This window comes from Streptopelia decaocto (assembly GCF_964273445.1).
Source record: "Streptopelia decaocto genome assembly, chromosome: 21".
NCBI classification, from domain to species: Eukaryota; Metazoa; Chordata; class Aves; order Columbiformes; family Columbidae; genus Streptopelia; species Streptopelia decaocto.
Window position 1 is genome coordinate 6,280,062 of NC_138676.1, and position 70,970 is coordinate 6,351,031.

At 50.4% G+C, this 70,970-nt stretch overlaps 4 protein-coding genes across 4 annotated transcripts; 1 reads left to right on the forward strand and 3 right to left on the reverse strand.

Annotated features, from left to right (window-relative positions):
* Nucleotides 1–1,282: 1,282 nt before the first annotated feature.
* On the reverse strand, nt 1,283–2,248 carry LOC309448697 (olfactory receptor 14J1-like; the record flags this gene model as incomplete). Its single annotated transcript, XM_082070424.1, has 1 exon — nt 1,283–2,248. One exon carries the CDS (start codon nt 2,246–2,248, stop codon nt 1,283–1,285), a length of 966 nt encoding a protein of 321 aa, XP_081926550.1.
* A 14,559-nt stretch (nt 2,249–16,807) lies between these two features.
* Nucleotides 16,808–17,764, reverse strand: LOC309448698 (olfactory receptor 14J1-like; the record flags this gene model as incomplete). The annotated part of the gene is made up of 1 exon (XM_082070425.1): nt 16,808–17,764. The coding sequence occupies one exon, from the start codon at nt 17,762–17,764 to the stop codon at nt 16,808–16,810; it is 957 nt and encodes a 318-aa protein (XP_081926551.1).
* An 11,853-nt stretch (nt 17,765–29,617) lies between these two features.
* Nucleotides 29,618–45,822, forward strand: LOC309448699 (olfactory receptor 14I1-like; the record flags this gene model as incomplete). Its single annotated transcript, XM_082070426.1, is given in 3 exon segments — nt 29,618–30,532; nt 30,535–30,577; nt 45,815–45,822. Coding segments are annotated over 3 exon segments (966 nt in total).
* A 4,358-nt stretch (nt 45,823–50,180) lies between these two features.
* On the reverse strand, nt 50,181–51,116 carry LOC309448701 (olfactory receptor 14J1-like; the record flags this gene model as incomplete). The annotated part of the gene is made up of 1 exon (XM_082070428.1): nt 50,181–51,116. One exon carries the CDS (start codon nt 51,114–51,116, stop codon nt 50,181–50,183), a length of 936 nt encoding a protein of 311 aa, XP_081926554.1.
* Nucleotides 51,117–70,970: the final 19,854 nt, after the last annotated feature.

Consider the following 70,970-nt stretch of genomic DNA (forward strand, 5'->3'; position numbering starts at 1 on the left):
CTTTGGTCCTTCTAGTGCTCTCCCTCCACAACCTCACAGAATTCTTCTATTCCTCCTGAGCAACCTGCCCCTCCTTCCAAAGTTTACTCCCATGCTGTCCCTGGAGATCCCCTGAGCTCTCCTGGGTGCACACAGTTCCTCTCCAGGAGACATCTGCCATCATTCCTATTGCAGGTGGGGCAGCAACAGGCAGATAGGTCCAAGACCTGTTACAGTCTTCTTGGACATGTGCAAACAAGAAGGAAGCTCTTAGTCCAGTCCTTGGTCCCTAGCACACCCCCCTGGGACTCTGAGCCTGTCCCCCTGAATCCATCAAGAACCCCAAAGGAGCAGGAGTCCTCCTGAGGGAGCAGCACCTGGGCTGTCTTCCTGACACCAGCTTTGGAAGAGGCGTCCAGTCTTCTGCCCTGCCCTGAGGAGCCCCTGTGTTTATGGTGCTGTTTGCACAGACCAGCTCTGATCAAGTGGTTCCCGTGGCTTGCTCCTCTCTGCAGCCTCAGGGATGCCACTGTAGGGACAATAGGACTGTCTCAAGTTACATGAGACCTTAGGAGCCCCACAAATCCAAGGGCACAGCCATTTGTTTTCAAATTGCCTTTCCCATCCTGCCCCATCCCCAGTTCAAAATTCAAAGAGTATATAAACTGGATGTGTTAGTGTGTTCTTGGTCATGTTTGCACACAAAGGTTAGAAGGACAAGAGTGATATCCATAGATGACCAGTAGGCAGTGTGTGACGTGACTGCAGATCAGTATCTGCTCTCCACAAGACCTTCCCTGAGCTTGACATCAATCCTGTGCTCCAGCTCCATTGCAGGTTGACAAAGCCAGTGTCTCTGTGAGGAGACACCAGCACTGAAATGGCCACGTCCTGCTGTTGCCCCTTGGCCACGGCTCCAGGGAAGCAGCAGCGCCGATTTGCAGGCAGCAGAGAGGGAGCGACTACCTGGGTGCCCATGAGCAGCCCCAAGGCCACCGGGGCTGCTCCTCCATGGGGCAGCATTTGCCTCCTGAACCCTCCTGCATCCTGAGGCTGCTCCCCCAGCCTCAGAGGAGAGTGAAGAGATGAGACCTGAGACAAATTGTTTTCTACTGCTTTATTCATTGACTTTATCAAAACCAATGGGTGCATATACATATGTACATGAGGTCTTTGGTTCAATAAAAGACTCACAGGAGGCCAAGAAATATATTATTATAGACATGAACCAAAAAACAAAGACCAGGAAAAGCACTATGGAAAAATATAGACACATGGGATGAAAAGCTAGTTCTGGGTATTTCTATTGCAGCTCAAGTGAGATAACGCAAACCTTATAAACCGGAAGTAGTGAGTATTGAAGTAGTTTCCCCAAGGCATCCTTGAGCTCCTGGTTCCTCATGCTGTAGATGAGGGGGTTCACTGCTGGAGGCACCACCGAGTACAGAACAGACACCACCAGGTCCAGGGATGGGGAAGAGATGGAGGGGGGCTTCAGGTAGGCAAACATGGCAGTGCTGACAAACAGGGAGACCACGGCCAGGTGAGGGAGGCAGGTGGAAAAGGCTTTGTGCCGTCCCTGCTCAGAGGGGATCCTCAGCACGGCCCTCAAGATCTGCACATAGGACACCACTATGAACACAAAACACCCGAATACTACCGAGAAACTTATCACCATAAGGTGAATCTCCCTGAGGTAGGAGTGTGAGCAGGAGAGCTTGAGGATCTGGGGGATTTCACAGAAGAACTGGCCCAGGGCATTGCCCTTGCACAGGGGCAGTGAAAATGTATTGGCTGTGTGCAGCAGAGCAGTGAGAAATGCAGTGGCCCAGGCAGCTGCTGCCATGTGGACACAAGCTCTGCTGCCCAGGAGGGTCCCGTAGTGCAGGGGTTTGCAGATGGCAACGTAGCGGTCGTACGACATGATGGTGAGCATAGAATACTCTGCTGCTGTCAAGAAGGCAAATGAAAAGATCTGTGCAGCACATCCTGAGTATGAGATGGCCCTGGTGTCCCAGAGGGAGTTGGCCATGGATCTGGGGACAGTGGTGGAGATGCAGCCCAGGTCGATGAGGGCGAGGTTGAGCAGGAAGAAGTACATGGGGGTGTGCAGGTGCTGGTCCCAGGCTATGGTGGTGATGATGAGGCCGTTGCCCAGGAGGGCAGCCAGGTAGATGCCCAGGAAGAGCCAGAAGTGCAAGAGCTGCAGCTCCCGTGTGTCTGCGAACGGCAAGAGGAGGAACTGGGTGATGGAGCTGCTGTTGGACATTGGCTGCCTGTGGGCATGAGGACCTGTGCAAGGAAAAAAAGGCAGTGACAAGTTAGGGGAGACTCCACTGAGCAAAATAAACATGCTGTTTCTCATGGAAAACCCCCTCCCTGATGGAGGGATGTTTCCGCTCATTCTCTCTTTCTAATAAGTTTGAATAACAGTTCATCACAGCTTAAAATGCAGCATGGGCATCTAGATACCATGAACACACCTCTGGGTCAAGACGCCCTGTGTTGGTATCAGAACAAAAACTGACCCACACTCCCACCCCAACCCTAGAGAGCAAGAGCACCAGGGACAGGTGGAGAAACAGGGAAGAACACTGCAGTGCTACCAGAAAATAAAGCAAGGACAGAAAGGCAGACGGGCATGCTGTGGAACCTTCTCCTTACCCGGCTGTGCTGCTGCCACTCACATAATGACACTGGAGAGCAAGTACTTTTAGCACCTTTTTTGTGTACCACGTTGCAGGAACCCTTCACCTGGAGGTCCAGCTGCTGAGGTGGAGACTCGTGACCTGGACCCCATGGCTTTGGGGCAGAGGGTCTGCTGGGGAGGAGAGGAGACCAGGGGTTGCACTGGGAAATCCCGTCCCTGGCATATCTGGTAGGACCTCCTTCTCCCTGCCCATGTCTGTGCTGCCTGCAGCTGTGTCTCTGTCCCTGGGTCTGCTCCCTGTCAGTGTCACAGACCCCGTCCCACCCGCTGTGTGCTCAGCTCTGTCCTGCTCACACCTCCTGGCACTGCCCAGGGGCAGCTCTGTGTGTGCAGGGGCTCAGGAGCAGCTCAGACACGTCCTAACGAGAACTGGGGTCTCAGTGTCTGCTCCAAAGAGAGAAATAAATCCCCATCTCACACTGCACACCCAGACGAGCAAGAGTGGAAAAGTGAAAGCACAGACTCTTTCCCTGGCAGCTGTTTCTGTATTGATGTCGTTGTTCAGAAGGACCCTCTGCCATGTCTGTGGGGGGATCTGGAGCTCCGAGCAGCCCTGACCCACACAGCCCCCTTCAACCCCACAAGCTCCCTGCCTGGCCTGCCGGGGGTCGCTCCTTCCCCCCACAGCTGCTGCCATGGGATCTCCCGGGCAGGCTAAGCGCTGACCCTGGCAGGCGGCAGAGTCCCTGCCCGGCACAGCCCTGGGGTGCAGGGACCCTGCTCTGCAGGACAGCCCTGGGCACCCCTGGGTGCTCACCCGGCTTCACAGCTGTTCAACATGGCCTGACAAGAGCCCCGTCCTTACAGATCCCACCAGCTGTGCCTGTGCCAGTTTCAGTAGATGCCTCCAGGAGCTACAGCTGCACTGCCCTGCACCAGAGACTTACCATGGCAAGGGCTGCAAAGGTTTCTCCTCCAGTGAGCTCTCAGTCATCCTCCCAGTCCTGACCACCTTTAATCTCTCTCTGCCTTGCTCGTCTGCTGAGATCCCCAGGCAGAGCCCTCAGCCCTGCTGCGTGTGCAGATGAGCTGCTCCTGGGCAGAGCTGTCTCTCTGCAGCGCTGCCGCTGCCATGAGCTCCCTGTGTCCCAGGAGCCCAGCCCAGCTCAGCAGCACAGGAGCAGCCCAAGGCACTTTAATGACCCCTCTGGTGGGTTTGGTGCTGAGTCCATGAATTTCAGACCCTGGAGGAAGGTGATGAAACTTCGCAAGAAGTCAAAGTCAGATGCAAACTCCAAAGTTTCTTCTAAAGTTAATGGGTCCCACTGAGGGAACCTACTGAGAAACAATATCCAGGTTCGGTTAGAGAAGAAAACTGGAGGTTAAGAAAAGCACAGTAAAGGTGGCTCTGATGCTCAGTAAACCTGGATGTATTTCTTTAACCAAAAGGCCAAGCCCTGACCCCCAGCCCTGAGAAATCAGATCCTGTCCCTCCCACGTTGCCCAGGGCCCTTCCTGGGACAGTGTGATGTGGGGCTGTGCAAGGCCAAGGGCAGGACTATGGTCCCACACCTCCCAGGTTCCTGGCTGGGACAAGGAGGCCATGAGGCCCCTGTGCTGCAAGGACAAGGTGTCTCCTCACAGGCATCAGAGGTGCAGACAACAGCCACAGCCAAGGGGAGAAGGAGCTCATGTCTGGTGGGGCTTTCAGCCTCTTTCCATCCCGTGATCATCCCCACGACAGCCTGTCCTGTGCTGTGGCATCCCCTGCACCTCTGTCCCTGCAGGCTGGAGACATCCCTCCTGCTGCCCCACCTTGCTCTTGTCTGAGCATCTTCCTTCCTTTGCTGAGATCTCTCCATCCTCCCCAGCTGCTCCTTGAAGCACAAAGCCTTGGGCTGATGCAGACTCCCTCTGCTGACCTGCTCCACCACAGCACTGCCCTTCCATCACATTCCTTTCTGCTCATGTCCAGCCTGGACCTCCCCAGCTGCACTTTGGCCATTATTTCTTGCTCAAGCTCTTTCCCACTATGCAGAAAACCTCCACCATCTCTGAAACCACCCTTCAAGCACTCTCAGGCTACTCCTGCACTGCTGCAGCCTCCCCAGCGCTGCTGGGCCAAAGCAGCCCAGGTCCCTCAGCACCCCACACCATGTGCACAAGGTGCTGAACCTGCCTTGGCACAGCCCTGCACTCTCCAGTTCCTCCCTGCTGCTCCAAACTGGGAAGCCGCACACTGGCACACACCCGTGTGTGTGGGTCACACCAGTGCTGAACCGAATGGGATGAGAACTGCAGGTGTCTGGGTCCCCACGCTCCTCCTCAGGCAGCCCCGTGTGCAGCTGCCTTGTTCATGGTGAGCGTGCACCACGGGCTGGTGTGGGGACCTTGTAGTGCCCAGGCCCTTCTCCTCAGGGTCGCTGCTCAGCGTGTCAGGTCCTGCTCTGTCCTGATCGATGGGTTTGTTCTCCTGCCCCGATAAAGAACTGGTCACTGACTCACTGTCTCACTGGTCATGAAGAGGAGTTAGATGAGGCCTCCTTCAGAGAAATGAAAGAAGCCTCATGTTTCCAGGGCCGTGTCCTTGTGGGAGACCTGAGATATCCCAATATCTGCAAGGAACCAGCCATCCAGGAGGGTTTGGAGCTCATTGACAACATCTTCCTGACACGGGTGACTGAGGATTCAGTGGGGTGAGGTGCCCTGTGGGACTTCACACTTACACACCAGAAAGAGTTGGTCAGGATGGAACAGTCAGGGATGGGAAAGTGGAGCTGAGGCTCCTGGGAGATGAGAACAAGGCCAAGAGCAGGATTTCAGGAGAGCAGGATTTGGCTGCTGAGGGACCTGCTTGGGTCCTGTGGGATACGACCTTGGTGTCTGCAGAGCTTTTCTCTCCCATTTCCTCCCTCCTCTCTCCCACCTGCTGTTGTGCAGCGTTTTTTACCCTTTCTCAAATAAGATATCCCAGAGGTGCTGCCGGCATCACTGAGTGGCTCAGATTGGGCAAGGAGTGGGTCCATCTTGGAGCAGCTGAAATCGGCTCTGTCTGACATTGGTCAAACTCCGTTTGTCTTTTTAGAGTGGTGACAACTGTAGCACACCCACACTCAACCTCAGTTCCAAGACTTTGCCATGTAAAGCCAGTACAGGGTGACAATATGTTGTGTGCTACAAATTACTTGATCATGGAGAAGTAATGGATCTTCTGTCGGCAGCTCGAGCAACTCACCAGTGAATGAGTACGTTCCTATGGGGAACTGTGATTGCCCTGACATTCATTGGTCAGGCAAAGATACAGGTTCCAACACTCCAAAGGATCTTGGGCCAACTGCTTTACGTCTGCCTGCTAGGGCAACAAGGGTAATGCTTGCGTGGATCTGGAACTTGGAAACAAGGAAGAGCTGGTGAGGGATGTGAAGATCAGTGTCCATGTTGGCTGTTGTGACCAGGACACAGCGGGGTCCCAGGCACCAGAGGGGAGGGAGGAAGGCCAGCAGCACAGCACAGGCTGGTGGAATCCAGAGGAGACTTGGACATACTGGGGGGTTGATACATGTGGTGCCACCGGAAGCAGCTCTGAAGGGTGAAGGAGCTCAGGAAATCTAAACAAGCCTTACAGGATAGGCTGCTCCAATCACAAGAATGATCTCTCCAAGTACCCCTGTAAAGAAGCATTTATCTCGTGAGTCTGCTTCTCTGAACTGATGGAGCTGCAGGGCAAAAAGGCAGCACACAGGAGGTGGAAGCAGGGGAAGCTGCAAAGGAGGAATTTAGAAACCTTGTCCATGGATGTAGTGATACCAAAGCTCCCCTGGTCTTGATAGCTGAAGGAGAGATTGAGGGCAGCAAGATGAGCTGACACAGCTTGACTTGCAGTAGAATAGACAGGGTGAACGTGGGCCTGCTGCTGAACTTCATAAGAGTAGAAACAGACAGGACTGAGGTTCTTCATGGCTTCTTTGCCTCCATCTTCACCAGCAAGGTCTCCTGGGACTTTGTTCCTGAAGGCAGGAGTCTGGAGAACACCCAGCAGTGGATGGGGCTCAAGTCAGGGGTGAGCTGAGCAAACTCAGACACCATTACAGAACAGGAGATGGGTCACTTGACCAGCTCCTGAACACAAGTATCGCTGTGCTGTGGCACCTGAGATTGCCAGCAACACCCACCTCTTGGTCCAGAGGAGTGTGACTCCTCTTGAGCTGTCCTGGCCTCTCTCCTCAATCACATGGTGATTTAGTTACGCACTTTTCTGACATATTCAGTCTTCATGAGGAGATGCAACACATCAGTATGGACTGGAGGCTGCTGATGCCACCTGTTCTGGAAAGGGAGGGAAGGGAGAGCAGGGATGGAAATAAAAGAAATTTGGCTTTATTGCTCTTTATTTTAGAAATGCTCTCTGTTTGGCTATTCCTGAAATCTCTCTAATCCACACCCGACTTTAAGCCTTTAGGAAAATGATGCACAGAGCCTTGGCTTGTAAGAGCATTTTATATGTTAGTGACCCCTCTGGTGCCGTGATCCTGAACTGCAGATACTGAGAGAATGAACAAACCTCTAATGAAGTGAAGGGCAGAAGCAAACCCCAAGTTTCTGAAGGTGTTTGGACCCCATGAAGGGCCATCACTGACACAGCTGTGAAGGAAACAACCAGTGCAGGTCCCTGTCCCTGGAGGCTGCCAAAGGAAAGACTTGGAGACGCTGGTTACAGGTGGTGAGGGCCATGTGGAGGTGGCACTGATGCCATGTCAGCCCTTGATGCTTGTTCATCACCAGAATGGCTGAGCCCTAACCCCTGGGACCTGGTAGATTTTTCTCCAATGTTTTTCAAGGCTTTTCCTGTGGTCAGTGTGAGTGTTTTGTGTTTTGGGGTGGGTTTTATGTCAACTGCTGTTGCTTTAACTGCAAGGCTCTGGGTTTCTGTGGAGTTGGAAATGTCTGTGAGTTCCTCACAACTCATTCAGCTTCTTTCATACACCTGGCAAGGGTCATGAGTCATCTCAATATCCCAGTTTCACACTTGCTTGAATCCTCTATTTGGATCCACACCCCATCACTCCAGGAGGTTCATGCATCCACCAGGTTCATGGATGATTCCTGAGGACCATCCAAGTGTGGGCAGTGTAAGAGAGGAGCAGAGCAGGGTCAGCTCATGGGCCGTGACTGAGCACAGCCACCCCAGCAGTAGCCGTTCCCCATCTCCCAGGCACAGCCATGCCCACAGCATGCAAATGTCACTGCCATACATGATCAGCCCAAGAGAGGCCTTTCTTCCTTCCGTATTCCCAGGAAAATCTTCCTCCTGTTCCTCCTCCACCTGCAGACATCAACTGCTTTCCATTTCTGGGCTCAGACATGGCTTTCTTGTCTATAACAGCGCCTTTATGATCATGTCTCACTAAATGGTTGTGTTTGTATGATCATTTGTGCAGAAAGGGCAGTCACAGGACAGCACCCAATATGTCAAAACTGATGTCGAGTGAAATGCTGTAAAGCCCTGATGACTTCCCCTGTGTCTGTGTCTCTCCTGCAAGGAGTCTGTCCCGAGAAGGGGATCCAGCTCCTGCCACTCTCTGCAGAGGCACATGAGCAGTGTCCATCACCTGGGGACACAAAGGGTGACGTTTGCCGGACCACCCGTCATCTGAACCACTCAGATGTGTGCTTGTGGATGGGGTATGGAGCCTTATAGTGCCAATACCTATTTAATTGTCATTGCCAGAGGGGCTACCACTGATGCAGTGTACTATTTTATAGATATTTAAATATAAGCATATAAAACTGACATTCCTAGACAAGTTACACAAACACTTGAAGGAGTATTCATGCCTTTAACATGATTATCCTCAGAAGCCCCACGAGCTTTGCATCTCAGGAAATGGGATCCAGAGTCCAAGGGCAGGATGGTTTGGGCTCTGTGCTGGGATCTGGAAACTGAAACGTGCTCCCATCTCCCAGCCCCCTGCCCTCCTCAGTGAGGGTGTGAGACATTCTGCAGCGAGGGCTGAACTCACAGCCACGACCAGTATCTTATGTCCAACTGCAGCCAATGGTGTCCTGCCAGCTCAGGATTGGAGCTTCCATTGCAGGAGGTGCTTAAAAGATGTGGAGTTGTGGCACTTTGGGACATGGTTTAGCGGTGGACTTGGGAGTGTTTGATTTACGGTTTGACTCCATGTTCTTAAGGGTTTTTTCCAGCCTAAATGATTCTATGATGCTATTTCTATAATTTGGGTTGAAACCATTTCAGTTCCATCATCTCCAGCTTCCCTCAGAGGCTGCTGTTGTGTGGCACAACTGTCCTAACATTCCTAACATGTCCTAATATTCCTGACAGTCATTCTTGCTTTTCAAAACATCTACCAGACCTCAGCAGTTGTGTCTTGAAAGAAGTTCTTAGAACAATGATTTTTCTCTCTGTGTTGTTTTTTTGTGGTTTTTTTTTTTTTTTGTAATCATATGAAGAATACACCTCTTGGACAGAATTAATACAAAATCTTGCTTCTTTCATGACTTTTCTCTTTTTTTTTTCCCTGGTGTGAGGTGTTGTTGGAATAGGAGAATAGTTTCTTTTTGAGACAAAGATGCCAATGAACAGATCCCAGGTCAGTGCAAAGGCCCAAAGGAAGCCAGAATCTTTATGTGTGTGCACTGACACACACTGTCACCTGCATTTCCAGTCTCTGCAGTCCCAACAATGCAGCAGAGTCTGGAGTTCTGAGCTCCCTTCATCTGCCCTGTGTGACACATGTAAAATGGAACTACCCCAGTCCAATGGCTGGTTTTGATTCTCTTAACAGCCTGAAGCACCACATGGGTCAGGAGACAAGCCAGGATACCCAACCAGGACTCACATGCTCTGCACTTAAAGTTCAGGTGTTTTCCAGCATCTCAGGAGACAAGTCGTGCCAATTGCTGGGTTCAAGGAGCTGGTCAAGTGTCTCATCTCCATTTCTGCAATGGTGGCTTAGATGTCTGGCTGATGTGCAGACTCTGTACATGGATGCTGAAACCTCTTGAGTAACCTGTTCTGAAAGGATGAACAAGGTGGGCAGTTCTTTCTGGAAGGGTATTAGGATAGCAAAAAAAACCCTGGGTTGGAGCAAATGAAAAGGGATGCAAAAGTTGTGGTCAGAATCATTTAGAGGCACTTGCAAAGCAGCCCTGCACCTCATGTGAATTATTCCTGTGCTCCGGGAGAACCTGAGAGCTCTCCCTAAACTGCAAAATATGAAGGGGAAGGAAGGACAGCGTCATTCAGGCTCAAAGGGACCTCGGGAGGTGTCTTGACCAACCTCCTGCTCACAGCAGGGTCAGACCAGATTGCTCAGGGCTTTATCCAAACACATCTTGGTCACTTTCTGGGACAGAGTGGGTGCGCACTCCTGGGAAACAGCTTCCAGTGCTGGACTGTCCTCATGACTGGAAAGTTTCTCCCTTTCTACAGCACCTTTCCAAGCCCAACCATCCAGATTGTTTTTACCCATCTACTTGCACACTGACACAGACCATAATATCCTACCTTGGACACAAGAATATTGTGGGGGATGATGCTGAATGCCTTGCTGACTTCCAGGTAACAGACCACCACTGGTAACAGACCATCAATGTTCTCCCCATGTCCGCAACCCTGTCCTTTCCTCACAGAAAGCAAAGAGGATGGACAGGCACAACCTGCCCTGGGCAAACCCTGTCACCTTCTCTTCCAGACACTCAGAAATGGGGTCCCAGTGGACATGCTCTGGGGCACAGCCCTTAGTTCCCCTGCTCACCCATTGGCCATTTTGAAAAGTGCACACACTGTGTGAGAGCTGCCAGTGGTCAGGGAGTCCCCCCAGTCTCCATGAGCTTTCACAGATGGTGGAGAGTGGCCTCACTGTGACATCGTCCTGCTGTCCCAGCTCCTGGGATGCTGCCCCTGCTGTCCCATAGACTGGAAAGGATTGTGTTAGTTCCAGTGACCCCGACTTGATCCCCATCCACTGCTGGTTGTTCTCCTTCAGATTCCTGTCTCAAGTCACAGATGCTCGGGAGGCAATATTTCAGAAGAAAGATTCTTCCATTCGGAGTGCTGGTAGGAAATGTATTTTGCTGAGTAACTGGATACAATTATATATTTTACTATATACTTACCAGCACGTAAATATTTTTTTCCTTATGATCACATAGACAGAAAACACAGATCTGTTGAGATCACTGTCAACATGGCATTCTAAAAAGAGCACGGTTCAATTAACAGTTCAATTATCTTTCTTAATGCTGTCGGCTTTGCTAGGATAGAAATCTTGAGAACATTTTTTTTTTTTAAATGGAGGGAAAAGGAAACCAAATGAAATATTTAAAGTGAAGATAGTGTCTTCTTGCAACCTTAAGAATCAAATGTTATTGGTGTTTTATTTCTATATTCTTTGTTTTGAATACTCTAAATATCAGTGTTTTCTCATGAGATCAAAATGAGACTTTTCAGGATGTGCATTAAGAACAAGAGGAGAACTCCTGATCCTGCACTAGATTTGCCTTCTCAGCACTCTCTCTGTTATCTGTGCATCTCATCTCCCTCCTCCTCCAGGTATTTTATCCTGCCCTGACTAAACTGACCATGTCTGCAGTCCCATTTCCAGCAGCTGATCTGCACACAACACTTGCCATTGCTCTCTGGGTTTCCCTTCCTCTTACTTTTTGATCACTCACACACTTGTCAACAGTTGCTGCTTTCAGCTTCAAGGAGTTAAAAGCTTCCTTGTCTTTCAGTAGTCTGCCTAATTCTGTCTTTAACCAACTCCTTTCTTGTGTTTATTTTATGATTTCCTTTCAGTCTACAACATTTCTTGCATGGTTCTGCCTTGGAGAAGGTGAACCTCAGTGGTGGCAGCTTGTCCTTGGTGTACAGTTGAGGAGCCTGTTTTCTTTTAATCATGACTCTCACCAGTTGTATTTTGTTTGTCCAAGGGTAAAGCAAAGTCCCTCTTTGCTGTGTGCACTTGGGTCTCCAAGGGGAGCAGGTGGGAGCTGGTGCAAAGGAGCTGGCACACCCAGCTGCAGATGCAGTGAAGTCTGGGGTGAGGAAAAGGGATGCAAGGCCCAGGGGGTCAATGAGAGAAATGATGGGGTTGGGGAGGTGAGGAGCAAGGTTGTCCACACGGTGTGAGACCTCAAGGGACAGCTTCTCCAGCCAGTCCAGACCTCCTTAGGAGAGACCCCGGATCAACATCAGACAATGCTGCAATCACCTCCTCTCCAAACTGAAAAGGATTAAAATACACCCTTTAAAATAGAAAGACTTTTTTATCAGAAGCTTTTTGAAATCTTTCTCCATAATTACACAAAGAAAACTCTCTAATTAACTATACAAGATTGGAAGGACATTACAAGAAGAGACATGGTTTGTTAGAGCTTTCTTGAGTGTAATGAGCCCTATGGTGCATTTGGTGCTGAGTCCTTGAACATTACTCAGGTGCTGAGAGGAGACTCCACAAACCTTTCCAGAAGTCAAAACCAGAAGAAAAAAGTACTAAGTTCCTTGAAGTATTAATGAGTTCCACTGAGGGCAAGTACCAGCAGAGCCTCCCCAGGGACTCACTACAGCAGAGAATTGGAGGCCATGATGGCAGATAAACAAAGGGAAACGTGCAGGCAGCTGAGGTGCTGAGAAAACCCTGGTTTAGTTGGATGAAGCAGAGAGGCCAAGGCCTGACCCCCAGCCCCTGGGAAGGCAGATCCTGTCCCTCACACGTTGCTCAGGGCTCTTCCTGGGGCAGGGGATGTGGGCTGTGTGGTGTGAGTGAAGGACAATGGGGTGACAGTTCCCAGCCCTACTGGGGGTGTGCAGGAGGCCATGAGGTGCCCCAGTGCCTGAGGACAACACGTCTCCTCACAGGCCTTGGTGGCAGAGGCGATGGCCATAGCCAAGGGGACAAAGACTTGGGTTCTCCTGGTGACATCCAGCCTTGCCAGTGCCCTTTGCCATCTCCACCACAGGTTGTCCTACACTGTCCCTCAGCTGCTTCTGTTTCCCTGCAGGCTGTAGACACCCATCTCGCTAACTCCCCTTGCTCTCACCCTGGTATTTCCATACATTGACTGATGTGTCTCCACTCTCATGCTGTTCCTGGAAACACAAGTACATGGACTGATCTCCTGCTCCTTCTGGATGATTTCTCGTACCACAGCACTGCCCTTTGAGTGACATTTCTTCCTCCTCATGTCCAGTCTCCACGTTTTAACCTGTGATGTGTAGCAGTGTTTCTCTGCTGTAGAAAACTACTGACCTGTCAGCCTCTTACCTGTCCCTGGGAAGATGATGGAACAGATTCTCCTAGAAGCTGTGCTAAGGCACAGAGAATTGTGACTCAACCACTTCCCTGGGCAGCCTGTTCCACTGCTTCACAACCTTCTCCATGACGAAATGTTTCCTAATATCAATGCTAAACTTTTTCTGGTACAAGCTGAGTCCATTTCTTCTCATCCTTTCACTTGCTACTCAGGAGAAGACCAACACCCTCCATGCTACAACATCTTTTCAGGCAGTTGTAGAGAGCGAAAAGGTCTCCTCTCCTCTCGTGTGTGTGACCTCACAGTCCTTTCCCAGCCGTGTTCCTGCTGTTGGCCAATCCCCTGCAGAGGCAGAAGTGACCTCACAGTGCCCTCCACAGCCATTGGTTCCTACTGGACTATGAGTTCCTGAGACACAAGTGACCACACGGCATCGTACCCACCATCACCCTCCTTGTGGTCCAGGGTGTGAGCAGATCAAACTAAGCTGCTTTCATCAAATGTATCTGATAGATTTCCTGTCAAGGGTTTGAGTGCATAAACGTTCCTCAGAGGTGCTGCTGTATTTACTCTGGGGCATTTTACATCTCTGCTTCTGCCTCTGTTTTTTTCTTCTCCTTCCTCTGTCTCTTCTGACATGAAAGAGCTCTCAAAGGAAAAGATTCATGGAATCCTACAATAACACAGGTTGGAAGAGACCCCTGAACACCATCTCTGTCCCACTGACCTTTATGGCACCCCAAGGAATAGCTGATGGATTTTTGCTCCCTTGGGTTCATCTCACCACATGCACACAGTGGACATGCACATGATGTGTGTGTTTACATCTCATCTGGACAATGAAAACATGGACTTTTGACCAAGTATTTCATAGAGTCGTAGAATCTCCTGACTTGGAAGGACCCAAAAGATCATGGAGTCCAACTGCTGTCCCTGCACAGGACACCCCACAGGTCACCCCGTGTGTCTGAGGACGTTGTCCAGTCTCTTCTTGATCATTGTCAGATTGGGGCCGTGACACCTCCCTGAGGAGCCTGTTCAGTGTCCAGCACCTCTGGGGGAAGAACCTTTTCCTCATGTCCAACTTGAACCTCCTCTGACACACCCTTCTTCCATTCCCTGGGGTTCTAGCATTGGTCACCAGAGAGAATAGATCTGTACCTTCCCCTCCTTCTCCCCTTCTGAGGAAGCTGTAGCCACCATGAGGTCTCCTTTGAGTCTTTTCTTCAGCTCTGATGCTCAGAAAACCCTTGGTTTGCTTTCTGAAGCAGAAAGGAGAAGCCCTGACCTCCAGGCAATGGGAAGGGGGATCCTGTCCCTCACACACGGCTCAGGGCTCTTCCTGGGACCATGGGATGTGGGCCAGGGAAGGACAACACTGGGACAACAACTTCCAGCTTCCCCATGGGGCTGCAAGGAGGCACCGAGGCCCCAAAGCCATGAGGACAACATGTCTTCTCCTGGGCCTCAGTGGCAAAGACAACTGCCCTGGCCAAGGGGACACAGACCTGGGTTCTGTGGGTCCCTTCCAGCCTTACAGCGCCCTTTGCCATCTCCACCACAGGCTGTTCTACACGGTGCTACCCCTGCCCCTCTTTCCCTGCAGGCTGCAGACACCATCTCGCTTCCCCACCTGCTCTCACCCCAGCATTTCTGCACCTTCACTGCTGTGTCTGCACCTCACTGGCTGCTCTTTGGAACACAAACCATGGGCTGATCCAGCTCCCTCTGGGTGACCTCTTGCCCCACAGCACTGCCCTTCCAGTGACATTTCTTCCTCCTCATATCCATTCCACACCATCTTTCCTGCTTCTTCCCACTATCAAGAAAAGCTCGACCATCTCACAAACTGCCCTTCATGGAGGAAACCCAACTCGTTAGGCTTCTTGTGGTCTTTTAGCTGACCAGAGAGAAGTCACCTCACCATGATCTTCTAAATCCCATGAGTGCTGCTGGCCTTTCAGCTTCTCTGACAGACACGACCATGTCCCTGCTGCTGTCCCCTCATGTTCTCACGTGGGACGGACATGACAACCCGTCTCTCTTCCTGGGTAAGACCTGTGGGCCCTTGGGCAGAGGTTCTTTCCAGCCATGTCCCTGCTGCTGGGCTGTCACCTCCAGACACAGAACTGACCTCAATGTCCCCTTCACAGCCAAACTCTTTCCACTCATTTATGAGTTTCGGAGACTCAACTGCCATCATAATCCAACACACATCCATCCCCCCGTTATAGGCCGCGACCTGACTAGATAAAACTATGCTAATTTTCTCAAACTGATCAAATCTATTTCCTGCTAAAGATCTGAGAGGAGAAGCATTCTTTACAGGAATGTGAAATGCTGAAACCTTTTCTATGTCCTCTCCTACCTCTTTTATTTCTTATTGTTTTCCTTCTTCCTGGTTGCTCATGGTGAATTCGCTACCTGAAGTGCAAAGCCAATCCCACACCCAGAGATGAGATCTTGTTTATTCCAGAGTTGTGCAAGTCTGGACGCTGGAATGAAACCAGCACAACAGATAGAGAAGGAACATCTATTATGTACAAATCTTATCCCTACATTCAGACCCTCCCGGCAGTCCTAAAGAGCCAAGTGCTCACACATTGCCATATTGGTTACATAATCATTTTACCACTACACATGCTTGTTGAGAGAGGGTCCCGGGCGGAGCCTGGGGCTCCCATCCTGGGGATGTGTGTTTTAGTATTATAATGAGCGTAAAAGGAGCAAAGCTCAGCTAAAGGACACTTTATGTAAGAGTCTTGAGACAGATGTTAAAACAAGACTCAGCTAATTGTGCAGGCTCCAGAGTGTCTGCGCTGCAAGGACAGTATTCTTTGCAGGTTCTGATTAGGTGTTTTAAATGTCACTTTTATCTTTGTTAGTGGAGCAGACTGACCAAAACTGAGAGGATTTACATATTTTAGGTTAAGTTAGTAGAGGATTTACATATTTTAGGTAGGATGGTGTTTTTGCTGACTGAGGTTCATGTCACTTCACGTACATGATGTGCATGCTCACATCTCCTCTGTACAATGCAAACATGAACCTCTCACCTGTTCATTTGATGTTATTCTATGGAGGGACAAAGACCTCTGAGCTGGGGTGAGAGGCCAGTGCTGTAAATGGTGGTTGTGAGGGGCCAGTCCATGGTGATTGACCTGGGGCTCCTTCCATGGGGTGTCCAGTGCACAGGGGCACAGCCCAGCCCCTGCTCTGCTGGTCCTGCAGGTCTCTGGCAGGAGCCTGGCTGTGAGAGGACACTGCTGTGTGCCAGCCCTGCACACACATACTTTTTAGCTGTACTCTGGTGGTTTCATCTGTGACCATTTTCTTGCTCATATGTTTGAGAGAAGGTTTCGAAGAAGAGCCAAACCTTCAGGCCCTGCACTGAGGAGATCACCTTTCTATCTGGAAAGGCTGTTGTGAGTCCAGTTCTGTCACAGCAGTGCCCATTGCCTGTCCCTGCCTGCGCCCACAGGACTGACACACAGCAGGATGGTGACCAAGCTGCCAGAGCACTCAGGCCTTGCACCAACACCAGGGATGAGAAGGAGAGTGTGGGAGTGGAACCAGAACAGCTCTGGAAGAACAAGTGCTGGTGCTCCCTGGCAGGGCTGCCAGGATGGACTCTTTTCCCTTCCACCCATCGCGGGAACCATCCCTGGAGCTCTAAAAAGCCCTTGCAGGAAGGATATAGTGAAAAACGAGTCACTAAAGAGCCCTTTATTTTGTTTAAAGACAAGGAGAGCACAGCTCCTCATTTAAACAACCAGTGCCTATAAAAGAAAAACAGACAGAGAATTAGGAAATTGGACGACAACATTATCTCAATAAAAACCCTACTACAACAACAGACAATCCAGATGACAGGCTGGGTCAGTAGTTACATTGAAACAACTATGCAGAAGCAGATGAGCAGTTTATTAATTCAGAAAACCATCCAGTCATCAGTTTCCTCAGGGCATCCTTGAGCTGCTGGTTCCTCATGCTGTAGATGAGGGGGTTCACTGCTGGAGGCACCACCGAGTACAGAACTGACACCACCAGGTCCAGGGATGGGGAGGAGACGGAGGGGGGCTTCAGGTGGGCAAACATGGCAGTGCTGACAAACAGGGAGACCACGGCCAGGTGAGGGAGGCAGGTGGAAAAGGCTTTGTGCCGTCCCTGCTCAGAGGGGATCCTCAGCACGGCCCTCAAGATCTGCACATAGGACACCACAATGAACACAAAACACATAAAAGCTGAGCAGGCACTGACCACAAGAAACCCAAGTTCCCTGAGGTAGGAGTGTGAGCAGGAGAGCTTGAGGATCTGGGGGATTTCACAGAAGAACTGGCCCAGGGCATTGCCCTTGCACAGGGGCAGTGAAAATGTATTGGCCGTGTGCAGCAGAGCATTGAGAAACCCAGTGGTCCAGGCAGCTGCTGCCATGTGGACACAAGCTCTGCTGCCCAGGAGGGTCCCGTAGTGCAGGGGTTTGCAGATGGCAACGTAGCGGTCATAGGACATGACAGTGAGAAGGTAAAACTCTGCTGTGATGAAGAAGAGAAACAAAAAGAGCTGTGTCGCACATCCCAAGTATGAGATGGCCCTGGAATCCCAGAGGGAATTGGCCATGGACTTGGGGAGAATGGTGGAGATGGTGCCCAGGTCGAGGAGGGCGAGGTTGAGCGGGAAGAAGTACATGGGGGTGTGCAGGTGCTGGTCCCAGGCTATGGTGGTGATGATGAGGCCGTTGCCCAGGAGGGCAGCCAGGTAGATGCCCAGGAAGAGCCAGAAGTGCAAGAGCTGCAGCTCCCGTGTGTCTGTGAACAGCAGGAGGAGGAACTGGGTGATGGAGCTGCTGTTGGACATTTGCTTTTCCTGAGCATGGGGCGCTGTCATGAGAAAAAAAAAAAGACAGTGAGAATCCAGGGCAGAGTTCTCTGACAAAAATAAAACCAACTCCCATAGACCCTCCCCTGTCACACGCAGACACTCTTTTGTTTTTCTAGGAGAACCTTTTTCAGCACTGTGGCTGCAGCCCTGCTTGGGGCTGGAAAATGTGCAACCAAGAGCAGGGCCTGTGCCCATGGGCCGTCGATAATTCAGCCCAGCTCTGCAGAAGTGGGGCCACGGGAACGGTGGGGACTGTCCTGGTTCTGCTAACACAGAAGGGCTGTCAGCCCTTGCTTTCCCAGTGATAGGGAACAGAGATGGTGAAGGCAGTTTAGGAGTTCCAGGTATTTTACATATCCCCGCATATTCACTGCAGAGTGTTGCTGGGTGTCAGAAACCCTCAGCATTTCTGCTGCACTCAGGGAGAACAGAGCGAGTCCTGCGAGACCAGAGGGTGCCTGTGGGTCAGTGCAGAGCGAGGGCAGCTGCTCTGTCCCTCTGTCTTGCTCCAGCTGCCCTGGGCTGGCACCTTTCTGAGATGGGGGCTGATCACACTCCCATGTTACCCTGAAAAGCCACCAGGCACTGCTGAGAGCAGAGGGATCCACCTCAGACCATCACAGGTCTCACCCTTTCCTAAGGTCTCAGCACCCCACGTTTAGCCCAGGACAGACACGGCTCATTTCACAAACCAAACAGCATTTTATCTGTTGTAGCATCTCTGTGCTTCTCCATGGGACTTTCAGATAACACAGAGATACTGTAGCACAAGTTTGCATCCTGGAGGGAAGCTCACAGCTTGAAAGGAAACATCAACAAGACAGCCAAGGGTCCTAGTGATGGCATTTGATTGAGGGAGACTCAGCCCCACAGACTGCGTTGCCCACACCCCACAGGTCAGAGCAAAGCTGGGACACGTGTGCCCATGGACACACCTGCAGGAAAGGACCCACAAGATCAGGCTGTGACTCTGCAGCTGAAACTGCCATCCCCAGAGAGCCTGACAGCAAGAACAAGATCCCAACAGCAGTGACCCAGAGCAGGGGAGCAAGAAGGACAATGCGGTGAGGGTGGGTGTGAGAGAGGCCAGGGCAGAGGCAGCCGGGCACTCAGACAGCGTCACCCTTCCCCAGCTGTGCAGCCACCTCCCAGACACCAACACTGCCGGGCAGCTGCTCTCAGCCCCTGTGCTCTGCAGAGGAACTGCAGCTCTGGCTGCACAGGAGCTGCTTCATGCCTTGGAGCCCCCGGCCCTGAGGGCAGAGGCTTTGCTGGGTGGGACAGGAGGCCAGGGGGCTGCTCACAGGAGGGATCTGCAATGCAGGGGGTCACAGGGAATTTTCTCTGTTCTCCCTCCCATAACAATTCCGGGTTCAGTTTCCTCTCATTTCTGATCATTTCCCTGCTGCCTGGAGATTCTCCCCTGGGAGGTGTTTCCCTGTCCATGTCTGTTCCCTGTCAGTGCTCACAGACCATCCCACCCTCTGTGCCCTCCCCCTGGCCCTACAGATCCTGCCTGTTCACAGGGCACTGCCTGGGGGCATCTTCCTGTCTGCAGCCTGGAAAACAGATTACAGATTTAGTGTAAGGTGTCCAGCAAAGGTGATGCTGGTTCTGCATAGGCAGAGGAGAGGCAAGGCATGCCAGGATTCTCTTGAAGACCTACTGCAGTTCATGTGTCTCAAGTATTTGTTTAAAATTAAAAACTGCCTTAATCACCACCCATTCCCCAGAGTTGGAGACTGAAACACAGACTCAGGGAGGTTCCTTATCTTTGTAGTACTCTTTGTCTTCTTCTTCTCCTTGAAACCTCCTCTTGTCAATATTCTGGAATGAGCTGGAGCTGTGAGCAGCCCCGACCCACGGAGAACCCAGCAGCAGAAGGACCCTGCCCTACCGGGGGTCACTCCTTCCCCCCACAGCTTCTCCCCTCAGTGTTGTTGGGCTCTCCCGGGCAGGCTGAGCGCTGACCCTGGCAGGCGGCAGAGTCCCTGCCCGGCACAGCCCTGGGGTGCAGGGACCCTGCTCTGCAGGACAGCCCTGGGCACCCCTGCCTGCACATTGACATTTAAACCCCACAGCCACCCTTGGGAGAACACAGCATTCAAGTCTTGTCACTCTGACAGTGCAGAAGGCAACCCCTGCTCTGCAGCAAATCCTCCCCTCTGATCAGAAAACCACTGAGAGCTGTACTTACATCTCTTGCAGGCTCTGCAATGTGACAGCTTTCTGAGATCCTACCATGATTTGCAGATGCAATGCCCTGCAGCCACAGGCTTCATATCTGAGAGGATTTCATTTCCAGTAAACTCTCAGCATCCTCCCAGCCCAGACTGTGTTTCCCTCTCTGTGCCTGGCTCCTGTGCCCTCGGTGCTGCAGGCAGAGCCCTCAGCCCTGCTGCGTGTGCAGAGGAGCTGCTCCTGGGCAGAGCTGTCTCTCTGCAGCGCTGCCGCTGCCATGAGCTCCCTGTGTCCCAGGAGCCCAGCCCAGCTCAGCAGCACAGGAGCAGCCCATGATGTCCCTTTCTCTGTCCCCTCTGGGCTCCATCGTGGTGACCCTGGGGCTCCAATGGCACAGCTTCGAAGTGGAAGTAATCAGTGATGTTGACTCTCTCTCCTCTTCAGAGACACTTCTTGCCAGCATTGTATTTTTCATTTTAAAAAATAAATTGGTATGAGAATCATATTTTCTTATCCCACCATTAGACAGGACACCAGGAATATTACAGCAAAGTATCTAATTTCTCCAAGCTAGCGGAGAAATATCTTCATTTGAATGACTTTAGGCATTTTGTTCTGGTTTTATACTCCTAGGGCTAGAGAGACATTCATCATTCTCTGGCCATGTCATGTCTGTGCTCTGAAGAAAAGCCTTTGCACACATGGGCTCTTGGACACTTGGTACCAGGTTTCTTGTGGCAGGTCAGAGCTGGGCTGGTGCCACAGCTGGGGTGGCTCAGCCCAGATGTGAGGCAATGTCCTCATCAGGGACCTGACTGGGGGAGCTGGAGCTGTCAGTGCTGCAGACAGAGCTGTGACACAGATGGAATGAACTGCCAGGCAGGGTGGCAGGAGTGAGTTCATCTGGTCTCAAGGACAGCAGCCTCCAAGCACAGCAACAGCCCAGATCAAAGCTCAGTCCAGACCTGTAAGGCAATTCAAGGGCCCATAATGAGCTGTTACTACTGCAGGAACAGTTAAAGGAGAAACAAAGACACTGTGTGGACACTGATGAATATAATAAGAGGTGAGAATCCCTGTGTCCTCTTGTCCTCCCTCTTCACCAGCAAGGTCTCTGTGACTGGAGTCAGAACAACCAGCAGTGGATGGGGATCAAGTCAAGGGTCACTGTAGCTAACACAATCCTTTCCAGTCTATGGGACAGCAGGGGCAGCATCCCAGGAGCTGGGACAGCAGGACGATGTCACAGTGAGGCCACTCTCCACCATCTGTGAAAGCTCATGGAGACTGGGGGGACTCCCTGACCACTGGCAGCTCTCACACAGTGTGTGCACTTTTCAAAATGGCCAATGGGTGAGCAGGGGAACTAAGGGCTGTGCCCCAGAGCATGTCGACTGGGATCCCACTTCTGGGTGTCTGGAAGAGAAGGTGAAAGGGTTTACTCTGGGCAGGTTGTGCCTGTCCATCCTCTTTGCTTTCTGTGAGGAAAGGACAGGGTTGTGGACGTGGGGAGAACATTGATGGTCTGTTACCAGTGGTGGTCTGTTACCTGGAAGTCAGCAAGTCAGTATGATCCCCCACAACACTCTTGTGCCCAAGGCAGTAAATTCTGGTCTGTGTTAGTGTGTAAGTAGATGGGTGAAAACAATCTGGATGGTTGGGCAAGGAAAGGTGCTGTAGAAAGGGAGAAACTTTCCAGTCATGAGGACAGTCAAGCACCATTTCCCACTGTTTCCAGGAGTGCGCACTCACTCTGTCCCAGAAAGTGACCAAGATGTGTTTGGATAAAGCCCTGAGTAATCTGGTCTGACCCTGCTGTGAGCAGGAGGTTGGTCAAGACACCTCCCGAGGTCCCTTTGAGCCTGAATGATGCTGTCCTTCCTTCCCCTTCATATTTTGCAGTTTAGGGAGAGCTCTCAGGTTCTCCCGGAGCACAGGAATAATTCACATGAGGTGCAGGGCTGCTTTGCAAGTGCCTCTAAATGATTCTGACCACAACTTTTGCATCCCTTTTCATTTGCTCCAACCCAGGGTTTTTTTTGCTATCCTAATACCCTTCCAGAAAGAACTGCCCACCTTGTTCATCCTTTCAGAACAGGTTACTCAAGAGGTTTCAGCATCCATGTACAGAGTCTGCACATCAGCCAGACATCTAAGCCACCATTGCAGAAATGGAGATGAGACACTTGACCAGCTCCTTGAACCCAGCAATTGGCACGACTTGTCTTCTGAGATGCTGGAAAACACCTGAACTTTAAGTGCAGAGCATGTGAGTCCTGGTTGGGTATCCTGGCTTGTCTCCTGACCCATGTGGTGCTTCAGGCTGTGAAGAGAATCAAAACCAGCCATTGGACTGGGGTAGTTCCATTTTACACGTGTCACACAGGGCAGATGAAGGGACCTCAGAACTCCAGACTCTGCTGCACAGTTGGGACTGCAGAGACTGGAAATGCAGGTGACAGTGTGTGTCAGTGCACACACATAAAGATTCTGGCTTCCTTTGGGCCTTTGCACTGACCTGGGATCTGTTCCTTGGCCTTCTTTGTCTCAAAAAGAAACTATTCTCCTATTCCAACAACACCTCACACCAGGGAAAAAAAGAGAAAAGTCATGAAAGATGCAAGATTTTGTATTAATTCTGTCCAAGATGTGTACTCTTTATATGATTACAAAAAAACAACAAAAAAACAACACAGAGAGAAAAATCATTGTTCTAAGAACTTCTTTCAAGACACAACTGCTGAGGTCTGGTAGATGTTTTGAAAAGCAAGAATGACTGTTAGGAATGTTAGGACATGTTAGGAATGTTAGGACAGTTGTGCCACACAACAGCAGCCTCTGAGGGAAGCTGGAGATGATGGAACTGAAATGGTTTCAACCCAAATTATAGAATCATAGCATCATAGAATCATTTAGGCTGGAAAAGACCCTTAAGAACATGGAGTCAAACCGTAAATCTAACACTCCCACCACTAAACCATGTCCCAAAGCGCCACATCTCCACATCTTTTAAACACCTCCAGCAATGGAAGCTCCAATCCTGAGCTGGCAGGACACCATTGGCTGCAGTTGGACATAAGATACTGGTCATGGCTGTGAGTTCAGCCCTCGCTGCAGAATGTCTCACACCCTCACTGAGGAGGACAGGGGGCTGGGAGATGGGAGCACGTTTCAGTTTCCAGATCCCAGCACAGAGCCCAAACCATCCTGCCCTTGGACCCTGGCATCCCATTTCCTGAGATGCAAAGCTGGTGGCCTTTTGTGGATAATCATGTTAAAAGGCACGAAAAGTCCTTCAAATGTTTGTGTAATTTGTCTAGGAATGTCAGTTTTATATGCTTATATTTAAATATCTGTAAAATAGTACTCTGCATCTCTGGTAGCCCCTCTGCAATGACAATTAAGTAGGTATTGGCACTATAAGGCTCCATACCCCATCCACAAGCACACATCTGAGTGGTTCAGATGACGGGTGGTCCGGCAAACGTCACCCTTTTTGTCCCCAGGTGATGGACACTGCTCATGTGCCTCTGCAGAGAGTGGCAGGAGCTGGATCCCCTTCTCGGGACTCTCTCCTTCCAGGAGAGACACAGACACAGGGGAACTCATTAGGGCTTTACGGCATTTCACTCGGCATCAGTTTTGACATTGGGTGCTGTCCTGTGACTGCCCTTCCTGCACAAATGATCATAAAAACACAACCATTTAGTGAGACATGGTCATAAAGGGCTGTTATGGACAAGAAATCTCACCATGAACTCTGGAGAGAGTGAGGAAGTTTATAACAAGCACCAGGTAGAACCAAGAAGCTCAAAACCTCTTCTGAAGAGTGGGAGGCCTGAGCAGCCGTGATTTGCCATTGTAGGTGTGGGAGAGAGTCAGGGCATGTCAGGGAGAAGCAATGACATGGCTGATGGCTTTAGTGAACCCTTCCAGCCATGTCTGAGCCCAGAAATGGAAAGCAGTTGATGTCTGCAGGTGGAGAAGGAATAGGAGGAAGATTTTCCTGGGAATATGGAGGGAAGAAAGGCCTCTCTGGGCAAATCATGTATGGCAGTGACATTTCCATCCTGTGGGCATGGCTGTGCCTGGGAGATGGGGAAGGGCTGCTGCTGGGGTGGCTGTGCTCAGTCATGGCCCATGAGCTGACCCTGCTCTGCTCCTCTCTTACACTGCCCACACTTGGATGGTCCTCAGGAATCATCCATGACCCTGGAGGATGCATGAATGGTGGGCTATGCATCCTGCAGTGGTGGGCTATGGATCCAAATAGGGGATTCAAGCAAGTTTGGGACTGGGACATTGAGGCGAATGGTGACCATTGCCAGGTGTATGAAAGAAGCTGGATGAGTTATGAGGAATTCACGGGCATTTCCAGCTCCACAGAAATCCAGAGCCTTGCAGTTAAAGTAACAGCAGTTGACATAAAACCCACCCCAAAACACAAAACACTCACACTGACCACAGGAAAAGCCTTGAAAAACATTGGAGAAAAATCTACCAGGTCCCAGGGGTCAGGGCTCAGCCATTCTGGTGATGAACAAGCATCAAGGACTGACGTGGCATCAGAGCCACCTCCACATGGCCCTCACCACCTGTAACCAGTGTCTCCAAGTCTTGCCTTCACCAGCCTCCAGGGACAGGGACCTGCACTGGTTGTTTCCTTCATAGCTGTGTCAGTGATGGCCCTTCGTGGAGTCCCAAACACCCTCAGAAACTTGGGGTTTGCTTCTGCCTTTCACTTCATTAGACGTTTGTTCATTCTCTCAGGATCTGCAGTTCAGGATCATGGCACCAGAGGGGTCACTAACATATAAAGTGCCCTTACAAGCCAAGGCTCTGTGCATCATTTTCCTAAAGTCTTCAAGTCTGGTGTGGATGACTAGGGAGATTTCAGGAATAGCAAAACACAGAGCATTTCCATAATAAATAGGAGGAAAGCCAAATTTATTCTATTTTTGTCCCTGTTCACCTTTCCCTAACTTTCCAAAACAGGTGGTATAACCACTCTCCTGTTCATATGGATGTGGAACGCATCCTGAGAAGACTGAATAGGCCAGAAAAGTGGGTGCCTAAATCACCACTTGAATGAGGAGATAGTCCAGAACACCTCAAGAGGAGTCACACTCCTCTGGGTCAAAGGTGGGTTCTCTTGACAATCTCAGGTGCCACAGCACAGCGATACTTGTGTTCAGGGAGCTCCTCAAGTGACCCATCTCCTGTTCTGTAATGGTGTCTTAGTTTGCTCAGGTCACCCCTGACTTGAGCCCCATCCACTGCTGGGTGTTCTCCAGACTCCTGCCTTCAGGAACAAAGTCCCAGGAGACCTTGCTGGTGAAGATGGAGGCAAAGAAGCCATGAAGAACCTCAGTCCTGTCTGATTTTTCTCTTACAAATTTCAGCAGCAGGCCCATGATCATCCTGTCTATTCTTCTACTGCAAATGAAGTTCATCTTGCTGCCCTTCAGGTACAGGTATCAAGTCCAGGGCAGCTTTGGCATCATCTCCACATCCATGGACAAGGTTTCTAAATTCCTCCTTTGCAGCTTCCCCTGCTCCCACCTCCTGTGTGCTGCCTTTGTGCCCTGCAGCTCCAACAGTTCAGGCAAACAGTCTCATGAGATAAATGGTTCTTTTCACGGGTATTTGAAGAGATCATTCTTGTGCTTGGAGCAGGCTGTCCTGTAAGGTTTCTCAGATTTCCTGAGCTCCTTCACCCTTCAGACCGACTTCCATGCCACCACCTTTATTGGCCGCCATCCCCCAGTATGTCTAAGTGTTCTCCTCTGGAGCCCACCAGCCTGTGCTCTGCTGCTGACCTTCCTCCCTCCCCTCTGGTGTCTGGGACCCCACTGTGTCCTGGTCACAACAGACAAGCTGGACACTGATGTTCACATCCCTCACCAGCTCTTCCTTGTTTCCCAGTTCCAGATCCTGGTGAGAGAAAACACTGCAGACACCAAGGTCATATGTCATAGGACTCATGTAGGTTCCTCAGCAGACCAAATCCTGCTCTCCTGAAATCCTGCTCTTGGCCTTGTTCTCATCTCCCAGGAGCCTCAACTCCACTTTCCCATCCCTGACTGTTCCATCCTGACCAACTCTTTCTGGTTTGTAAGTGTGAAGTCTCACAGGGCACCTCACCCCACTGACTCCTCAGTCACCCGTGTCAGGAAGATGTTGTCAATGAGCTCCAAAACCCTCCTGGATGGCTGGTACCTTGTATATATTCTGATATCTCAGGTCTGCTACAAGGTCACGGCCCTGGAAACATGAGGCTTCTTTCATTTGTCTGAAGGAGGCCTCATCTAATTCCAATTTCTCATCAGTGAGTCAGTAGCTGATGTCCAGTCACCACAACATTGCCCATGTTGTTCTGCCCTCTCATGCTGAGTCCTCAACATTCAGCTGACATTGTCTGTCCTCAGGCAGAGCTCCACATAATCCTACTGCTCTCCCACATGAACGGAAACTTGCTCTCTAAATCCAAGTATTACAAGCACCAGAGCCTCAAGACCCTACTGTTTCTACAGGAGATGGTATTTATAGTATCCTATAACTCCTCATACTGTTATGTTGGCAGAGACAACCCATCAGGATAAACAATCTGCATGCAAATATTAACAGCTGAGCAAATGGAGCTTCAGTCAAAGGAGGGTCCAGACCTTGAGAAAACCTGGGATTCACCCAACAGAAAGGTCTCTAATTTGTACATAGAGAAACGAGCAGTTCTGTAACAAGGTAGCACAATAACTCCATCCATCAGGACAGAGCAGGACCTGACACGCTGAGCAGTGACCCTGAGGAGAAGGGCCTGGGCACTCCAAGGTCCCCACAGCAGCCCGTGGTGCACGCTCACCATGAACAAGGCAGCTGCACACGGGGCTGCATGAGGAGGAGTGTGGGGACCCAGACACCTGCAGTTCTCATCCCATTTGGTTCAGCACTAGTGTGACCCACACACACGGGTGTGTGCCAGTGTGCGGCTTCCCGGTTTGGAGCAGCAGGGAGGACCTGGAGAGTGCAGGGCTGTGCCAAGGCAGGTTCAGCACCTTGTGCACATGGTGTGGGGTGCTGAGGGACCTGGGCTGCTTTGGCCCAGCAGCGCTGGGGAGGCTGCAGCAGTGCAGGAGTAGCCTGAGAGTGCTTGAAACAGAATGAGCGGAAACATCCCTCCATCAGGGAGGGGGTTTTCCATGAGAAGCGGTTTCAGAGATGGTGGAGGTTTTCTGCATAGTGGGAAAGAGCATGAGAAAGAAATAATGTCCCAAAGTGCAGCTGGGGAGGTCCAGGCTGGACATGAGCAGAAAGGAATGTGATGGAAGGGCAGTGCTGTGGTGGAGCAGGTCAGCAGAGGGAGTCTGCATCAGTCCAAGGCTTTGTGCTTCAAGGGACAGCTGGGGAGGATGGAGAGATCTCAGCAAAGGAAGGAAGATGCTCAGACAGGAGCAAGGTGGGGCAGCAGGGGGGATGTCTCCAGCCTGCAGGGACAGAGGTGCAGGGGATGCCACAGCACAGGACAGGCTGTCGTGGAGATGATCAAGGGATGGAAAGAGGCTGAAAGCCCCACCAGACATGAGCTCCTTCTCCCCTTGGCTGTGGCTGTTGTCTGCACCTCTGATGCCTGTGAGGAGCCACCTTGTCCTTCCAGCACAGGGGCCTCATGGCCTCCTTGTCCCCAGCCAGGAACCTGGGAGGTGTGGGACCATAGTCCTGCCCTTGGCCTTGCACAGCCCCACATCACACTGTCCCAGGAAGGGCCCTGGGCAACGTGGGAGGGACAGGATCTGACTTCCCATGGTACAAGGTCAGGGCTTGTCTTTTCGTTAAAGAAACACAACCAGGTTTCTTCAGCATCAGAGATATCTTTACTTTGCTTGTCCTGACCTCCAGTTTTCTTCTCTAACCAAGCCTGGATACTGTTTCTCAGTAGGTTCCCTCAGTGGGACCCATTAACAGTACAAGAAACTTTGGAGTTTGAATCTGACTTTGACTTCTTGAGAAGTTTCTTCACCTTCCTCCAGGGTCTGAGATCCATGGACTCAGCACCAAACCCACCAGAGGGGTCATTAAAGCGCCTTGGGCTGCTCCTGTGCTGCTGAGCTGGGCTGGGCTCCTGGGACACAGGGAGCTCGTGGCAGCGGCAGCGCTGCAGAGAGACAGCTCTGCCCAGGAGCAGCTCATCTGCACACGCAGCCGGGCTGAGGGCTCTGCCTGGGGATCTCAGGAGACGAGCAAGACAGAGAGAGATTAAAGGTGGTCAGGACTGGGAGGATGACTGAGAGCTCACTGGAGGAGAAACCTTTGCAGCCCTCGCCATGGTAAGTCTCTGGTGCAGGGCAGTGCAGCTGTAGCTCCTGGAGGCATCTCCTGAAACTGGCACAGGCACAGCTTGTGGGATCTGTAAAGATGGGGCTCTTGTCAGGCCATGTTGAACAGCTGTGAAGCCGGGTGAGCACCCAGGGGTGCCCAGGGCTGTCCTGCAGAGCAGGGTCCCTGCACCCCAGGGCTGTGCCGGGCAGGGACTCTGCTGCCTGCCAGGGTCAGCGCTCAGCCTGCCCGGGAGATCCCATGGCAGCAGCTGCGGGGGGAAGGAGCGACCCCCGGCAGGGCAGGCAGGGAGCTTGTGGAGTTGAAGGGGGCTGTGTGGGTCAGGGCTGCTCAGAGCTCCAGATCCCCCCACAGACATGGCAGAGGATCCTTCTGAACAACGACATCAAGAGAGCAACAACTGCAAGGGAAGGAGTCTGTGCTTTCAGTTTTCCACTCTTGGTTGCCTGGGTGTGCAGTGGGAGATGGGGATTTATTTCTCTCTTTGGAGAAGACACTGAGACCCCAGTTCTCGTTAGGACGTGTCTGAGCTGCTCCTGAGCCCCTGCACACACAGAGCTGCCCCTGGGCAGTGCCAGGAGGTGTGAGCAGGACAGAGCTGAGCACACAGCGGGTGGGACGGGGTCTGTGACACTGACAGGGAGCAGACCAGGGACAGACACACAGCTGCAGGCAGCACAGACATGGGCAGGGAGAAGGAGCTCCTACCAGATATGCCAGGGACAGGATTTCCCAGTGCAACCCCTGGTCTCCTCTCCTCCCCAGCAGACCCTCTGCCCCAAAGCCATGGGGTCCAGGTCACGAGTCTCCACCCCAGCAGCTGGACCTCCAGGTGAAGGGTTCCTGCAACGTGGTACTCAAAAAAGGTGCTAAAAGTACTTGCTCTCCAGTGTCATTATGTGAGTGGCAGCAGCACAGCCGGGTCAGGAGAAGGTTCCACAGCATGCCCGTCTGCCTTTCTGTCCTTGCTTTATTTTCTGGTAGCACTGCAGTGTTCTTCCCTGTTTCTCCACCTGTCCCTGGTGCTCTTGCTCTCTGGGGTTGGGGTGGGAGTGTGGGTCAGTTTTTGTTCTGACACCAACACAGGGCGTCTTGACCCAGAGGTGTGTTCATGGTATCTAGATGCCCATGCTGCATTTTAAGCTGTGATGAACTGTTATTCAAACTTAGTAGAAAGAAAGAATGAGCGGAAACATCCCTCCATCAGGGAGGGGGTTTTCCATGAGAAACAGCATGTTTATTTTGCTCAGTGGAGTCTCCCCTAACTTGTCACTGCCTTTTCCTCCTTGCACAGGTCCTCATGCCCACAGGCAGCCAATGTCCAACAGCAGCTCCATCACGCAGTTCCTCCTCTTGCCGTTCGCAGACACACGGGAGCTGCAACTCTTGCACTTCTGGCTCTTCCTGGGCATCTACCTGGCTGCCCTCCTGGGCAACGGCCTCATCATCACCACCATAGCCTGGGACCAGCACCTCCACACCCCCATGTACTTCTTCCTGCTCAACCTCGCCCTCATCGACCTGGGCTGCATCTCCACCACTGTCCCCAGATCCATGGCCAACTCCCTCTGGGACACCAGGGCCATCTCATACTCAGGATGTGCTGCACAGATCTTTTCATTTGCCTTCTTGACAGCAGCAGAGTATTCTATGCTCACCATCATGTCCTACGACCGCTACGTTGCCATCTGCAAACCCCTGCACTACGGGACCCTCCTGGGCAGCAGAGCTTGTGTCCACATGGCAGCAGCTGCCTGGGCCACTGGGTTTCTCTATTCTCTGCTGCACACGGCCAATACATTTTCACTGCCCCTGTGCAAGGGCAATGCCCTGGGCCAGTTCTTCTGTGAAATCCCCCAGATCCTCAAGCTCTCCTGCTCACACTCCTACCTCAGGGAACTTGGGCTTCTTGTAGTCAGTGCCTGTTTAACTTTTGGCTGTTTTGTGTTCATTGTGCTGTCCTATGTGCAGATCTTCAGGGCTGTGCTGAGGATCCCCTCTGAGCAGGGACGGCACAAAGCCTTTTCCACCTGCCTCCCTCACCTGGCCGTGGTCTCTCTGTTCCTCACCACTGCCATGTTTGCCCACCTGAAACCCCCCTCCATCTCCTCCTCATTCCTGGACCTGCTTGTGTCTGTTCTGTACTCGGTGGTGCCTCCAGCAGTGAACCCCCTCATCTACAGCATGAGGAACCAGGAGCTCAAGGATGCCCTCTGGAAACTGATGACTGGATTTCTTCTGAAGCTATAAACTGTCTCTATCTTCTTCTACATAAGAGTATATTCTATCTCATTGCAGGTTCATCCTGTGTGCAGCATTTTTCGTCTCTATTTGTAGGTTTTTATAATTATGATAATATTTTAATTCCCTTTGTAATTCACTGCCTGCTTTTCTTTTCACATGGAGTGGCTGTGTCAGTGTGGAATTGTGCTCTCTGTGTTTAAGGAAAATAAAGGGTCCTTCACCAAATTTTTTAGTTGACATCCTTTCACCAAGACCTTTTTGGAGCTGCAGGGACAGTTCCTGTGTGCATGGGTGGGAGGGAAAAGAGCTTTCGCATGGCAGCCCTGCCAGGGAGCAGCAGCGCTTGTTCTTCCAGAGCTGTTCTGGTTCCACTCCCACACTCTCCTTCTCATCCCTTGTGTTGGTGCAAGGCCTGAGTGCTCTGGCAGCTTGGTCACCGTCCTGCTGTGTGTCAGTGCTGTGGGCGCAGGCAGGGACAGGCAATGGGCACTGCTGTGACAGAGCTGGCCTCACAACAGCCTTTCCAGATAGAAAGGTGATCTCCTCAGGGCAGGATCTGAATGTTTAAGTCTTCTTAAAAAAATTATCTCAAGAACATGCCCAAGAAAGTGACCCACAGGTGAAACACCAGAGTACAGCTGAACAGTGTGTGTGTGCAGGGCTGGCACACAGCAGTGTCCTCTCACAGCCAGGCCTCCTGCCAGAGACCTGCAGGACCAGCAGAGCAGGGGCTGAGCTGTGCCCCTGTGCACTGGACACCCCTTTGGTAGGAGCCTCAGGTCAATCATCATGGAGCTGCCCCCTCACAACCACCATTTCCAGCACTGGCCTCCCACCCACAGAGGTTGTTCTTCCCTCCACAGCGGGACACTGAATGGGTAGTTCAGCAGTCCATGCTTGCTTTATACAGGTGTTGAGGTTTGAATTGCGGGATGGCAACCGTTGCAGATGTGGGTGTTAGCCCCCTCTCCTCCCCCTTCCTTCTTCAGCCCTTTCTTCTCCCCGCTTCCCACTCAGGACAGGCTATTGGGAAAGAAAGGAGGACAGAGAGAAGAGAGTTGGAAAAGTTAAAAATGTTTTACTAATGCTACCAATAAAAATAGAGAAAATAATACAAAATCACAGTATCACAGTATCACAGTATGTTTGGGATTGGAAGGGACCTCAAAAGATCATCTAGTCCAATCCCCCTGCTGGAGCAGAAACGCCCAGGTGAGGTTGCACAGGAACATGTCCAGGTGGGTTTGAATGTCTCTAGAGAAGGAGACTCCACAACCCCCCTGGGCAGCCTGGTCCAGGCTCTGCCACCCTCACTGAGAAGAAATTTTTTGTCAAATTTAAGTGGAACCTCTTGTGTTCCAGTTTGATCCCATTACCCCTTGTCCTATCATTGTTTGCCACCGAGAAGAGCCTGGCTCCGTCCTCGTGGCACTCACCCTTTATACGTTTATAAACATTAATAAGGTCACCCTCAGTCTCCTCTTCTCCAAGCTAAAGAGCCCCAGCTCCCTCAGCCTTTCTTCATAAGGGAGATGCTCCACTCCCTTAATCATCTTTGTTGCCCTACGCTGGACCCTCTCCAGCAGTTCCCTGTCCTGCTGGAACTGAGGGGCCCAGAACTGGACACAAGATTCCAGATGGGGTCTCACCAGGGCAGAGTAGAGGGGAAGGAGGACCTCTCTGACCTACTAACCACCCCCCTTGTAATACACCCCAGGATGTGGCCTTCCTGGCCACAAGGGCACAGTGCTGGCTCATGGTCATCCTGTTGTCCACCAGGACCCCCAGGTTCCTTTCCCCTACACTGCTCTCTAATATGTAATTTCCCAACCTATACTGGAACCTGGGGTTGTTCCTGCCCGATGCAGGACTCTACACTTCCCTTGTTAAATTTCATCAGGTTATTCCCCACGCAACTCTCCAGCCTGTCCAGGTCCAATAAAACCAATCTTGAAAGTCCCAGCAACTGCTCATGCAGATCAGGGGCCGGCACCCGAAGTCCTGGACTGGACTCTGCAGCCAACCAGAGCTGGATTCAGTCTGTCACTAGGCCTCAGTTTTCAGGGAATACTAGCAAGGTCCTCTCCTAATGTCGGCCAGAAGGAAAAGGGGTGAGATCCTCATGATCTCCCACTTTTACATTAAGTATTCACGTGAACGGGATGCTATACGCTGTTTGTCAGTTTCTAGTCACCTGTGTTCTCGTTGCCCCTCTCGCAAGATGTACATCTGTCCTTATCAGTGATCTCGCATTCCATTGCTAGGTTTTACCAAAACATGTGTCTGACTTTCCAGAAAAATGCAGCAAATATGAAGCTTTAGCTGACAGGCAAATTCACTAAAAGAGAAACTTGTTTTTAACTAAACCAGGACAACAGATGAGAAGTGAGCATGTGCATCGTGTACGTGAGGTGACATGAACACAAGTGAGCACAAATATCATCAGCTATTCCTTGCAGTTCCATGAAGGCCTGTGGCACAGACAAGGTCTTGAGGTCACTTCATGTTGGGAGGAACATCCCATAGGAAATCACCTGAATGCAGCAGTTGTACTTCCTTGAACTGAGGTCCCTGTGTCCATTCCTCATGACGTGGGACATGGGTGACACACTACAGGGCTGAGGTGTCTCCTGTCCTTTTGGAGTGGCAAAAGGAGGCCAGTGCCTCTGTGTAAAAGTGACAGACTCTGTCTCTGAACATCCCTGGGTGCATGAGTCCATGAGGCCAGCTCAGATGTGGACATCTGACAGACACTGACATTTCTGTGTGTGACTCTGGGAACAAACTCCACTGCCCAATGAAATTCATCTCGGCTGCCTTAGGATCATTACAAGTGCTCCAGTCTGCTACCTCACCATTGCCTGTTATTCTGGATTGTGACCTCATAAGAACCAGGACAATCAGAGAGGTTCTGGGGTCTTTGGAAAAGGCAGACATCAAAGCCATGTTCAAGAAAGGCCGGAACAGGTATTGGGAGAATTGCACATTGGTCAACCTGCCTCTGTCCCTGGGAAGGGGATTGGACACATCCTCCTGTAGAGTGGGATTTCAGCTCTTTTGAGGGTGATGAAAAGGTGGGTCGAGGCCATGAACAACCTCCCCTGGTTCACCAAGCCTTGAGCAGGATAGGGAGACAAGATGAGTGAGACAAGGGCTCTCTTCAGGCAAGGTGAAGAAGTGGGATGGGTGTCTACAGCCTGCAGGGAAAGAGGGGCAGGTGTAGGACTGTGTAGAACAGGCTTCAGTCTTGGTCAGGTCCGGGGTGCTAAGGAGGTGAATGGATGGGTGTGGTATTATGAGGTCAGTTGTGTCTCAGGAACTCATAATCCAGTCAGAAATGCGTGGCTGTGACAAGTTGTCATGTCCATCCCACCTGAGAACATGACAGGACAGCAGCAGGAGCATGGTCGTGCCTATCAGAGAAGCTGAAAGTCCAGCAGCAGTCGTGGGATTTAGAAGATCATGGTGAGGTAACTTGCCTTCTGTCAGGTAAAAGACCACAAGAAGCATAACGGGTTGGGTTCCCTGCTTGAAGAACAATTTTTGAGATGGTTGAGTTTTCCTGAATAGCAGAAAAAACAAGAGAGATAAAAAATAACTCACAATGTGCATCTTCGATGATGGAGACTGGATATGAGGAGGAAGAAATGTCACGGAAGGGCAGTGCTGTGGTGCAAGAGGTCACCCAGAGGGAGCTGGATCAGCCCATGGTTTATGTTCCAAAGAGCAGCCAGTGAGGGTGCAGACACCGCAGTGAAGGTGCAGAAATGCTGGGGTGAGAGCAGGTGGGGAAGCAAGATGGGTGTCTGCAGCCTGCAGGGAAAGAGGGGCAGGGGTAGCACCGTGTAGAACAGCCTGTGGTGGAGATGGCAAAGGGCGCTGGCAAGGCTGGAAGGGACCCACAGAACCCAGGTCTGTGTCCCCTTGGCCATGGCAGTTGTCTCTGCCACTGAGGCCCAGGAGAAGACATGTTGTCCTCATGGCACTGGGGCCTCGGTGCCTCCTTGCAGCCCCATGGGGAAGCTGGAAGTTCTTGTCCCAGTGTTGTCCTTCCCTGGGCCTTGCACACCCACATCCCACGGTCCGAGGAAGAGCCCTGAGCCGTGTGTGAGGGACAGGATCCCCCTTCCCATTGCCTGGAGGTCATGGCTCCTCCTTTCTGCTTCAGAAAACAAACCAAGGGTTTTCTGAGCATCAGAGCTGAAGAAAAGACTCAAAGGAGACCTCATGGTGGCTACAGCTTCCTCAGAAGGGGAGAAGGAAGGGAAGGTACTGATCTCTTCTCTCTGGTGACCAATGACAGAACCCAAGGGAATGGCAGAAGATGTGCCAGGGGAGGGTCAGGTTGGACATGAGGAAAAGGTTCTTCCCCCAGAGGTGCTGGACACTGAACAGGCTCCCCAGGGAGGTGTCACGGCCCTAACCTGACAGTGTTCAAGAAGAGACTGGACAACGTCCTCAGACACACGGTGTGACCTGTGGGGTGTCCTGTGCAGGGACAGGAGTTGGAACCCATGATCCTCGTGGGTCTCTTAAAACTCAGGACATTCTATGATTCTATGAAATACTACATCAAAAGCCCATGTTTTCACTGTACGGATGAGTTGTAAACATACACATGCGCATGTCCACTGTGTGCATGCGGTGAGATGAACCCAAGAAAACACAAATGCCATCAGCTATTCCTTGGGGTGCCATAAAGGTCAGTGGGACAGAGATGGTGTTCAGGGGTCTCTTCCAACCTGTGTTATTGTAGGATTCCATGAATCTTTTCCTTTGAGAGCTCTTTCATGTCAGAATAGACAGAGGAAGGAGAAGAAAAAATCAGAGGCAGAAGCAGAGATATAAAATGTCCCGGTGTAAATACAGCAGCTCCTCTGAGGAACGTTTATGCACTCAAACCCTTGATAGGAAATCTATCAGATAAATTTGATGAAAGCAGCTTAGTTTGATCTGCTCACACACTGGACCACAAGGAGGGTGATGGTGGGTATGATGTCGTATGGTCACTGTGTCTCAGGAACTCATAGTCCAGTAGGAAGCCAATGTCTGTGGAGGGGACTGTGAGGTCACTTCTGCCTCTGCAGGGGATTGGCCAACAGCAGGAACACGGCTGGGAAAGGACTGTGAGGTCACACACACGAGACGAGCAATCGGGCCCAATCAGCATGGCTGGATGAAAGGCAGGTCCTGCTTGACCACCCTGATCTCCTTCTGTGACAAGGTGACCGGCTGAGCAGATGAGGGAAAGTCTGTCGTGGGGAGTGAATCCACCACACAGGCTGTGGGTGTTGTGTCCTTAGACTGCAGTAAAGCCTTCGACACCATGTCCCACAGCATCTCCTGGAGAAGCTGCAGCTCGTGGCCTGGATGGTGTATCTGCGATGGGTAAAGAACTGGCTGGAAGGCATTTTAGAGCCATTTGTCCCCTTCCTGTTCACATGGGCATCCCATGAATGCATCACTGCTCTACCCCAGTGTAGACAGGCACAAGGCCTTCTCCTCCTGAACCTCACCTGTGCCACTGGTTTCTCCAGCACCCTCATCCTTGACTGTGGGATGCCCAGAACAGCCCTCCCAAGACAGTTTGACAAAGCCTTTTTTCTACACCTTCCCCACATCCCTGCTTAATCGCCTCATCCACTGCCTAAGGACCAGAAAGGTTGGGTACTAGTGGGCCATTGAGAAAAATGGTGAGAAAAGCTTTTAGATGCACAGATCAACATGTTGGCCTGCTGTTCTCTTCTGAACAGGCCCAGAGGACCTGGACAGCATTTGCTGTGTCCCAGAAACTCACCTAGAAGGTTGGGATATGGAGAAAAGGTTTTGTCTGGGAAGGGACAGACAGGAGCTGGTGGAATTGGCTGGTGTGACCATGAGACATCTCTCAAACACCTCAGAAAAGTCCTGGCTCTCAGGGACATTGCGTGGTCCTCTGAGAAAGAAAATATCAAAAATGACTTATCATGGAATCATAGAATAATTGTGGTTGGAGGAGACACGTAAGATCATCGAGTCTAACCATGACCTAAATCTGGCACTAAACCATGTCCCTAAGAGCCTCATCTGTATGTCTTTTAAACACCTTCAGTGATGGGGACTCCACAACCTCACTGAGCAGTCTGTTCTGTTGCTTCAAAACCCTTTCCTTGAAGATTTTTTTCCTAATATCCAATCTAAACGTCCCCGTGTGCAACTTGAGGCCATTTCCTCTTGTCCTATCACTTGCTACTTGGGAGAAGAGATCAACACCCACCATGATAAAACCTCTTTTCAGGTAGTTGTAGACAGTGACAAGGTCTCTCCTCAGCCTCCTGTTCTCAAGGCTGAACAGCCCCAGCTCCCTCAACCGCTCCTCGTGAGACTGGTGCTCCAGACCCTTCACCAGCCCTGTCACCCTCCTCTCATCTCTTTCCAGCACCTCAATGTCTTCCTTGCCATGAGGGGCCTAAAACTGACCCCAGGATTCAAGGTGCAGCCTCACCAGTGCTGAGTAAAAAGGGATGATCACTTCTCTAGTCCTGCTAAAGCTCTGATTGAATCAAGGCTTGAACACCTGGATGTGACCCAGTTGGTAACAGCTTGGACTGCAGACTCCTGAGGTCCCTTCAACCTCAGTTCTCTTACGATCCCATTGTGATGTTGGGCTCTGTTTCAGACTGGAGCAGAGCAGGCAATGATGGGGCAGGATCCACCTGTGCTGTAGGTGACCATCTAAACCAACATCTCAGCCCGTGAACCAGCCAACACCTCAGTGTGACACTCTGGGCAAAGTGTGAGGAGTCCTGGGCAGGGAAGGTTCAGAGGGCATGGGGCGCTGTGCAAGACACAACATGATCTTGGCTTCACGCCTTCAGGCCCATCAGGTGTCAGGTAATGTCAATGGATATTAAAATAAGAAGAACTGAATACAAAGATCCAAAGCAACGGAAGGTGTCAACACACCTTTCTTTATTTTTCTTTGGCGGGGGTGGGGTCTTTTCTTTGAAAAGGAAAGAGTTTTCCAGAACTGGGAATAGATTTAGGACACAAATGTCTTCAGCTCCAGGGACACAAACACCTGGTGCCAGTGTAGATGCCCTGGGAACCCCTGCCCAGGCTCCACCTGCACTGCAAGGTGCTCTGGTCTCCCCAGGTCCTGTGTGATAGATGCCAATCCCAGGCCAGCACCTCAGGTACACTGGGGCCCCTAAAATGGCCCTGGCTGTTTATGGTGAGACAGCTGATGACTAATGTCTGCCTGAAAAGGCACACTTTTTTGTTGTTGTTTTTTTTGTGGTTTGCTTTGTTGCTGTTGTTGTTATTGTTGCTGTTTTATTTTTGGTTTTGGTTGTTATTGTTTAGTTGGTTTGGGGTTTTTTTTTTTCTTTGTTTTTTGGGGGTTTTTGTTTCTTTTGTTTGGTTTGTTTGTTTGTTTGATTGGAGATTTTTGTTTAGTTCTTTTTTTAACATATTAAAATTTAAAAGAAAAAAGCCAAAAAGTGAATTATAGGGAAGTGTACAAAGGATAGGAGAAGAAATATTTGTCTTCCCCTGTACTTCTGTTACCAACACTCTAGTATTTCATCTCCCTTGTCATTCAGGAGTTCCCACCTCTCCTGATTAAATGTCCCTGTCCAAGGACAACTTTCCAGCACTGTCTGGACGTTTGCCCTTCCCAGTGCTCTCACGTTTCTCCTCCACTTGCTCTTTGGTCACTCAGTTCCTCTCAACTGTCTGGTTTCTGCTTTGAGCTTCAGGGAGTTACAAACTTGACTCATTCTTCAGAGCTCTAATTAACATGGCAGTCAACACATTAATTGTGTTTATCTCTATCCTTTCCTATCTCTTTGTCTAAAACAATTCTTGTGTGGATGTCCCTTGTGGATGGTGGACCTCATCAGATCCAGCTTACACACACAGTTGAGGAAAGTGTTTTGCTGTTTATTAAACTGTGCAGTGTTTGCACAGGAGAGCAGGTGGAGCTGGTGCACAGGAGCTGCAGCATCTCCTGCAGAGCTCAGTGGAGAAGTCTGATGGAGGAAAAGTGATGCAATCTCTGGTGGCCAATGAGGGAACCAGCAGACTGGGGGTGGGGGTGAGGAGCCAGGTTGTCCATACAGTGTCCAGCCTCAAGGGACTGTTCTCCTGCCTGTCCAGATGTCTCCAGGAGACCCTCGGGATCAATGTCCAGTGTAGAATGCTGCTGTCACTTCTATACACTGGAAAATGATAGAAAATACCCTGGAAAGAAAAATCCCTCCTTTATGAAATCTTCTTTGAAATCTTCATCAGCAAGTGTCCCATTGAAACCTCTCTTGTTAGTTCTACAAGTCTTGAAGATTTGAAGAAAATTAGGGAAAGAAACATCGCTCGTTAGGACTTTCTGTGTTTTAATGAGCCCCATGGCGTATTTGGTGCTGAGTCCATGAACCTCAGATACCAAGGACAGACTGAAGAATCTGCTCAAGAAGTCCAAGTCAGAAGCAAACTCCAAAGTACCTTGAAGCATTAATGGGCCCCACTGAGGGCTGTTACTGACAAAGCCTCCCCAGGGACTCGTTAGAGCAGATAATTGGAGGCAGTGATTGCATCAGGCAAAGGCAAAGTGCAGCAGCTCTGATGCTGAGAAAGTCCTTGGTTTGTTTGATGAAGGACAATGGCCAAGCCTTGAGCCCCTGCCCCTAGGAAGGGAGATCCTGTCCCTCACGTGTGGCTCAGGGCTCTTCCTGGGGCTGTGGGGAGTGCGATGCCCAGTGCAGGACAATGGTGTGACACTCCCAGGGGGTGCAAGGAGGCAATGGGGTGCCATGGCCATGACAACCATGTGTCTCCTCTTAGGCCTCGCTGTCAGGGACATCAGCCATAGCCAAGGGGACAAACACCTTGGCTCTTTCAGTGACATCCAGTCTTGCCAGCGCCCTTGGCCATGTGCACCATGGTCCATCTTGCACTGTCCCAGACCTGTGGCTGTTTCCCCACAGGCTGCAGACACCCCATGCGCTTCCCCACCTTGTTCTCCCCTCAGTGTGTCCCCACCTGTGCTGCTGTCTCTCCATCCTCACCAGCTGTTCCTTGAAACACAAAGTCATGGCTGATCCAGAGTCCTTCTGAGTGACCACAGCACTGTGCTCAGAATGACATTTCTTGATCCTGAGCTCCACTCTGGACCTCCAGAGCTGCAGTTTCTGATGGTTTTCCTTTCTCATGCTGTTCCCTCTATCAAGAAAAAAAAAAATAATTAAAAATTGACACCATCTTGGAATGTGATTTTCAACATTCTGAAGCTACTACTGCCCTTTCTTGTCATGGTTTTACCACAGCCACCAACCAAGACCATGAGAGCTGCTCACATCCTGCTCCCAGGCCCCAGGTGGGATAAGGGAGAGAACTGAATGGGAAGGGAGAAACTTGTGGGTTTAGAAAAAATATAAGAAGACAATGAGAATAATACACTGCTACTACTAATATGCTTATACTAAAATACACATAAAGTAAAATATATGATACTCAGTGCCATCCCCCACAGAACTCCAGTTCTGCTGAACAGGCAGCACAAAAGAAGAGAGCACCCTGGTCCTGAACAGCTGATCCCAGCAAGAGAAAGTACAAGTGCAAAAGGCAGAGAGGCCCAAGGGCCAACTGAAAAACAGCAAAACATCATAAAACTGAACGAACACTGAACTCCCAATAGAGTGGAACTTCCGAACAGAGCTAACCAATGTAGCCGGAAAACCAAAACTAACGGGCTGGAAAAGGCATCTCCAGCTTTATACTGAGCATGACGCTAATGGTAGAGAATAGCTCATTGATTGACCTGGATGTCAGTCAAGGTGCTGTCCTGTCTGTGCCCCCTCCTGCCAATTTGCACCTGCAGCTGCACTCCAGAGAAGTCCTTTGTTTCACTGACAATAGTCCAGGTAAATTAAATAGAATTAGATAAATTAAATTAAGGAAATATACTCAGTGCTATCCCCCGTGTAACTCCAGTCACACGGAGCAGCCAGTCCTGCAGAAGGGAGCACCTTGGTCCTGAACAGCCCATCCCAGCGAGAGAGAGCAAAAGGGCAACAGGCAGAAAGGCCCAAAGGCCAACGGCAAAATGGCAGAACGGCAAAAGGCCGAACTGACATCGAACTCCTGACAGAATGAAACTTCTGAATGGACTCACCAAACCAGCTGGAAAACCCAAAGTAACGGATGTAACAAGCCCTAAAAACTGGCTCCAGCTTTAGACTGAGCATGACGCTAATCATAGGGAATATTTCATTGATCAGCCTGCACGTCAATCCAGGCGCTGTCCTGTCTGTGTCCCCTCCTGCCAATCTGCATCCACAGCTGGATGGCCAAAGAAGTCCTTGGTTTCCCTGACAACAGCCAAGATATCAGTGAGTTCTGACATTCCTTTCATAGCAAATGGCAAACACTGTAAAGCTGCTAAAAGAAAAAATTAACTCTATTCCAGGGAAGAAACAGCGTTATCTCATTATTCTCATAGTAAATCTGAACAAAAGACTGTACTGGCTGTGAAGGAGAGAGGTTCAAAATGCATAAAGATAATTAACTCAATTTCATCAAAACCAGCATGTTTCCTCAGCCTCCCCTTCACCAGGCTAAAGAAGTTTGGGTCTCTCAACATCTCCACACATGACCCAGACTTTCTTTGGCCACACGACAGCTCCTCCCGTTCCTCCAGAATGGGGAACCTCACACTGGGACACACGGCTCCAGATGTGACCACACCAGTGCTGAGTCACGATGGACAATAACTGCCCTTGTCTGGGTGGCCACGCTCCTCCCAGTGCAGCCCAATGTGCTCATGGGCATGTTCCTGTTTAGCACCAGTGAGAACTGGCTGAACATCCAGGCTCAGAGGGTTGTGACCAGTGGCACAAAGCCCAGCAGGAGGTACCATGAGGAGCACTGAAGGACACCATATCCCTACCCAACAGGTGTCTCTTGGGTCCCTGGAACCACCTCAGTGCCAAGGGGGAGAGCACTGCCTGTATGGGTGGAGGAGATGGGGTCTGGAATGAGGGTCCAGGGGCAGTTTCTCCTGGTTGTTCATGCAGCAGCAAGCTGGGCTGGATATTTGGAGAGAGGAACTCTTCCTAAGGGCCTCCAATGGGCTTGGGGATGGTCTAGATGCATTCAAGGACCTTTATGTCCTTGTTGTAAAAATATGTGGTGCCCAGAACTGCACACAGAACTCAAGGTCAGGCTGCACCAATGCTGAATACAGCAGCATAGTCACCTCTTTTGACCACATGGCCATGCTGTGTTTGACGCACCCCAGGGTGGGGGTTACTGTCTTGACTGCTGGGGGACAGTGTTGGCTCCTGTTGACCCTGTGGCCAAGCATCATGCCAGATCCCTTTCTGCAGGGCTGCTCTCCAGCCGCTCTCTCCCAATCTACACTTGCGCTCAGTGTTACTCTATCCCAGGTGAACAATCCAACTCTTGGACTTGTTCAATTTCATGCCAAGTGCTGGGTCCTGCACTTGGGTCACAACAACCCCAGGCAGCCCTACGGGCTCAGGGAAGAGCGGCTGGAAATCTGCCCAATGGAAAAGGCCCTGGGGGTGTTGATGGACAGTGAGTGAACATGAGCCAGCGTGTGCCTGGGTGGCTAAGAAGGCCACCAGCATCCCAGCATGCATCAGGAATAGTGTGGCCAGCAGGACCAGGCAAGTGATCATCCCTCTGTTCTTGGCACTGGTGAGGATGCACCTCAAATCCTGTGTTCAGTTTTGGGCCCCTCACTACAAGAAAGACCTTGAGGTGCTGGAGTGAGTTCAGAGAAGGGCAACAAAGCTGGTGAGGGGTCTGGAGAACAAGTCAGATGGGGAGCAGTGGAGGTAACTGGGGCTGTTTAGCCTGGAGAAAAGAAGGCTGAGGGGAGACCTTATAGCTGTCTACAGCTACCTGAAAGGAGGTTGTAGCATGGAGGGTGTTGGTCTGTTCTCCCATGTAGCAAGTGGTAGAAGGAGAGGAAACGGCCTCAAGTTTCACCTGGGAATATTCAGTTTGGATATTAGGAAAAATTTCTTCATGGAAGAGTTTGTGAGGCATTGGAACAGGCTGCCCAAGGAGTGGTTGAGTGACCATCCCTGAAGGTGTTTAAAAGACATATAGGTGAGGTTCTTAGGGGCATGGTTAAGTGCCAGAGTTAGGTTAATAATTGGACTCAATGATCTTGAGAGTCTCTCCCAACTTAAATTATTCTATGATCTCTCTGGAATGAGAAACGTGACGGGGCAGCTCACCCAGGTGGAGAACTCATATGGATGGATGGACAGATGGGTGGATAGATAGATGGATTGGGACAGAGATAAGGATCAGCCTATCAGCCTAAGGGCTGGGGCCAGCCATGGCATGATGGAAGCAAGGCCAGCCCCACTTTGTCCCCTGATCTTGTTTCCAAGAGAGCCTTTACACCCATTGCTGGCAGCCCTCCTGTGCCAGCCCCTCTCACCAGCACACGACTCCTGGCCAGGAGCTCTTCATGCTGCTCCTGCTACCGCAGTGACAGAGCAGCCTGCCCTGAGCTGGGGAATGCAGAAATAGGGTTCTGTGGGTCATTCATTCTCCTGTTGAAGCACAGAGCACAGGGAGCAGGCTGTGGTACCTGGAAACAACAGCGAGACAGTCCAAGGCAGATCACTGAAGGTCCTTCACCATCTCCAGGAACACTGGGCACCCAGAGATGTGTTGGAGAATGGCCAAGAGAGAAAGGGCATGAGACCCTCTCTACGGAGAGGATCTCTTCTAGTTAGCATGAGTAGGCCTCAGTTAGCATGAGCTGAGCAAGGGTGGGTGAGAAGGTATTGCCTGGGAAAGGCCTGCATAAACAAGTCTCACAGTCTCAGGAGGCAGCTCCTGAGAAAGGCCTGGACAAACAAGTACCAGGAGGCAGCTCCGAGATAACGAGGGAACTCACATACCAGGGGGGCCATAGAAGGGGATGGACTCAAGGGGATGGATTCATTATGTATGTTGGGATGGGCTCATTACGTATGCTATCAAATCGGTGTTTGACAAGTAGGCATAATTAATAGAATTGTTATAAAAGCCAGTGGCTCGTGTCAATAAACGAAGCATGTTATCATCTGCATCAGATGGCTGCATTTCTTCCTCCGTCGCCGTAGGCCCGAACCCGTGCCGGGGTCTTGACCCCCGACATTTGGCGCCTGAACAAGCCGAACAACGGACCTAAAGGCCGAACAGCGGACCTGAAGGCCGAGCCTGGACCTGAAGACCTAACGGGGACTTAAAGGCCTAAGGAGGACTTAAAAGGAGGACTTAAAAGGATTAACGGGGCGACGGAAACGACAGCGGCGCCAGAAACAGCGACTGGCGGGTAAGAGCGACCGAACACTGTGCTGCGGTGTGTCGTCTCCGATGCCTGAACCGATTAAAGTTCGCTGCTGAAGGGCTACTAAGGGGCACTACAAAAAAAAAAAAAACCAAAAAAACGTATCGCTGTAAGTAGTTCCATAAGAGGATACATAAGAGGATACATAAGAGGATACATAAGAGGATACATAAGAGGACCGTGCCAGTAGTAGTATGGATAAGGGCGGCACAGAAAACGGGAACATGAATTTAAAAGTAGCCCTAAATCTTTTACAGTGCTTTTTAGGAAAGCGATCTTTTACGGAGCTTTTTAGAAAGCGAGGGGTCGATAATAGTTGCATTAAACAGCTAGCTGGTCTAGTAGCAACAGGGAGAACTAAGGGGTGTTTTCAGGATCCTGATTTATTGTTTGATGAGGGAGAGTGGATCAACGGAGAACCTCAAAGGACTATTAATTTGGTGCAGAGGCATGGGAACTGTGTTGTGGAAGACAGTAAGTCACCGTGAAAGATATATTCTCGGCCTTGTAACCGCCTGGAAACTGATAATTACTACAGTGAAGCAATTAAAACCTGAAAAGACTGTTACGAGCATTAGTGACTCAAAATTTGAACTTTGGGACAATATAGAGCAGAGAAAATGGGATAGAGTCAGCAATGGAAATCATGGGACTGTCTTAAAAGATCTTAAGGCTGAACGATCTGCTGCTGCCGGAATTTTTGCAGCGTCGCAGTCCAGGGCGGGGGGAGGAAAAATGCCGAGCGGGTGGCCTCCTGTACCATCATCTAACAGCAAGTCCAGGGGATTGGAGTCGGACAACTTATTCAAAGACCCTGTGAAAGAGGAGAATGCTAAAATCGTAAACAAGTGTACTATCAGTCCTTTTACCAATTTTACCAGTCTGCTTTTACTGTCTTTCAACCCTCTAACCCCTACGAGAGAGCAGAAGGAGTCGCCGGATAAGAACTGGGCAAAAGAACTCTGTGAAAGGTAACAGCTATAGATCATTTAGGACAGAACTATGCGGATTCGTTGAAAGAGGCAGGTATCCCACAACTCCTGGAAGAGACACTAACTGAAACACCGTAATCAGGGTCCCAATGACACTTACACGCAATTTATTGACTATCTCCAAGAGGCCGTCAGTAAGCAGGTTGAAAACTTAGAAGCTGAGGAAGCATGAGTGCTGAGATTAGCAGTAGAGAATGCTAATGTTTGCTGTCAACATGTTATTTGCAAGTTTTACAGTACGTATTATGTGCTTCTGTGTATTGCGCCTCTTTGAAAATCAAGCAGCTTGTCAGGAATGTGCGCTTCCCCTTCCCCTTTCCCCTTCCCCCCCCCCTTCCCTCCCTCCCTCTTTTCAAGGTTTTACTTTCAAGATGGGGTCAGGAATAGTTGCTTTCAGTTGTGTTCCTAGAAGATCAGTGTTGGAAGGTGTTTTAAGGCTTGGGAAAACATTCGGAATTCTGAGGAAGGAAGATCTTGTTAAATGTTGACATCGGTGTTTGTTGCTGTATAAGTTAAATGATTGGGAAAAGTGTCCGGAGGATAGAATCTTGTTGCAATTAATGTTGTTTTTGAGGCCAGCAGAGTAGGACAAAAAAAAAAATCCCTACAAGAGATCGTTAAATCATTTCGGACAGCTGAGAGCGTTAACTGATAACACACAGGTCACAGCAAACTTGTTAAAGTCTGCAAGATTCTCTCCTCATTAACCTGTTTTCTTTGAGGGTATCTGTTTAAGTATGTTGCAATTTTGGTAGGTCTGTGCTATATGGTATGATAAGTTCGTACTCTGTTAAATCGTGAGAATCCGTTGACTCAAAATGTGCATTTTGTGATGGTTCGGAAGATCATGAGTGATTTGGTTCCTTGCTGCGTGAATGTGGTCGTAAAAATTTTGCGTGTAGTAGCTGTTGTTTTTCTCTCTAGCGTACTAGCCTTATTCCAATATCCAGACTTGAGCAACTCTGTGACAGGCTGTCTCTCATCTCGGTACACTAAATTTGGCTTTTTCATATGCACATCAAGTAAAGAATCCAGGTTTTGGACTAACAGTTATAGCGCACCAGATGAGACACTGAAAACAAAACAAAGCAAAAAGGAAGGCCTTGCCCGGTTCAGCTCATTACAATGGCAGGGGGGCGAGTACTGATGGGGGTCCAGCGCGCACTGACTTTTTTTGTCAGGGAGACCCAGAGGTACCTCCACCTGCCTGAGCAGTGAGCGGCCCAAAGGTGCAATGCAAAAATTGAGGTATTGTCTTCAATTAGTGTGACTGTGATCTATCTGCATATTTGACCTGGGTATTTGGTTTTCACGTCTGAGCTCAGTATTTTAATTTGCATATTTTAATGGGAACCGGTTCCATTGCTAAAATTCTGCCTTGCTTCACCTTAGGATTGCATTCTTACACATTAGAGTACTTGCTTATACTGTTATCTAGTAATTTTGAGGCCAGAAAAGAATTTAGAGTGTTAAACTCCGCAAAAAAAAAAAAAAAAAAAAAAAAAAAAAAAAAAAAAAAAAAAGAAGAAAAGGAAACTGTTATAATGGATGTGAACTTGGTATTGTATGAAGAAAAAGGTTGCTGGAATATAAACTGATTTGGATCTAGGAAAATAGAGTAATGGATTGAGGTTTATTGTACTGGTTTGTACTGTTTTTTAACATCTCTAAATTGTAAAAGGTAAATGGAACTAAGGAATGTGTAACTGAGAAGTTTCCCAGAGCCTCCTACTTCGTACCAGCCATTATGCCAGCTGCGTGACCTTGGTTATCTCTAAACTGCAGCACGAAGAGACAGAAAAACAAAAATGGAAAAACCTGGCTGCCTGTTTTTGAAGCAGTGAAAAGGGGGGGTTCTCCCCCCGCACTGTGGTGATGTAGTACTGAATGGAGCAGTCCGAGGATGCAGTTTGAGGTTATGGGAGAAAACGTAAGAAAGGCTGTTTTTTGAGACAAATGGAATGCCAAATTTGGAACAAAGTTTTAATACATGTATTCTTATAGTTGCCAGAAAGTCCTATACCTCTCTTAGGTTAAGATTTGTTAAGTAAATTGTAAGCTCAAATAACGTTTTCTGAGAATTCTGTTTAGTTGCATGGCCTACAAGAAGCTGCTGGGATGGTGCAGATCTGCTTGCTGCAAGTGAGAAATCTCCAAGGACATTTCAAATGCTGTATTTCCACTAGTATTAACAGCCAATGTTGCGATAGAGCAAATACTACGCTGAGAAATCTGAAACAGGACTTCGATCTGGTAAGGGAAAGCAATATCCAATAAATATGACAGCCAAAATAGAGTTTGGAACTTTGAGGAATGAATTTATGACAACCTTACAGGCTGGCTGCATTCGATTGGACTTGCAGATTTGTCTATTTCTAGCTACCACCTAGAAACAACCTGTGGCTATTGTGAGACAGTATGATGAGATTGCTAGCAGACTAATATACCAATTGTCACTCTGATCAAGAAAATGCAGGGAATTAATTTAAGTCTTAATAGGCCATGATCCTTTTGTCATATATGTACCATCTGTGAAACATAATTCTGATTTCTTTAGTTTGTGATCTATGTCTTTATAAATTGCACTAGCTGGTTTTCTTAACAGCACAGTTTTTGGCATGCATGTAAAATGTAAATTGCTGCAGAACCCAAAAGTCTTTAACATCAGGTCATAGGTCATACTTGTATTTGGTCTGATCTTACATACTTGCAAAGTTTTTATTGCTGATTCTGGGAGGTGTGAAGATAACAATTGGCATCATTCTGTAAAAATTATTGAAGGCTCAACCTAATTGGCAGAACTTGGCACAGCTTTAAATTACTTAGGGCTTTTTAAGGAGGAACCTCTAAATTTGATTTGTGATTCTGAGTACGTAGTCAAAATCCAACGCACGTATCTGATTCTGCACTGTGCTTTTGTTTTAGTTTTGTTCCTTCTTAAAAGAAAAAGGGGGCAGAAGTAGGGAAAACATCACAAAAACAATTGTCAAAAGCATTGTATGTGATGAAATACTTTGCAAGTGTGACCCAAAACCATGCTAAATCAGAAAGAACCTACATTAGTTATGGTCAAATCACTAGTCAATGAAAAGGCCACATCAATTGATAACCTGGGGGAGAGGTTGTGCTTGTGTCTTTACAGATCAAGGGCCGCAATGGTTGCCAGCACGAAACGTGAAACCTGTGTTCCAGCTGCTGTGTTTTGAATGCCTGCACAGACAAAGACTAACATGTGGAGTATTTTAGCCAACATGACTGACCAGGACTCTAAATGCCTAACTACGACATCTCCGGTAAGACCGTTCTATATATGCTTGGTTGGCATCGCCCTTGATGACTACAGCAGCATCACACAACTGTTTCAAAATAGTGGTCAACGTAAAGGCATTGCAACAAACTGTAATAATACCAACATGGCACTTTGGATTAATTGTCTCCTGGAAATAGACATTGAACCACAGGAACTGGAATTGCTGGGATTTGTGCCCATGGATGCTTGTATACAGCTGGTTTGTAAAAAGTGCCAGGACAATATGCTAAAGCATGGATGGATAAGACTGCAAAATATTAATGCTACCCTTGGTGACTATAGAAAGGAAACTCGATGGTGTAATGCCTCGCAGAAAAATCCGAGGGATGTCATTGATAGTGTGGAACAGACTGTATGGTGTATTCTTGATCTGTGAAGATAGAGCCTAACCGGGAATTCCTTCTAATGCTGTTGAAGGACTGTGTAATTTGGGACTATTGACTCTCTTAACACCCAATGTTTCTATGATAATAGGTCACAGAAAAGTGATACGGGAAAGACACCTTTTGCATGCATATAAGTCAAAATGTGATGATAATGTAGATTTTTGGGGGTTAAGGTTAAGGGTTTAGGATCACTTGTATCTGGTGTTGGCACAGCTACAGCTTTAAATATTTTAGAAAGTTAGGATGTTGGCTAGTTAAGCAAACTAACAGAACTTCAAAGGCTTTAAGTGGACTTTTGTTAGATGTAGATTCTGTAAGACATGCCACACGGTAGAGTAGAGCTGCGACAGACTTTTGTAATTGGCTCAAGGACATGGGTGTGAAGGATGTGATGGTCTCTGCTGTATGGATCTAAAAGATGAACAGATTTCAATCCATAAGGAAATTCAACAACTTATGGACCACTCACAAAAGGATATGGGGTTTTTCAGCCTAGAAAGTTTGACGAACTGGCTGGGACTGGAAGGATGGGTCAAAGACCTTTTGCAAAGTCTGTTAGCTATTGTGATTATTGCAGTTATTAGGCTTTTGTGTTTAAGCTGTATTTTATCCTGTATTAAGAGAATATTTGAGCACACGTTAAGACAAACTCTGCTCATCCTAAAAGAAAAAGGGGGGAGATGTTGGAGAATGGCCAAGAGAGAAAGGGCATGAGACCCTCTCTACGGAGAGGATCTCTTCTAGTTAGCATGAGTAGGCCTCAGTTAGCATGAGCTGAGCAAGGGTGGGTGAGAAGGTATTGCCTGGGAAAGGCCTGCATAAACAAGTCTCACAGTCTCAGGAGGCAGCTCCTGAGAAAGGCCTGGACAAACAAGTACCAGGAGGCAGCTCCGAGATAACGAGGGAACTCACATACCAGGGGGGCCACAGAAGGGGATGGACTCAAGGGGATGGATTCATTATGTATGTTGGGATGGGCTCATTACGTATGCTATCAAATCGGTGTTTGACAAGTAGGCATAATTAATAGAATTGTTATAAAAGCCAGTGGCTCGTGTCAATAAACGAAGCATGTTATCATCTGCATCAGATGGCTGCATTTCTTCCTCCGTCGCCGTAGGCCCGAACCCGTGCCGGGGTCTTGACCCCCGACAGAGATGGACACTCAGACCAGTACCATGACGTAACATGGTGCCCCATGTCCTCCCCTGAGCCATGAAAAACACAAGCACAGCAGCATGGCCTTGTGGGGGAAATTTATTTAGGCTGACCACAGCTTTGGAAGAAGAGCCCAAGCTCCAAGTACTGAGACTGAGGAAATCCCCTTTTGCGGGGTGTTTCAAAAAGATGGCCCCAATTTCAGAAATATAGCGATTTCAAAATGGGTCCACACCTGTATTACAGAGATGTGACACAGGACACCAGCTGTACCAGGGCCCCAGAAACAGGTAGACAGGCCTCTGAGTCACTGCTCTGGAGAAGTGCCATGGGTGAAGAAATTCCTTGACAAACATGGTTATCACAGATTAAATGCTCAATGCACAGGAGGTTCCTGAGATGAACTGGAAATCACTTCTGAAGAGACACAGGTAACTTATTGTTGCTGACAGAAAAATGAGTGAATCAGCTTCTTCAGTGCCACTTTCAGTTCCTGGTTCCTCATGCTGTAGATGAGGGGGTTCACTGCTGGAGGCACCACTGAGTACAGAACAGACACCACCAGGTCCATGCTTGGGGAGGACATAGAGGGGGGCTTCAGGTGGGCAAACATGATAGTGCTGACAAACAAGGAGACCACAGCCAGGTGAGGAAGGCAGGTGGAAAAGGCTTTGTGCCGTCCCTGCTCAGAGGGGATCCTCAGCACGGCCCTCAAGATCTGCACATAGGACACCACGATAAACACAAAACACCCAAATCCTAAACAGCCACTAAACACAAGAAGCCCAAGTTCCCTGAGGTAGGAGTGTGAGCAGGAGAGCTTGAAGATCTGGGGGATTTCACAGAAGAACTGGCCCAGGGCATTGCCCTTGCACAGGGGCAGTGAAAATGTATTGGCCGTGTGCAGCAGAGCATTGAGAAACCCAGTGGCCCAGGCAGCTGCTGCCATGTGGACACAAGCTCTGCTGCCCAGGAGGGTCCCGTAGTGCAGGGGTTTGCAGATGGCAACGTAGCGGTCATAGGACATGATGGTGAGGAGACACAGCTCTGCTGAAACTAAAAAGACAAACAGTAAGAGTTGTGTAGCACACCCTGCATAGGAAATGACCCTGGTATCCATGAAAGAATTGGCCATAGACTTGAGGACAATGGTAGAGATGGAGCCCAGGTCGAGGAGGGCGAGGTTGAGCAGGAAGAAGTACATGGGGCTGTGGAGGTGCTGGTCCCAGGCTATGGTGGTGATGATGAGGCCGTTGCCCAGGAGGGCAGCCAGGTAGATGCCCAGGAAGAGCCAGAAGTGCAAGAGCTGCAGCTCCCGTGTGTCTGTGAATGGCAGGAGGAGGAACTGGGTGATGGAGCTGCTGTTGGACATTTGCTGCCTGTGGGCGTGAGGACCTGTGCAAGGAGGAAAGACAGTTACATGTTACGGGAGATTTCTCTGGGGAAAATAAACATGCTGTTTCTCATGGAAAATGCCCTCCCCGATGGAGGGATGTTTCAGCTCATTCTCTCTTTCTACTAAGAGAGAAAAAACTGTTCATCACAGTTTAAAATGCAGCTTGGGAATCTGGTTTCCATGAACACACCTCTGGGGCAAGACCCCTTGAGTTGATGTCAGAACAAGAAGTGACTGGCACTTGCACCCCAACCCCAGAGAGCAAGAGCACCAGGGACAGGTGGAGAAACAGGGAAGAACACTGCAGTGTTCCCAAGAAAATAAAGCAAGGACAGAATGGCAGACGGGCATGCTGTGGAACCTTCTCCTGACCCGGCTGTGCTGCTGCCACTCACATAATGACACTGGAGAGCAAGTACTTTTAGCACCATTTTTGTGTACCACGTTGCAGGAACCCTTCACCTGGAGGTCCAGCTGCTGAGGTGGAGACTCGTGACCTGGACCCCATGGCTTTGGGGCAGAGGGTCTGCGGAGGAGGAGAGGAGACCAGGGGTTGCACTGGGAAATGTGTCTGCACTGCAGGGGATAGCAGGGGGTTCCTAAATCCCGTCCCTGGCATATCTGGTAGGAGCTCCTTCTCCCTGCCCATGTCTGTGCTGCCTGCAGCTGTGTGTCTGTCCCTGGTCTGCTCCCTGTCAGTGTCACAGACCCCGTCCCACACGCTGTGTGCTCAGCTCTGTCCTGCTCACACCTCCTGGCACTGCCCAGGGGCAGCTCTGTGTGTGCAGGGGCTCAGGAGCAGCTCAGACACGTCCTAACGAGAACTGGGGTCTCAGTGTCTTCTCCAAAGAGAGAAATAAATCCTCATCTCCCACTGCACACCCAGACGAGCAAGAGTGGAAAACTGAAAGCACAGACTCCTTCCCTTGCAGCTGTTGCTGTCTCGATGTTGTTGTTCAGAAGGACCCTCTGCCATGTCTGTGGGGGGATCTGGAGCTCTGAGCAGCCCTGACCTACACAGCCCCCTTCAACCCCACAAGCTCCCTGCCTGCCCTGCCGGGGGTCGCTCCTTCCCCCCACAGCTGCTGCCATGGGATCTCCCGGGCAGGCTGAGCGCTGACCCTGGCAGGCGGCAGAGTCCCTGCCCGGCACAGCCCTGGGGTGCAGGGACCCTGCTCTGCAGGACAGCCCTGGGCACCCCTGGGTGCTCACCCGGCTTCACAGCTGTTCAACATGGCCTGACAAGAGCGCCGTCCTTACAGATCCCACCTGCTGTGCCTGTGCCAGTTTCAGGAGGTGCCTCCAGGAGCTACAGATGCTCTGCCCTGCACCACAGACTTACCATGGCAAGGGCTGCAAAGGTTTCTCCTCCAGCGAGCTCTCAGTCATCCTCCCAGTCCTGACCACCTTTAATCTCTCTCTGCCTTGCTGGTCTCCTGAGATGCCCAGGCAGAGCCCTCAGCCCTGCTGCGTGTGCAGAGGAGCTGCTCCTGGGCAGAGCTGTCTCTCTGCAGCGCTGCCGCTGCCATGAGCTCCCTGTGTCCCAGGAGCCCAGCCCAGCTCAGCAGCACAGGAGCAGCCCAAGGTGCTTTAATGACCCCTCTGGTGGGTTTGGGGCTGAGTCCATGGACCTCAGACCCTGGAGGAAGGTGAGGAAACTTCTCAAGAAGTCAAAGTCAGATTCAAACTCCAAAGTTTCTTGTAATGTTAATGGGTCCCTCTGTGCAAGGCCAAGGGCAGGACTATGGTCTCACCCCTCCCAGGCTCCTGGCTGGGGACAAGGAGGCCACGAGGCCCCTGTGCTGGAAGGACAAGGTGTCTCCTCACAGGCATCAGAGGTGCAGACAACAGCCACAGCCAAGGGGAGAAGGAGCTCATGTCTGGTGGGGCTTTCAGCCTCTTTACATTCCTTGATCATCCCCACGACAGCCTGTCCTGTGCTGTGGCATCCCCTGCACCTCTGTCCCTGCAGGCTGGAGACATCCCCCCTGCTGCCCCACCTTGCTCTTGTCTGAGCATCTTCCTTCCTTTGCTGAGATCTCTCCATCCTCCCCAGCTGCTCCTTGAAGCACAAAGCCTTGGGCTGATGCAGACTCCCTCTGCTGACCTGCTCCACCACAGCACTGCCCTTCCATCACATTCCTTTCTGCTCATGTCCAGCCTGGACCTCCCCAGATGCACTCTGTCCCTTTGCTTCAGTCCAATTCTGTTTCCCAGTCTGAAGAAAACCTCCACCACCTCTGAAACCACCTTTCAAACACTCTCAGGCTACTCCTGCACGGCTGCAGCCTCCCCAGCGCTGCTGGGCCAAAGCAGCCCAGGTCCCTCAGCACCCCACACCATGTGCACAAGGTGCTGAACCTGCCTTGGCACAGCCCTGCACTCTCCAGTTCCTCCCTGCTGCTCCAAACTGGGAAGCCGCACACTGGCACACACCCGTGTGTGTGGGTCACACCAGTGCTGAACCGAATGGGATGAGAACTGCAGGTGTCTGGGTCCCCACGCTCCTCCTCATGCAGCCCCGGGTGCAGCTGCCTTGTTCATGGTGAGCGTGCACCACGGGCTGGTGTGGGGACCTTGTAGTGCCCAGGCCCTTCTCCTCAGGGTCACTGCTCAGCATGTCAGGTCCTGCTCTGTCCTGATGGACATGGTTATTGTCCCACCCTGATACAACACTGCTCATTTCTCTGTGTACAAATTAGAGACCTTTCTGTTGGGTTAATCCCAGATTTTCTCAAGGTCTGGACCCTCCTTTGACTGAAGCTCCATTTGCTCAGCTGTTAAAGTTTGCCTGCAGATTGTTTATCCTGATGGGTTGTCTCTGCCAACATAACAGTATGAGGAGGTATAGGATACTATAAATACCATCTCCTGTAGAAACAGTAGGGTCTTGAGGCTCTGGTGCTCATAATACCGGAGATCTGGATTTAGAGAGCAAGTTTCCCTTCATGTGGGAGAGCAGCAGGAATGTGTGGAGCTGTGCCTGGGGACAGACAATGTCAGCTGAATGTTGAGGACTCAGCATGAGAGGGTAGAACAACATGGGCAATGTTGTGGTGAGTGGACATCAGCTACAGACTCACTGATGAGGAAGAGGAATGAGATGAGGCCTCCTTCAGACAAATGAAAGAAACCTCATGTTTCCAGGCTGTGTCCTCGTGGCAGATCTAAGATATCCCAATATCTGCAAGGAACCAGCCATCCAGGAGGGTTTTGGAGTTCATTGACAACATCTTCCTGACATCGGTGACTGAGGAGTCAGTAGGGTGAGGTGCCCTGTGGGACTTCACACTTACAAACCAGAAAGAGTTGGTCAGGATGGAACAGTCAGGGATGGGAAAGTGGAGCTGAGGCTCCTGGGAGATGAGAACAAGGCCAAGAGCAGGATTTCAGGAGAGCAGGATTTGGCTGCTGAGGGACCTGCTTGGGTCCTGTGGGATATGACCTTGGTGTCTGCAGAGCTTTTCTCTCCCATCTCCTCCCTCCTCTCTCCCACCTGCTGTTGTGCAGCGTTTTTTACCCTTTCTCAAATACAATATCCCAGAGGTGCTGCCAGCATCACTGAGTGGCTCAGATTTGGCAAGGAGTGGGTCCATCTTGGAGCAGTTGAAATTGGCTCTGTCTGACATTGGTCCAACTCCTGTTGTCTTCTCAGAGAAGTGACAACTGTAGCACAGCCGCACTCACCCCCAGTTCTAAGACTTTGCCATCTAAACCCAGTACAGGGTGACAACCTGTTGGGTGTTACAAACTGCTGGATCATGGAGAGGAAATTGTAAATATCTTCTGTCGGCAACTCAAGGAAGACACCAGTCAATGAGCAGATTCTTACGGGGAACTGTAGTTGCACTGACATTCACTGGCCAGGCAAAGCTGTAGATGCCAACACTCCACAGAATCTTGGGCCAACTGCTTAACAGAGCTGCCTGATGGGCCAACAAGGGTGATGTTCACCAGGTCTGAAACTGGGAAAGAAGGGAGAGCTGGTGAGGGATGTGAACATCAGTGTCCACCTTGGCTGTCGTGACCAGGAGACAGTGGGGTCCCAGGCACCAGAGGGGAGGGAGGAAGGCCAGCAGCAGAGCACAGGCTGATGGAATCCAGAGGAGAAGACTTGGACATACTGGGGGATGGCGGCCAATAAAGGTTGTGACATGGAATTAGGTCTGAAGGGTGAAGGAGCTCAGGAAATCTGAGAAACCTTACAGGACAGCCTGCTCCAAGCACAAGAATGATCTCTCCAAGTACCAACATAAAAAAGTGTTTGTCTAGTGAGGCTGCTCCTCTGAACTGTTGGAGCTCCAGGGCACAACGGCAGCACACAGGAGGTGGAATGAGAGGAAGCTGTAAAGGAGGAATTTAGAAACCTTGGCCATGGGTGTAGAGATGATGCAAATCTCCCCTGGACTTAATACCTGCAGGGGAGTGTAAGGGTAGCAAGATGAGCTGACGCAGTTTCCTTACAGTAAAAGAATACACAGGGTGAATGTGGGCCTGCTGCTCAACTTCATAAGAGTAGAATCAGAGGGGACTGAGATTCTTCATGGCTTCTTTGCCTCCATCTTCACCAGCAAGGTCTCCGGGGACCAGACTCGAAAGCTATAGGAAAATGATGCATAGAGCCTTGGCTTGTAAGAGCATTTTAGATGTTAGCGAGCCCGCTGCTGCCATGATCCTTAACTGCAGGTACTGAGAGAATGAACAAACGCCTAATAAGGTGAAAGGCAGAAGGAAATCCCCAAGTTTCTGAGGGTGTTTGGGACCCCATGAAGGGCCATCACTGACACAGCTGTGAAGGAAACAACCAGTGCAGGTCCCTGTCCCTGGAGGCTGCCAAAGGAAAGACTTGGAGACACTGGTTCCAGGTGGTGAGGGCCATGTGGAGGTGGCTCTGGTGCAATGTCAGCCCTTGATGCTTGTTCATCACCAGAATGGCTGTGCCCTGACCCCTGCGACCTGGTAGATTTTTCTCCAATGTTTTTCAAGGCTTTTCGTGTGGTCAGTGTGAGTGTTTTGTGTTTTGGGGGTGGTGTTTATGTCAAGTGCTGTTACTTTAACTGCAAGGCTCTGGATTTCTGTGGAGTTGGAAATGCCCGTGAATTCCTCATGACTCATCCAGCTTCTTTCATACACCTGGCAATGGTCATCAGTCTTCTCTATGTCCCAGTCCTAAATTTGCTTGAATCCCCTAATTGGATCCATACCCATCACTGCAGGAGGTTCATGAATCCACCAGGCTCATGGATGATTCCTGAGGACCATCCAAGCGTGGGCAGTGTAAGAGAGGAGCAGAGCAGGGTCAGCTCATGGGCCATGACTGAGCACAGCCACCCCAGCAGCAGCCGTTCCCCATCTCCCAGGCACAGCCATGCCCACAACATGCAAATGTCACTGCCATACATGATGAGCCCAAGAGAGGCCTTTCTTCCTTCCGTATTCCCAGGAAGATCTTCCTCCTGTTCCTCCTCCACCTGCAGACATCAACTGCTTTCCATTTCTGGGCTCAGACATGGCTGGAAGGGTTCACTGAAGCCATCAGCCATCTCATTGCTTCTCCCTGACATGCCCTGACCCTCTCCCACACCTACAATGGCCAATCACGGCTGCTCAGGCCTCCTGATCTTTGGAAGAGGCCTTGAGCTTCTTGGTTCTTCCTGGTGCTTATTATAAACTTCCTCGCTCTCTCCAGAGTTCATGGTGAGCTTTCTTGTCCATAACAGCCCCTTTATGACCATGTCTTACTAAACGGTTGTGTTTGTATGATCATTTGTGCAGAACGGGCAATCACAGGACAACACCCAATATGTCAAAACTGATGCCGAGTGAAATGCCGTAAAGCCCTGATGAGTTCCCCTGTGTCTGTGTCTCTCCTGGAAGGAGTCTGTCCTGAGAAGGGGATCCAGCTCCTGCCACTCTCTGCAGAGGCACATGAGCAGTGTCCATCACCTGGGGACACAAAGGGTGACGTTTGCCAGACCACCCATCATCTGAACCACTTAGATGTGTGCTTGTGGATGGGGTATGGAGCTTAATAGTGCAAATACCTATTTAATTGTCATTGTCAGAGGGGCTACCGCAGATGCAGTGTACTATTTTACAGATATAGAAATATAAGCACATACGACTGACATTCCTATACATATTATACAAACACTTGAAGGATTATTGATGCCTTTTAACATGATTATCCTCAGAAGCCCCATCAGCTTTGCATCTCAGGAAATGGGACCCAGAGTCCAAGGGCAGGATGGTTTGGGCTCTGTGCTGGGATCTGGAAACTGAAACGTGCTCCCATCTCCCAGCCCCCTGCCCTCCTCAGTGAGGATGTGAGACATTCTGCCAGCGAGGGCTGAACTCACAGCCATGACCAGTATCTTATGTCCAACTGCAGCCAATGGTGTCCTGCCAGCTCAGGATATGAGCTTCATTGCTGGAGGTGTTTAAAAGATGTGGAGATGTGGCGCTTTGGGACATGGTTTAGTGGTGGTCTTGGCAATGTTTGACTTACGGTTGGACTCCATGTTCTTAAGGGTCTTTTCCAGCCTGAATGATTCTCTGATTTGGGTTGAAACCATTTCAATCCCATCACCTCCAGCTTCCCTCAGAGGCGGCTGTTGTGTGGCACAACTGTCCTGGCTCTCCAGGCAGGTTGGGCACTGGTTTGGTGTCTGCATTGGCAGTTTTCCCCTCCTGGGGTAAAAGGCTGTTGAGCAGAGACAGTTGTAGAGATTTGGGTCACAGGGGTTTGCAGCAATCCTGTCAAACTCTGATCAGGATGAGCTCTGGAGCCCAGGAAAAATGGAGATGCTCTGAAGGATGTTTGTGAACAGTGGTGCTGTAACTAGTAACAGTAACAGGGAACTCCTCATTCTCACTGATGATGATGATGATTTAAATCTCTTTAATTTCAGTCCTAACAGTCATTCTTGCTTTTCCAAGCATCTATCACACCTCAGCAGTTGTGTCTTGAAAGAATTTCTTAGAACAATGCTTTTTCTCTCACTTCTTTTTCATTTTAATCATTTAAAGAGTACATCTCTTGGACAGAACTACCCTAAAATTGTGCTTCTTTCATTATTTCTCTACCTTTTAATTATTTCTTATGTGGTGTGATGTGGAGGTTGCATAGGAGAATAGTTTCTTTTTGAGACAAAGGTGGCCAAGGAACAGATCCCAGGTCAGTGCAAAGGCCCAAAGGAAGCCAGAATCTTTATGTGTGTGCACTGACACACACTGTCACCTGCATTTCCAGTCTCTGCAGTCCCAACCGTGCAGCAGAGTCTGGAGTTCTGAGCTCCCTCATCTGCCCTGTGTGACACATGTAAAATGGAACTAGCCCAGTCCAATGGCTGGTTTTGATTCTCTTCACAGCCTGAAGCACCACATGGGTCCGTAGACAAGCCAGGATACCCAACCAGGACTCACATATCCTTCACGTAGATTTTAGGTGTTCCCTGGCATCTCAGCAGACATGTCACGCTGATATCTGGATGCAAGGAGCTGGTCAAGTGTCTCATCTCCATTTCTGTAATGGTGGCTTTGCTGCCTGGCTGATGTGCAGACTCTGTACATGGATGCTGACACCTCTTGAACAACCTGCTATGAAAGGATTAGCAAGATGGGCTGTTCATTCTGGAAGGGTATAACGACAGCGAAAAAGAAGACATATGAAAAGGGATGCACAAGATGTGGTCAGGGCCATTTGGGGGCCCTTGTAAAGCAGCTCTGGACCCTCTGTGAATTATTCCTGTGGTCAGGGAGAGCCTGAGAGCTTTCTCTAAAATGAAAACATGAAGGGGAAGGAAGGACAGCGTCATTCAGGCTCAAAGGGACCTCAGGAGGTGTCTTGACCAACCTCCTGCTCACAGCAGGGTCAGACCAGATTGCTCAGGGCTTTATCCAAACACATCTTGGTCACTTTCTGGGACAGAGTGAGTGCGCACTCCTGGGAAACAGCTTCCAGTGCTGGACTGTCCTCATGACTGGAAAGTTTCTCCCTTTCTACAACACCTTTCCAAGCCCAACCATCCAGATGGCTTTTTACCCATCTACATGCACACTAACACAGACCATAATATCCTACCTTGGACACAAGAATATTGCAGGGGATGTTGCTGAATGCCTTGCTGACTTGCAGGTAACAGGGCATCAATGTTGTCTCCACATCCACAACCCTGTCCTTTCCTCACAGAAAGCAAAGAGGATGGACAGGCACAACCTGCCCTGGGTAGACCCCGTCACCTTCTCTTCCAGACACCCAGAAATGGGGTCCCAGTGGACATGCTCTGGGGCACAGCCCTTAGTTCCCCTGCTCACCCATTGGCCATTTTGAACAGTGCACACACTGTGTGAGAGCTGCCACTGGTCAGGGAGTCCCCCCAGTCTCCATGAGCTTTCACAGATGGTGGAGAGTGGCCTCACTGTAACATGGTCCTGCTGTCCCAGCTCCTGGGATGCTGCCCCTGCTGTCCCATAGACTGGAGAGGATTGTGTTAGTTCCAGTGACCCCTGACTTGATCCACATCCACTGCTGGTTGTTCTGCCTCCAACCACAGAGGCCTGGGAGACCTTGCTGTTGAAGATGGAGGACAAGAGATACAGAGAATATCAGTTGTTTCACATATTAAATTCATCAGTGGCCACACAATCTCTTTGTTTCTCCTTTAACTGTTCCTGCAGTGGAAACAGCTCATTATGGGGCCCTTGAATTGCCTTACCGGTCTGGACTGAGTTTTGATCTGGGCTGTTGCTGTGCTTGGAGGCTGCTGTCCTTGAGACCAGATGAACTCACTCCTGCCACCCTGCCTGGCAGTTTATTCCATCCGTGTCACAGCTCTGTCTGCAGCACTGACAGCTCCAGCTCCCCCAGTCAGGTCCCTGGCTGAGGACATTGCCTCACATCTGGGCTGGAGGATTTAGATCCTTTGCTATAATCGTCCTGGTGTCCTGTCTAATGATGGGACAAGAAAATATGTTTCTCATGCCAAAATTATTTTCTAATATAAAGATACTACTGCAGGAAAGAACTGTCTCTGTAGAGGTGAGAGAAAAACATCACTGGTTACTTCAGACTGTTTCATGTGCCATTCCCCTGGAGCCCCAAGGACACCTCGAGGGAGCCCAGAGGAGACAGAGAAAGGGACATCATGGGCTGCTCCTGTGTTCCTGAGCTGGGCTGGGCTCCTGGGACACAGGGAGCTCATGGCAGCGGCACCGCTGCAGAGAGACAGCTCTGCCCAGGAGCAGCTCCTCTCAAAGAGCAGAAAATAAAAAAATCTTATATATAATTATCTGTAAAATAGTACTCTGCATCTGCAGTAGCCCCTCTAGCAATGACAATTAAATAGGTATTTGCACTATAAGGCTCCATACCCCATCCACAAGCACACATCTAAGTGGTTCAGATGGTGGGTGGTCTGGCAAACGTCACCCTTTGTGTCCCCAGGTGATGGACACTGCTCATGTGCCTCTGCAGAGAGTGGCAGGAGCTGGATCCCCTTCTCGGGACAGACTCCTTCCAGGAGAGACACAGACACAGTGAGACTTATCAGGGCTTTACGGCATTTCACTCGGCATCAGTTTTGACATATTGGGTGTTGTCCTGTGATTGCCCGTTCTGCACAAATGATCATACAAACACAACCATTTAGTAAGACATGGTCATAAAGGGGCTGTTATGGACAAGAAAGCTCACCGTGAACTCTGGAGAGAGTGAGGAAGTTCATAATAAGCACCAGGAAGAACCAAGAAGCTCAAGGCCTCTTCTGAAGAGCGGGAGGCCTGAGCAGCCGTGATTGGCCATTGTAGGTGTGGGAGAGGGTCAGGGCATGTCAGGGAGAAGCAATGAGATGGCTGATGGCTTCAGTGAACCCTTCCAGCCATGTCTGAGCCCAGAAATGGAAAGCAGTTGATGTCTGCAGGTGGAGGAGGAATAGGAGGAAGATTTTCCTGGGAATATGGAAGGAAGAAAGGCCTCTCTTGGGCTAATCCTATATGGCAGTGACATTTGCATGCTGTGGGCATGGCTGTGCCTGGGAGATGGGGAACGGCTGCTGCTGGGGTGGCTGTGCTCAGTCATGGCCCATGAGCTGACCCTGCTCTGCTCCTCTCTTACACTGCCCACACTTGGATGGTCCTCAGGAATCATCCATGAACCTGGTGGATGCATGAACCTCCTGGAGTGATTGGTGTGGATCCAAATAGGGGATTCAAGCAAGTGTGGGACTGGGACACTGAGGTGATTGGTGAACATTGCCAGGTGAATGAAAGAAGCTGGATGAGTTGTGAGGAAATCACAGACATTTCCAACTCCGCAGAAACCAGAGCCTTGCAGGTAAAGCAACAGCACTTGACATAAAACCCACCCTCAAAACACAAAACACTCACACGGACCACAGGAAAAGCCTTGAAAAACACTGCAGAAAGATCTACCAGGTCCCAGGGGTTCAGGGCTCAGCCATTCTGGTGATGAACAAGCATCAAGGGCTGACACGGCAGAAACTTGGGGTTTGCTTCTGCCTTTCACTTCAATAGAGGTTTGTTAATTCTTTCAGTAGCTGCAGTTCAGGATAGTGGCACCAGAGGGCTCATTAAAATCTACAATGCTCTTACGAGCCAAGCTCAGTGCATCATTTCCCTAAAGGCTTCAAGTCTGGTGTGGATGATTAGAGAGATTTCAGGAACAGCCAAACAGAGAGCATTTCCATAATAAATAGCAGTTAAGCCAAATTTCTTCTATTTCCTTCCCTGCTCGCCCTTCCCTCCCTTTCTAGAACAGGTGGCATCAGCAGCCTCCAGTTCACATTGATGTGTTGCATCTCCTGATAAAGACTGAATATGTCAGAAAAGTGGGTACCTAAATCACCATGTGAGTGAGGAGACAGGCCAGGACACCTCAAGAGGAGTCACACTCCTCTGGACCAAGAGGTGGGTGTCCCTGGCAATCTCAGGTGCCACAGCACAGTGATACTTGTGTTCAGGGAGCTGGTCAAGTGACCCATCTCCTCTTCTGTAACGGTGTCTGATTTTGCTCAGGTCACCCCTCACTTGAGCCCCATCAACTGCTGGGTGTTCTCCAGACTCCTGCCTTCAGGAACAAAGTCCCAGGAGACCTCGCTGGTGAAGATGGAGGGAAAGAAGCCATGAAGAACCTCAGTCCCCTCTGATGCTACTCTTATGAAGTTCAGCAGCAGGCCCTCGTTCACCCTGTCTATTCTACTACTGCAAGTGAAGGTCTGTCAGCTCATCTTGCTGCCCTTCCCGTGCAGGTATCAAGTCCAGGGGAGCTTTGTCATCATCCCCACATCCATGGACAAGGTTTCTAAATTCCTCTTTTGCAGCTTCCCCTGCTCCCACCTCCTGTGTGCTGCCTTTTGCCCTGGAGCTCCATCAGTGCAGAGGAGCAGCCTCACAAGATAAATACTTCTTTTTATGAGTACTTGGAGAGATCATTCATGTGCTTGGAGCAGGCTGTCCTGTAAGGATTACCAGATTTCCTAAGCTCCTTAACCCTTCAGATCTACTTCCATGTCACCACATTGCCCACCATTACCCAGTATGTCAAAGTCTTCTCCTCTGGAGCCCACCAGTCTGTGCTCTGCTGCTGGCCTTCCTCCCTCCCCTTTGGTGCCAGGCACCCATCTGTGTCCTGCTCACGACAGCCAAGGTGGACACTGATGTTCACATCCCTCACCAGCTCTTCCTTCTTTCCCAGTTCCAGATTCAAGTGAACATCACCCTTGTTGGCCCATCAGGCAGATATGTTAAGCAGCTGGCCCAAGATCCTTTGGACTGTTGGCAGCTGCCGCTTTGCCTGGCCAGTGAATGTCAGGGCAATTACAGTTCCCCATAGGAATGTGATTATTCACTAGTAACTTCCTCAGGTTACAGACAGAAGATCTTTTCCATTTCTCCTCCATGATCGAGTAGTTTGTAACAGCCAACACACTGTTACCCTGTACTGGGCTTACATGGCAAAGTCTTGGAACTGAGGTTGAGTGTGAGTGTACTACAGTTGTCACCTCTCTCAGAAGACAACAGGAGCTTGACCAACATCAGACAGAGCCGATTTCAGCTGTTCCAAGATGGACCCACTCCTTGTCAAATCTGAGCCACTCAGTGATGCTGGCAGCACCTCTGGGATATTGTATTTGAGAAAGGGTAAAAAACGCTGCACAACAGCAGGTGGGAGAGAGGAGGAAGGAGATGGGAGAGAAAAGCACTGCAGACACCAAGGTCATATCCCACAGGACCCAAGCAGGTCCCTCAGCAGCCAAATCCTGCTCTCCTGATATCCTGCTCTTGGCCTTGTTCTCATCTCCCAGGAGCCTCAGCTCCACTTTCCAATCCCTGACTGTTCCATCCTGACCAACTCTTTCTGGTGTGTAAGTGTGAAGTCCCACAGGGCACCTCACCCCACTGACTCCTCAGTCACCCGTGTCAGGAAGATGTTGTCAATGAGCTCCAAACCCCTCCTTGTCCCCAGCCAGGAACCTGGGAGGTGTGGGACCATAGTCCTGCCCTTGGCCTTGCACAGCCCCACATCACACTGTCCCAGGAAGGGCCCTGGGCAACGTGGGAGGGACAGGATCTGACTTCCCATGGTACAAGGTCAGGGCTTGGTCCTTTGGTTAATGAAACACATCCAGGTTTATGCAGCATCAGAGACATCTTTACTTTGCTTTTCCTGACCTGTCTTTACTGCCTCCAGTTTTCTGCTCTAACCAAACTCTGGGGTCAGTTCTTCAGTTGTGTCCCTCAGTGGGAACCATTAATATTACAGAAAACTTTGGAGTTTGCATCTGAGTTTGACTTCTTGAGAAGTTTCTTCACCTTCCTCCAGGGTCTGAGATCCATGGACTGAGCCCCAAACCCACCAGAGGGGTCATTAAAGCGCCTTGGGCTGCTCCTGTGCTGCTGAGCTGGGCTGGGCTCCTGGGACACAGGGAGCTCATGGCAGCGGCAGCGCTGCAGAGAGACAGCTCTGCCCAGGAGCAGCTCCTCTGCACACGCAGCAGGGCTGAGGGCTCTGCCTGCAGCACTGAGGGCACAGGAGACAGGCACAGAGAGGGGAAAGGCAATGTAGGGGGCTGGTTGCTTAGGGCTCATTGAGAGACAAATCTTCACAGTTCTAACATGGTAAGTCTCTGACTGTGGGACAATGCAGCTGCATTTCCTGGAGGGATCTCCTAAAGGTGATACATCCCACAATTTACAGGGTCTGTCAGGTCTCTCTCACAGCATTTCTCATGTAGAGGACAAGAACATGGTCCAGACCAGCACTTCCCTGCTGCACTGTCAGAGGGACAGGGCATGATGGCAGCTTCTGCTGAGGGTGATTGCAGGGGGAGCACCCAGGGGTGCCCAAGGCTGTCCTGCAGAGCAGGGTCCCTGCACCCCAGGGCTGTGCCGGGCAGGGACTCTGCCGCCTGCCAGGGTCAGCGCTCAGCCTGCCCGGGAGATCCCATGGCAGCAGCTGTGGGGGGAAGGAGCAACCCCCGGCAGGGCAGGCAGGGAGCTTGTGGGGTTGAAGGGGGCTCTGTGGGTCAGGGCTGCTCAGAGCTCCAGATCCCCCCACAGACATGGCAGAGGGTCCTTCTGAACAACAACACTGAGACAGCAACAGCAGCAACGGAAGGAGTCTGTGCTTTCAGTTTTCCACTCTTGGTTGGCTGGGTGTGCAGTGGGAGATGGGGATTTATTTCTCTCTTTGGAGAAGACACTGAGACCCCAGTTCTCGTTAGGACGTGTCTGAGCTGCTCCTGAGCCCCTGCACACACAGAGCTGCCCCTGGGCAGTGCCAGGAGGTGTGAGCAGGACAGAGCTGAGCACACAGCGGGTGGGACGGGGTCTGTGACACTGACAGGAAGCAGACCAGGGACAGACACACAGCTGCAGGCAGCACAGACATGGGCAGGGAGAGTTAACTGCTACCAGAAATGCTGGGACAGGATTTAGGGACTTCTCTCACATGCTCTCAACTGCAGACACATTTCCCAGTGCAACCCCTGGTCTCCTCTCCTCCCCAGCAGACCCTCTGCCCCAAAGCCATGGGGTCCAGATCACGAGTCTCCACCTCAGCAGCTGGACCTCCAGGTGAAGGGTTCCTGCAACGTGGTACACAAAAATGGTGCTAAAAGTACTTGTTCTCCACAGTGTCATTATGTGAGTGGCAGCAGCACAGCCGGGTCGGGAGAAGGTTCCACAGCATGCCCGTCTGCCTTTCTGTCCTTGCTTTATTTTCTGGTAGCACTGTAGTGTCCTTCCCTGTTTCTCCACCTGTCCCTGGTGCTCTTGCTCTCTGGGGTTGGGGTGCAAGTGCCAGTCACTTCTTGTTCTGACACCAGCACAGGGGGTCTTGACCCAGAGGTGTGTTCATGGAAACTAGATGCCCAAGCTGCATTTTAAGCTGTGATGAACTGTTATTCAGACTTAATAGAAAGAAAGAATTAGTGGAAACATCCCTTCCTCAGGGAGGGTGTTTTCCATGAGAAACAGCATGTTAATTTTCCTCAGAGAAGTCACCCCTAACATGTAACTGTCTTTTTCTCCTTGCACAGGTCCTCATGCCCACAGGCAGCCAATGTCCAACAGCAGCTCCATCACCCAGTTCCTCCTCCTGCCGTTCACAGACACACGGGAGCTGCAGCTCTTGCACTTCTGGCTCTTCCTGGGCATCTACCTGGCTGCCCTCCTGGGCAACGGCCTCATCATCACCACCATAGCCTGGGACCAGCACCTGCACACCCCCATGTACTTCTTCCTGCTCAACCTCGCCCTCATCGACCTGGGCTGCATCTCCACCACTGTCCCCAAATCCACAGCCAACTCCCTCTGGGACACCAGGGCCATCTCATACTCAGGATGTGCTGCACAGATCTTTTCATTTGCCTTCTTGACAGCAGCAGAGTATTCTATGCTCACCATCATGTCCTACGACCGCTACGTTGCCATCTGCAAACCCCTGCACTACGGGACCCTCCTGGGCAGCAGAGCTTGTGTCCACATGGCAGCAGCTGCCTGGGCCACTGGGTTTCTCACTGCTCTGCTGCACACGGCCAATACATTTTCACTGCCCCCGTGCAAGGGCAATGCCCTGGGCCAGTGCTTCTGTGAAATCCCCCAGATCCTCAAGTTCTCTTGTTCAAACACCTACCTCAGGGAACATGCGGTTCTTGTGGTTAGTGTATTTTTTGACCTCTGGTGTTTTGTGTTCATTGTGTTCATTTGTGTTCATCTTCAGGGCCGTGCTGAGGATCCCCTCTGAGCAGGGACGGCACAAAGCCTTTTCCACCTGCCTCCCTCACCTGGCCGTGGTCTCCCTGTTCATCAGCACTGCCCTGTTTGCCCACCTGAAGTACCCCTCCATCTTCTCATCATCCCTGGACCTGTTGGTGTCTGTTCTGTACTCAGTGGTGCCTCCAGCAGTGAACCCCCTCATCTACAGCATGAGGAACCAGGAGCTCAAAGATGCCCTGTGCAAACTCGTATCTTATTGTTTTGTAGCGCAATAAACTGCCCATCTGCTTCTACATAGGCGTTTTAATGTAGCTAATTACAGGTCCAGCCTGTCATCTGTTTTTTTTGTTGTTATTAGTTGTTTTCTTATTGTGATAATGTTGTCATCCCCTTTCTAATTCACTATTGGCTTTTCTTTTATAACTGTTGGCTGTGTAAATGAGAAGCCGTGCTCTCCTTGTCTCTAAACAAAATAAAAGGCTCTTTAGTTACTTGTTTTTCACTATATCCTTCCTGCAAGCCCTTTTTAGAGCTGCAGGGATGGTTCCTGTGTTCATGAGAGGAGGGGAACAGAGTCCATCCTGGCAGCCCTGCCAGGGAGCACCAGCGCTTGTTCTTGCAGAGCTGTTCTGGTTCCACTCCCACACTCTCCTTCTCATCCCTGGTTTGGTGCAAGGCCTGAGTGCTCTGGCAGCTTGGTCACCATCCTGCTGTGTGTCAGTCCTGTGGGCGCAGGCAGGGACAGGCAATGGGCACTGCTGTGACAGAGCTGGCCTCAGAACAGCCTTTCCAGATAGAAAGGTGATCTCCTCAGGGCAGGGCCTGATGGTTTATGTCTTCAAGCATATGCCTATGAAAGTGTCCCACATATTCAAACCCCATTGTGCTGCTGAACAGTGTATGTGTGCAGGGCTGGCACACAGCAGTGTCCTCTCACAGCCAGGCTCCTGCCAGAGACCTGCAGGACCAGCAGAGCAGGGGCTGGGCTGTGCCCCTGTGCACTGGACACCCCATAGAAGGAGCCCCAGATCAGTCATCATGGACTGGCCCCTCACAACCATCATTTCCAGCACTGGTTTCTCACCCACAGAGGCTGTTTTCTCTCCATGGATGGACACTCAATGAATAGTTCAGCAGTCCATGTTTGCCTTGTACAGATGAGATGTGACCACGCACATCATGTCTGTGAGGTGACATGAACCTGAGTGAGCACAAACACCATCAACTATTCCTTTCCATTCCGTGAAGGCCTGTGAGACAGACGAGGTCCTGAGGTCACTTCATATTGGGAGGAACAACCTATGGGAAATCACCTGAATGCTGCACTGGGTTGTGCTTCCTTTAACCAATGTCCCTGTGTCCATTCCTCATGACGTGGGACATCTCAGATTAGTACAGAGCAGGTGACACACCACAGGGCTGAGGTGTTTCCCGTCCTTTGGGAGTGGCAACAGGAGGCCAGAGGGACACTGTGATTCCTGCCTCTGTGTGTAAAATTGACAGACTCTGTCTCTGAGCATCCCTGGGTGAACAAGGAGTCCTGAGACCAACTCAGATATGGATGCCTGACAGAACCCTGATATTTCTGTGAGTGACTCCAGGAACAAACCCCACTGGATCCGTGAGATTCATCTCAGCTGCCTTGGGCAGGATCATTTCAAGTGTTCCAGTCTGCTCTGTCACCCTTTCTTGTGATTCCAGATTGTGATCTCAAAAGTGCCCTAGAAACCAGAATGGTTCTGGGGTCCTAAGGAAACGCAGACCTCAAACCCATCTTCGAGAAGAGCAGGGATACGAACTGGGGTAACTACAGGCTGGCCACCCTTCCTCCCATCCTGGGAAGGGGATGGGACATGTCCTCCTACACCTGTTTCCAGGAATGTGAGTGACAAGGAAGGGATTGCTGAACCTGAATGGACAGGGGAAAGAAAGGCATGTTGTGTACAGGGCATTTGCAAGGCTCAGCCATGGTCTCCTTCTGGCTACAGTGGTGCTGATGGGGCTCAAAAAGCAGGTGGTGGGTGGGAAGTTGCCTGAACCATCCAGCACTAATGTCATCAGTAGTACAAAGTCCTCCATGCAGCCAGTTACTGGTGTCATCCCTCAGTGACCAGCACTTGGACAACACTGTTGAACGTCTTTATTCTCACTTTCCAAGATATAAGAGAGAGCACTTCAACTGCCTTGAGGATGATGCAAACCTGGGTGGAGGCCTTGAGCAGCCTCACCTGGTTCACCCTGAGCAGGAGAGTGAGACATGATGAGTGAGACAAGGGTTAACCTGAGTTATTCTGTGATTCGACATAATTTTTCCTTGGAGAGGTTTCTGGAGAGAAAATAGGTGGAAGAATAGGAAAAAAAAACAAAAAAAAAGGTAAGGCAGAAGAAGAGATATGGAAGGTGTTAACAGAAGTACAGGAGTTCCAGTGAGGAGTGCTTTTCACTTAGAGTGTTAGGAGGAAATATATTTGACAAATTTGAACAAGGTGAGGAAGGAAGATGGGTGTCTGCAGCCTGTGGGAAAGAGGGGCAGGTGTAGGAATGTATAGAACAGGCTTCAGTCTGGTGAGGTCCTGGGTGCTAAGGAGGGGGATGGGTGGGTGTGGTATTATGAGGTCAGTTGTGTCTCAGACACTCATAATCCAGTCAGAATCCTGTGGCTGTGAAGTGGGGTCAGTTCTGTCTCTGGAGGTGACAGCCCAGCAGCAGGGACATGGCTGGGAAAGAACCTCTGCCAAGGTACCCACAGGCCCTACCCAGGAGTAGCCCTTGGAGATGGGTTGTCATGTCCATCCCATCTGAGAACATGATGTGACAGCAGCGGCGACATGGTCGTGTCTGTCAGAGAAGCTGAAAGAACAGCAGTACTCATGGGATTTAGAAGATCATGGTGATGTTACCTCTCTCTGGTCAGGTAAAAAAACACAAGAAGTCTAACGGGTTGCGTTCCCTTCATGAAGAACAATTTTAGAGATGGTTGAGTTTTCCTTAGTAGCAGAAAAAAACCAAGAGAGATAAAAAAAAAATTCACAAAGTGCAACTTGGAAGCTAGAGACCGGATATCAGGAGTAAGAAATGTCACTGGAAGGGCAGTGTTGTGGTGCAAGAGGTGACCCAGAGGGAGCTGGATCAGCCCATGGTTTGTGTTCCAAAGAGCAGCCAGTGAGGGTGCAGACACAGCAGTGAAGGTGCAGAAATGCTGGGGTGAGAGCAGGTGGGGAAGCAAGATGGGTGTCTGCAGCCTGCAGGGAAAGAGGGGCAGGGGTAGGACCGTGTAGTACAGGCTGTGGTGGAGATGGCAAAGGGCGCTGTAAGGCTGGAAGGGACCAACAGAACCAAGGTCTCTGTCCCTTGGCCATGGCAGTTGTCTCTGCCACTGAGGCCCAGGAGAAGACATGTTGTCCTCATGGCACTGGGGCCTCGTTGCCTCCTTGCAGCCCCATGGGGAAGCTGGAAGTTTTACCAGTGTTGTGGTTCCCTGGGCCTTGCACACCCATATCCCATGGTCCCAGGAAGAGCCCTGAGCCATGTGTGAGGGACAGGATCCCCCTTCCCATTGCCTGGAGGTCATGGCTTCTCCTTTCTGCTTCAGAAAGCAAACCAAGGGGGTTCTCAGCATCAGAGCTGAAGAAAAGACTCAAAGGAGACCTCATGGTGGCTACAGCTTCCTCACAAGGGGAGAAGGAAGGGCAGGTACTGCTCTCTTCTCTCTGGTGACCAGAGACAGAACCCAAGGGAATGGCAGGAAGATGTGCCAGGGGAGGGTCAGGTTGGACATGAGGAAAAGGTTCTTCACCCAGAGGTGTTGGACACTGAACAGGCTCCCCAGGGAGGTGTCATGGTCCCAAGACTGACAGTGATCAAGAAGAGACCGGACAACGTCCTCAGACACACGGTGTGACCTGTGGGGTGTCCTATGCAGGGACAGGAGTTGGACTCCATGATCTGTGTGGGTCCCTTCCAACTCAGGACATTCTGGGATTCTATGAAGTAGTAGGTCACAAGTCCATGTTTTCATTGTACAGATGACTTGTAAACATACACGTAATGTGCATGTCCATTGTGTGTATGTGGAGAGATGAATCCAAGTGAGCACAAATCCTGTCAGCTATTCCTTGGGGTGCCATAAAGGTCAGTGGGACAGAGATGGTGTTCAGGGGTCTCTTCCAACCTGTGTTATTGTAGGATTCCATGAATCTTTGTCTTGGAGAGCTCTTTCACATCAGAATAGACAGAGGAAGAAGAAGAAAAAATCAGAGACAGAAGCAGAGTTATACATTGCATCAGTGTAAATACAGCAGCTCCTCTGAGGAACGTTTCTCCACTCAAACCCTTGATTGGAAATCTATCAGATAAATTTGATGAAAGCAGCTTAGTTTGATCTGCTCACACACTGGACCACAAGGAGTGTGATGGTGGGTACGATGTCGTGTGGTCACTTGTGTCTCAGGAACTCATAGTCCAGTAGGAAGCCAATGTCTGTGGAGGGCACTGTGAGGTCACTTCTGCCTCTGCAGGGAATTGGCCAACAGCAGGAACATGGCTGGGAAAGGACTGTGAGGTCACACACACCAGACGAGCAATCGGGCCCAA